The following is a 72089-nucleotide window of genomic DNA, read 5'->3' on the forward strand; positions in this document are numbered from 1 at the left end:
AAGCAATTTCTGGAGTTAATAAGCAAGTTTAGATATGATCTCATGAATGGAATGCTACTACTTAGATGCGAGAACCAGTGACACCATATGCTCATACCAAATTCAAACTCCACATATTGAAACGCATGACACTCAAGATGAAGTTAAGGGTTGTAACGGGGCTTGGGGTGATGGCTAACAAATGAAGGATAAGGATAACAATCGTTCTTAAAGCAATAGCAAGTAAAGTAATGAAATTGAAACTTAGAATTCACTTAGATTGCAGAAATCAGCTTTTAGACATGAAGGGAAAATTCAAGCAATAATTAGGGCCGAATTCTATGTTTTGGACCCTTTCTTCAACAAGCAGCACTTTAAAACTCTTTTTCGCATATTTTTCAACTTTTTTTTTTTTTTTTTTTCAACTCTTCTTTTCTTTTCAACAAGCATAATAACTCACACTTCCCCCACACTTGTTTTCTGCCATACATTAATCAAAAGAAATTCAATTTGAATCATGTTTTACTATGCTTCAAGAACAAGGGTATGGATGGTCCTAAACTAGGCTAGGTAAGGATAATGTGGTTTAACAAAGAATGTAGGCTATCAAGGCTCAATGGGGTTAACTTAAACATATAACGATATGGGATACATGGCAGTTTGGCTTTGGTGGTGGTAACTACACAACTTCATCTTGAATATGCTTTATGCAAATCAATAGCATGCTTTGAATGAAATAGGCATGAGTTCTAGCATTTGGAACTAAATGATGAAACGCCTTCTAAGTAATAACCAAGCAAAGAATAATGAGATCATGCAACGACTTTAGAAAACAAGAATGCACAGATTTTAACTCTCCAAATAAACGTTTAAGCTCAAGTCTCACAAGGTTGTAGCGTTAGTTTGAGTTCTTTCCTTCAAGCATGTTACAAAAACTAATTTTTTATGATTACATGTGATTTCATAAGTTATAACCACAACCACGCATAAGTAAAGAGTAAATCAAACTTTCATCCATGTTTATAACTCTCTTTAACAGTCATGCAATTACAAACCGAATCCTCATCATTGTGTTGGAAGGTACCCTAAGACACAAATAAGCACACAAAAACAACTCTTTTTGGGATTTTCAAAAACAATTTTTCAAATTTTTATGAATTTTCGGATTTTTATGTCAAAACACACTGAAACACTCCAAAACAGCTTAAAAAATACTTAAAACAACAAGGAACAACACTAGAAGTAATGGGTGATAAATTTCTACGAATTTCATGCAAAACAATGGTTACCCCCCCCACACTTAAATCAAACATTGTCCTCAATGTTTCAAGCATGTACTCACACCAAAAACAAACAAATAATAAATGACAAATAAACATGACAAATATGGCAAAGTAAAAACTAGACAGAGTAGAGTTTAAGAACGCAAATCTGGTTTTGGAGATAGTTGATCTTGTTGACTTTCCACAGCTTTGATTTTGAACTGGATTGGAATTGTACGGCGAAGCTTTTCTCTTTGGCGATGTTGCAATTCCTTATTTGTTCTCCAAGCAGATGTGGCAGCTTCTCTAGTTCTTCATCTCAGACTCCTTCCGCTGGGATGATTGTGCAAGCTGCATTCTTCTCTGCTTGTTTCTTCTGCACGACGGGCAGGCACGAGGGAGAGGTGTTGGTCTGTTTCTTTCTTCAATCTTTCCAAGTGCCCACCTCTTGCTTTCTTTCTCCTTGTCCCTAGTTGAGGATGAATCAGCACGTTGTCTCCACATGCTTCGAGGTATCATCTTCATTTCCCTTATAAGTGAGAAACAAATCGAAAGCATAAGATGATGAGTACTCGAGAGCAAGAGCTGGCTGGAGAAAGGACAGGGAGAAAGCATGATATGAGATACTCTTGCTCTCAACCCTTATGATATGAAATACTTGTGCTCTGGATGGGTTGTTTGCAGGGGTATCCCAGGGGATGAAAAATACAGAGTGACTCGAGAGGGTTTGTTGGAAATCCATTTCAGAGAGGATGAAGGGTTAAGTGAGGCTGAAAGTTGGGTGAGACTGCTTCACTTTGAAGTTCAACATTCATATAATTTTCTTAATGGCTGGGACGGCATTGTTCCATTACTCGTGTCGGCAAGCCTGGGATAATTTAACAGTTGTTTCCACGTGCATTCCGTTTCTCCAAAAAATTTCGACAGATTGCGCGTGATTTACGCAACGCAGATGTGAAAATTAACAGATGCTGACACGTCTCGATAAAGCAGAGGTCTCTTTAATATCCGGAATTTACGCTTCGAGTTCTGAGCTTCGTTGAGGGCAGAGATTGCATGTGACAAGTGCTGACGAGGCTGAGAGAGACAGATGGTTGGAATCGGTGCTTCGACAGACTGCCCGTGATTTTCGCAAAGCTGAGTTGCGTGTGATGGGTGCTGACGAGGCTAAGACAGTTGACGCTCTTCGGTATCTGGAATTGGTGGTTTGTGAGCAAGCCCAACTTTTGAGAAATCTGGCGCCTCTTCGATCTCCGAATGGCTTCTTCGATTTCTGAGCTCACCTCTTCGATCTCTGAAATCTCATCGCGTGCTGATTTTTATAGAGGTATGCAGGACGTTCAAAGCACTCTTGAATTTCTGCCTGTAAAAACTCCCGTTTTGCACTTTTACGATCTTGACTTGTCCGATCTCCTCTTTCTTTAACACCTCTGAAAAATGTCTGGCCCTTCCGACCGTCGTTTTGACTTGAACCTTAGTGAAGGGGCAGCCCCTCCTTCTCCAGACAACATATGGCGTCCGTCCTTCATATCCCCTACTGGTCCTCTTACCGTTGGGGATTCGGTGATGAAAAATGACATGACCGCTGCGGTGGTGGCCCGGAACCTTGTCACCCTCAGAGATAACAGACTGCTCGCTAGACGGTTTGATGAATTGGCGGTTAAGGAGTCTCTGGCTCTTAGCGTACAGTGTGCGGGTTCTGTGTCCAACATGGCCCAACGCCTATTTGCTCGAACTCGTCACGTTGAATCGTTGGTGGCTGAAATACAGAGTCTCAAAGAGGAGATTAGAGAACTCAAGCATGAAAATAAACAATTGCACAAGCTTGCACACAATTATGCCACAAACATGAAGAGGAAAATTGACCAGCTGCAGGAAACTGATGGTCAGATTTTACTTGATCACCGGAGGTTTGTGGGTTTGTTCCAACCGCATCTGCCTTCGTTTTCTGGGGCGGCACCGCGTAGTGAAGCTCCAACTGATCAACCTCTGATACCTCCTCCTTCCGTGGCCCCACCGACTGCTGAGACTCCACCGACTACTGCAACTCCGCCGACTACTGCGACCTCTCCCAAGCAGCCTTTGTGAAGGCTTTCTCTTGTATTATGCTATGTTTCTTTATTTCCCAGTTTGCTGTTCATTTCCACGAAGTTTAATGTTAAAAATCCTTTGCATATTTGTTAATGTTTCAAAATAGAAAGTCACAACCAAAAATAATTAAACAAGTAATAAAATTGACAATCAAGCAGAATAAATGGGTTGCCTCCCTTAAAGCGCTTGCTTTAACGTCTTCCAGCCGGACGATGAACACAATTACTCCCCACTGGAGCCCACGGCATGCAAGGGAATGTCCTCCACAACATGCTCAACAAAGTTCTCATAGATTACATCCTTGAACGGAAATGGATAGTGATGTTTGTTGATGGGTGCGTTGTGTTGCCTAAGGTTCATGTTCATACGCCCACCATCGGGGATTTGCTTGGGTACCTGCACCAAAGAAGGGAACCACCTATCAACTTTAATGGAAATTGGATTTGGATTAGGTGGCTTACCTATGTGTTGTGATGAAGTGGCAGCAATGTGAACATTCTTCCCTATGGTGCGTTCGGCCAATTTGAGCATTTTGAGAGCAGTGGCCGTATGGTCCTTGTGCGCCACTCCAATTCCCTAGTCTTGCATGGTTCTTGATGCATCCTTTGTGCCTAGTGCTGAATGGTCCGGTCCTATTTTTTCTATTTTATCAATGGCACAACAAGAATGAACAACATTAGGAGTCTCAATGGATTCAGAAATTTTAAAACTAATCATGTCACCACCAAATGCCATAGTTACTAATCCTTTGGCCACATCAATCTTCATTTGAGCCGTTTTCATGAATGGCCTTCCAAGGAGGATGGGCAATGAAGGGGCATGGTCTGATTCATCCATTTCGAGAACATAGAAATCCGCTGGGAAGATTAAATGATCAACCTGCACTAAAACGTCTTCCAAAACTCCCTTTGGATAAGCGTTAGATCTATCGGCCAATTGTATGATTACACCATCATTTTTCAATGCTCCTAAGTTCATAGATGCATAAATGGAATATGGCATAACATTTATAGAAGCACCTAAATCAAGCATGGCAGATTTGAAACGGGTATTACCAATGACACACGGAATTGTAAAACTTCCCGGATCTTTGCATTTGGGGGGTAGTTTATGTTGCAAGATGGCGGAGACATTCTCACTTACATGTACCACCTCTTTCTCCTGGACACGTTTCTTTGTTGTACAAAGCTTCTTTAAACACTTGGCATACTTCGGGATTTGCTTTATGGCATCAAGGAGGGGAATGTTGACTTGCACCTTTCTAAACGTCTCTAGAACATCTTTTTCCTCCTCTTCGTTCTTTGATTGCAAAAATCTGCTAGGAAAAGGGACATTCAAAGGAAAAACATTAGTAGGAATTGAATTTAACACATTCTTACCCTTATTGGACAGATTTGAAGGTTTAGGGGCCATAGACACTTGCGGCATAGGCGTGTCCACCTTTGCCGTGGGTGGGCATGCTTCCTCCTCCTCAAATTGAAGTTTTTCATCCTCTTTGTGACCTGTTTTTGATGAAGAACCTGCCCCAATCTCTTTTCCACTTCTCAAGAGTATGGCCTTTGCACTTTCAAAGCCTCCCTTCGAGTTTGGAATGGTAGAACTAGGAAGCCTTCCTTGGTCTCTAATCTGCCCAACAACATCGGCAATCTGCCCCATTTGTTTCTCTAGTTGGTCCACTCTTTTGTTTTGATTTTCCTGCCCATTAGTCAAAGTGGTTAGTAACTTAACAAGTGTATCATTATCCAAAGCATTACCTGAATTATTTGGGGCAGATTGTGGTTGGACTTGAGGGGGTGCGTATGGGTTGTTGTAGAAGCCCGGGGGTTGTTGCCTAAAGCCTCCTTGTGGTTGGGCTTGTTGTGGCTCTCTCCATTTGAAGTTTGGATGGTCCCTCCACCCCGGATTATATGTGTTGGAGTATGGATCATGTCTTGGCTGATTTTGGCTTTGAAACCCAATGGCATTAGCACTCTCCCATCCACCATTCTCGATGAGTTGAGGACATTTTTCGGAAGCATGTCCTTGGATAGAACATACGCCACACACCATGGGTCCTTGAATCTTCATTCCCTCGGCCATCTGTGAAATAATAGAAGTAAGATTAGCTAACTGAGATTGAATATTGGATGCGGAACTTACCTCATGCATTTGTTGCTGTGGGGGTCCTCTTTGGCCTACATCTTCGTATTGTTGAGCGTTCAATGCTCTATTAGCAATCAAGATTTTTGCAGCCATGGGCGTTTTGTCCACCAATGCTCCACCCGCCAAAGCATCGAGCATTTGACGTTCAAGTGGTAGGAGCCCTTCGTAGAAGTATTGCAAAAGCAACTCCTCCTTCATCTGATGCTGTGGACAAGAAGCAACAAGTGATTTAAATCGCTCATAATATGTAGGAAAAGACTCACCTTCATCTTGTTGAATTCCACTTATTTTTTTTACGAAGAAGAATGATGCGAGAAGTTGGGAAAAACTTCTCCAGAAACGCCCTCTTCATACTCTCCCAAGATGTAACTGTACCGGGAGCCAACTCGTATAACCAATCCTTGGCTTTGTCCATTAAAGAGAATGGAAAAGCCTTCATCTTTAAAATACTTCCGTCAACGGTAACCAGAGTCATACTTGAGCACACCACTTCAAATTCTTTCAAATGTTTGTTCGGATCCTCCATGGACAGCCCATGGAACTTTGGAATGTGGTGGAGCAAACTTGACTTTAACTCGAACTCTTCAGTTTTACCTTGAGCAGCCATGGAATATTGGATACACAATGGTGCGGCATTATCCAAACCCGAGGCGGCAAGCTCCTTGAGTGTACGGTTGTCCATGGCTATACCTTGCTCTTTTCCACCCACTTGTGCCGTGGCCTTCTCTTCAACCTCAACTTCTTGCTCTTCTAATTTAGGCTCGGGACTAGGAGGATTAGACTCTTGCAATTTCTTTTTCCTTCTCAAAGTCCTCTCAAAATCACCGTCAAAGTCGGAGATATGCTCACGAACAGGTTGTGAGCTACAGGTCATAAACTAGTACCTAAAAACAAAGAAAACAAAACAAATCAGCAACTTAGACAGAAACTTAAACAAAATACAATAATTCAAAAGAAAACAATCCAAGAGATTAGCAAAGTTGCTAATCCCCGGCAACGGCGCCAAAATTTGATGCGTAAAATAACTAAACACACAAATTAAACCCTCTTTTTATCAATTGTAGTAAAGTATGTAAGTAGGGATCGTTCTAGGCCGGGGATTAGGAGGGATTGCTAAATCACTTGGAAACTGACTTGAAAACGTGAAAACAAAGTTTAAAACACTAACTAGACTCAAAGAATGCAAAACTATACTTTAAAACACTAAAACAACCAAAAGACTCAAAACAGCCCCTAAACACTCAAAACTACCTTAAAAACACAATCTGGGCAATTTTGGGACTCTCACACAAACTTGGACAAATTTTGGTTTTCTAATGAACTAAAACACTTAAAAACATAATCTAAGACAAGTTCTAATTAATATGACTCAAAGAAATAAGATGGGGTTGATTTTTCGACGAAAATAATTAAATTAAGACAAGAACAAAGTAAACAAATTCTTAGACAAATTTGGGTGAATCAAAACACTCTAACACACAACCAAAACAGAAATTAAACACTTTGAAACAATAAAGTAAAAGGGGGATTTTGGTTTTAATGAATTTGAAAACAAAACAAACTTTGTAAAACAAAAAAGATTGTAAGTGAATTTGAATGAAACTTATGGATGGAAGATTAGCTAGGAGGTTCTTCTCCACATATGTCACACTTGCATACAAAACGATTTCCAGTTGCTTTTCGATAAGCTATGAATACTCAACGCCCCAAATTAACCGTGAATTGCACTAATTAACCCTCAGTTTTTCCACAAGTTATTAGGTTGGATGATTGCATACGACAACCCAAAACATTCCCTACAAGTTCCCTACATGAATTGCATAATAGAGATACAAGCAAGAATCATTAAGTTCTATGAAAAACATAAGCATTGACAAGGCACTCGTTACTATGATTTGCATGAAACTTATGCCAAGAGTTTACTTAACGTGATTGTGACTAGCAACATTCACTACTTGTGAATATAAGTTTATAACGATTAGGTGAAACTCCCTTATATTCTAGCGTCAAATTCATGCATGAAAATTAAGCGTGCACTCTTAACCAACATACACAAATTAGTTTTTATATGAACGGATAAGTAAATTGAATTCACAACTTATGAATCACAACTGGATGTAATCAAATCATATTGCAAGTATGAACATAGTTTCGAATCACCCCCTAACTAAGAGGGGTTTAGTTCCTCATACTCACAAAGCAAAGATACATAAAATTAGACATTAAAATCAAAGGAAAGAAAACACCTAAAATGCTCCAACTTGGTAGCAAGTGCATCCAAGATTCCTCCTTTCCCTTGCTTGCAGCAGATTGGGTTATGGACAGATTTTGGGTAGTTTTATGATGTAGAATGGATGGGGAATGGTATGGAAGGGTTTAGGGTGAGTGTGGAGGAGTGTTTGATGGTTGGAGGGTGGTGGAGAACTAGGCAAAGAGGGTGGAAGAAGGTGGAGTGGCTGTTATGTTTTCTAGGCACTATAATGGTGTTTTTGGGGTGTTTTGCTTCCTAGGGTGTGTATGGACGAATTTTTGTGATAAAATGATGAATATGGGGGATTGTCCTCTGGCCAAGGGGTGTAAACATGTATTTATAGGCCCCAAAAACCTTAGAAAATCAGGTTAGGTTAAGGATGAAATGCATGGCAATTTGTGTGTGTGGTGTGCAATGGTCCAAGGGTGAAAATGAAGTAATGATGCAAAGTGTGAAGGGTAAAATGGAGTGGTGTTGTAGCTAGGGAGCATGAATGATTGTGTACATTGCATAGAGATGGAAAAGGAGGTGAAATGTGTCAACAAATGGGTCAAAGGTGCAACAACATGTGTTGCACATGGCATTGGATTCCAAATGTGAATGATGGAGCATCAATTGGTGCATGTAATGGATGTAAATGTTGTCTAAAATCTAATGAGTGAAGGGAAAAAGAGGTATCAAGCAATTGAGTGTAATAATTAAATGAATTGAAGCATGAAATTAGAAATTATGTAGGGGACAAGAGTGATAAGCATGGCATGGAATCCAAAGGGAATTCTATGTGGTTTGCATGGCAAGGAATGCAAGTTGGGGTGACAGATTTTTTTGGGCTGTTTTCTTCATCTTTTGGACCATAATTCTTCATATTCTTGGCCTCTTTAGTTCTCAAATTCGTCCATCCACTTGGCCCATGCATTTGCTATCCATTCCAAGCCCGAAACATGCTCCAAAGGCCTCCAAAATGCATCTTCTTGCATACTTTGTACTTAGAGTCTGAAAACACACAAAAATAACTTTAAACACTAAAATAACTAAGGAAATACAACGTAAATGCACAAGAACAAGCTAACTAAGTCGCATAAATATGCTCCTATCATTCTCCTTCAATCCAGGTAGATACATTACCTCCTTGATGTATTTTCTGCCCTTACTAGTATCAATTACTGGAGTCCCCATTCCAGCTACATTCATAAGCTCACCAGTTGGCATTTGTACTTTGCCTACCACATTTGTCCTTATATCAACCAATAACTTCTCATTTCCAGTCATGTGGTTGATACAACCACTATCAATATACCATTCACCATTGACAACTGATCCAGAAATAGTGCTATTTGCATAGAACAAGTTCCCTATCACCTCTATTTGATTAGCACTGTTAGCCTTTTGCACTGATTTTCCTGCAGTACACTTTCGAGCCCAATGTCCAAACCTTTCATAGTTGTATTCTACTATACAAAATGGGGCTATATTTGATTTGGATAAAATGTATAAAAAATCAAAAAGTTAATGAATGAAACGGGTGACTTATTAGATTAACAGGTTGAGTTTGGATAACCTGTTAGCTTAACGGGTTGAGTTCGGATGACCCGTTAAATTAACGGGTCGGGTTGAACCCGATCCAAACTCAGTAAACCCGACCCGTTTACAGGTCTACCTGTACACCAAATATATACAATGTACAAATATAAACCTTTGTATTATGAATAAAATTATTCAGACTATATTTTCTATATGGTATCAATGAGTTAAGTGAGATACTGTAATTACCCAAGGAGGTGACGAAACTCAGTGGGATCAGAAAGAAGAAGACGAGTGACTTAGTCCTCAATGGCAATCTTCCTTCTGCCATTCAACAGTTTATCTACATTTTATATTTGTAATTTGAGCTTAGGAATCTTGGTCCTCTCATTACTTCCTTGGCATTGAGGTACATCATGCTTCCTCTGGAGTCCATCTGACACAAAGTATGCTCTTGATCTTCTCAAACGCACCTGCATGCTTGATAGCAAGCCGGTTACTACACCCATTGCATCCAAGTCACAACTGTCTAATCAGGATGGTACTCTTCTTTCCGATTCCATTGAGTTTCGTAACCTCCTTGGGTCATTACAGTATCTCATTTTGACTCGTCTTGATATTGCCTTTGCGCATATTGCCCAGTTTATGGCTTGTTCAACTATGACTCATTTGATTGCTGCCAAACGTGTTCTTTGATACGTAAAAGGTTCATTAGATTTGGGTTTAATACTGGTTTGGTACTGAGGTGTCTTTATAAAAAGTTGGCATAAAAAAAAGCTGAGCTCAAAAACATGTTTGGTAAACATTTAAAAACAGCTTATTTTCACAGTTTTAGGTGAAAAAAACTGAAAACGTGAAGTAGCAAAAATGAGCTTATTCTCACAGCACAGCAGAAGCAGATTTTTTTCAAAACACAACAATATCAAACAAGCTCTTAGTGTTTCAGCCTCACCGTGGTCCACTTGTTCTCCGTGGCTCTTCTAATGCAGATTGAGCTGGTTGTCCAGACGCTCGCTGGTCAATGTCTGGGCATCTTTTTTTTTTTTTTTTCTTGGCCCCAATCTCATATCCTAGAGTTTGTTGGAATATGATCATGATGATGTTGGCTTTACCATGTGTGTATTTGATGTTTGGAGGTGCACCATAAGATTGGTGTACTGATATACACTTAACCAAAGGGTGTGATACGAGGTATGACTTATCATAAGAGTTATACCCTACTATAAGTGATGTGTCTTATCATGAAATGATAAAACCATTCAAATAAGTCTCACAACTCTATGGAAAGGGTATGATGAAGTCTATAAAAAGAGGATTTGTTCTTCTAGACAAATTACCAAACGTGAAACAGACACTCTTCTTCCCTTTGGTGTGCTATTTCTCCCTTGGCACTACCACATAGTAATCAATAGTCTAACTACATAAGAGTTTGATCGTGTGACAATCGTGCTATATTCCATCAGTGGTATCAGAGCATTGGTTCTCTGTTATCATACACGGAATCAGACAACTATCGACTGCAGACGATAGTCTCAACGTTTTCGTCTGCTGGCTTTCATTGGGGATCTAATTCAAATTGCAATTGGATTTATAGTTTTGTCTTTCATTCAAACAAGGAATACGAAACATCGTCTTGATTATGTACTGAAGAGAGTTCTGTAATCAGACTTGAGAGGAATAGGAGTATTGTGTTTTTGCAAATTTGTATTCTCAGTCAACATAAACCATCAATTTCAACTACTAGAATTCCTCCAAGCGGTTATATTTAGTATATATAATATATCAAATATCTCAAACATACATTTCATTCAAGTGGATTTGGAAATCGTGCACTGCAAATCAAATATAGCAAACACACATTTCATTTTCCAGATGGTAACTTCTTATTGGGAAGTGTGTGCAGGACAGACGTGATCAACTTAGTTTATATAATTACTATGATACTAAGTATAATGTATCAAAGAAATCCCACGGAAGCACAAAGTTCCACTAGTAACCAAGAAATGGTTTAAAACCAAGACATTGTCAATGATCAAGTGGGAGAAAGATATAATCAATGATCATGACAATGATATGGTTAGTAACATGCTACTAGGCTCTAATAGTAATAATTAGAACAGTGGGACAAAAAGAAAAATGAAGTTGTCAACAAGATTCGAACGGCAATTAAAGTCTTCAATTTTGAATAGATTAATCAATCAGTGGGAGACCCAAACAAACTTCGTTTCGGTTTATTTTATAATCAAAGAATATGATTATGTTTTTAATCAAGTGTTTACCAAGAACTCAAGGTATGGAATTCATTGAATTAAGTAATATGTGTTTTTCTATTGTAGTGCATTTTTGCAGGAAATTTTGACTAAAAATGTAATGGTCGCTTCTTGATTGATTAAGAAACAAAGTTGTGTTATAATATGGGCCGGTAAGTACTACAATATAGGGTCAATGTTTATTGATATATATAGATTGTATTCCTAGGAATTATGTCAATGTGCTTTATGATAATAAGTCCACCATCTTCTAGGAATTGTTAGCTCCTAAGGAGAACACATTGATGCAAACTATCACTATATGGAATTATAGTGGAGAGGGATGAAGAAAGAGTCGACTACACACCCTCGGTTAAGATGGCGGCCAATCCTATGACCAAAGGATTGCTCTGAAAGGTTATTCAGAGGAGTATGTGACTACAAATTGGAATCATCTAGATGTTGTAGTCGGAGCATGCGGTATGGGCATCATTGGAAGGATTTCGGGGACGCCTGAAATGAACAATTTGATGCGACTCTATCTGATTGATTGATTGAACAAATCTTCTTGTATGTAAAATCCATTTATAGGCATCAAATTTGAATTTGTAAAACATCTTGGCACATAGTGTGTAAAGTCGTTGATAAGATGTATCAATGAAAGCCTCTGGATTGGCTTAGGAGGAAGTACTTGATCGAAATTTCAATTCAGGTCAAGTTGGACTTGATTGAAGTCGCCATTAAAACTAGGTACGGATGATATTTTCCTAGTAAAGAGTAATGGTACCATTTTACTTGAACAATAGTATAATGGAGTAGCTGGTAAAAGTGCGGTCAGTAAAAGTGGTCAAAGCGTGTGCACGTATAAGCCAAACCACTGATTGATGACAGTTTACAAATGTTTGTAAACTATAGTTGGAAAGTCAAGAGTAATCAAGATTTGATACTCGGTAATGATATCCAATTTGTGTAGCCAACAAGATCTAACATCATCAAGATCAAGTGGGAGATGTTGGAATATGAACATGATGATGTTGGCTTTACTATGTGTGTATTTGATGTTTAGAGGTGCACCATAAGTTTGGTGTACTGATATACACTTAACCAAAAGGTGTGATATGAGGTATGACTTATCATAAGAGTTATGCCTTCTATAAGTGATGTGTCTTATCATGAAATTAGACCCGACAGTTTCTGACACGACACGGTGACAAGACACGAAAATGACACGAAAATAACAAGTTTCGGGTCAACACGATAACTTATCGGGTCATTATCAGGTGACCCGTTAACGGGTATACACGCGGGTAACACATGGGTAACCATTTTGACCCGTTAAGAAAAAAATTATTTTGATAATTTTAAAGTTTAATTACTAAAAATTTATTATAAAATACAATAGCCATATTAATATATACAATATATTCTATATCAAATATATAGTTTTGTATTATTATTCTATATAAGTTTAAAAAATAAGTTTTAGTCATTATTTATTTTTATTATGAGAGTTCCTTATTATCATTACTAGGATAAATTTTACTTAACATGTTGTTGTCCAAATTAAAATAAACTAATATAGTATTTGTATAGGCAAGAACTAAGAAGACATATAATTTATATTTAACCGTCGATTGTCATTTACGCTTTATTCTTCTTACTGAATTTCATTTTTTAAATTTTCTTTTTTGAAAACATGATCATCTGGCAGATATAAGAAGATGAATGGTTCAGATCTTTGGTATCACATTTCGATATTTATGGTTAACTGAAATATGAGTCGGTGTCATATAGTTTGTAGAAACTTTATAAACATCAAACAATATTTTCACTAATCGTAAAACTCTGAATATAATATCAACGATCCAAACCGTTCATCTTCCTGCATCCTCTAATAGATCAAGTTTTCAAAAAGGAAAATCTAAAAAAATAAAATTTGATGAGAACAATGAAGCGTAAATGTAAACAACAATCAACGGTTAAATTTTGATCTATGATTTATATGATTATAGTGGCAAATTTTGGAAGTTAAGCTCTTCATGAAAGTTGTAAAATTTGTCATTACAAGCGTTTATATATTTTTTCTATATTTTTTTACACTTCTAAGTTAATTAAAAAACTATTAAAGACTTTAGGTAAGTGAACATATACTTAAAAGAAAAATGAATTTTTATGTTTTAGATGTGACAATATGGTATGTATATACTTATTTAGTATTATGTTTTTCATTTGATTATTTATTGGTTTAAAATATATTTTCCTTAACGGGTAACGGGTCGGGTCAGATTACCTGTTAATATTATCGGGTCGGGTCATTTTACCTGTTTATTTTAACGGGTGTTACATGACACGACCCGTTAAGATATCGGGTATGACACGAAAACGACATAAACACGGAAAACACGACACGAATGCCAGGTCTACATGAAATGATAAAACCATTCAGAGAAGTCTCACAACTCTATGGAAAGGGTATGATGAAGTTTATAAAATGATGTGTCTTATCATGAAATGATAAAACCATTCAGACAAATTATCAAACGTGAAACAGACTCTCTTCTTCCCTATGGTGTGCTATTTCTCCCTTGGCACTATCACATAGTAATTAATAGTCTAACGACATTAAAGTTTGATCCTATGATAATCATGCTAAATTCCATCAAAGTTCTACAAACCAGCCTACAATTTCACATTTTAGGGCAAAGTCTGCGTATCGTGCTCTTGCTCACACCTGTGTTGAATCTCTTTAGGTCTCCTACTCACTTCGTGAACTCCGGTGTATGCTTTATTCATCTACTTATCTTCTCTATGATAATCTCAGTGCAACATACATGGTAACCAATCTGGTTTTTCATGCTCGCACGAAGCATATTGAGTTGGATTATTATTTTGTTCGTGAACATGTTAAGTTTGGCTCACATAAAGTACATTGTATTCCATCCTTGGTCAACCTGCGGATCTACTAACCCAAAGTCTTTCTAAGTCGTGGATTCTTCTTCTCAGATTCAAACTTGTCTCCTTTTGGCCGTCAAGTTTGCGGGGTGATGTTAGAGGAGTTTTGTCAAAGTCAACTGTATCTCCTAAAGATTAGGAATTAATATTGGAAACTCATTATGATTGTATTTCGTGTATAGGATGAGATTCTTACTTGTACACCAAACATATACGTTGTATAAATATAAGCCTTTTGCTATGAATAAAATTATTCATAATATATTTTCTATATTGGTTACTTGTTTATATAAACTTCATAATCGCACCAAACAAAACTGATTGGAATACCAAATAGGCAAGTCATAAAACGATTTCCATCTCCAACATATTGAAATATTCATTAAATGAGTCCACCAAGCCCTCTTTCTGTAGCCTGATTACTTTTTCGGAAAATTATTAAACGCCTCTTAAATCAATTGGCGATATAAGGAGTAATTAAATTAGTTATAAGCACATGCGTATTTGGCTTGAAGATTAGCCACACGTGAGGGAGTGTGTTGATGATGAATTTGACATTGAGAAATGACCTTGAATAGACTTATAAGTAAGTTGCACTACAATCCATATTGTCAGTTAGTTTTATAGTGAAATCTCAACACACGTGTTTTATAGTGAAATCTCAACACACGTGTTTATAACCACATGCATGGTCTCTTCTTTTTCCAATGTTCGGTTCATACTCTCAAGACTCATAAAACGATTTCCCTCTTCAACCTATTGGAATATTCGGTAAATGAGTTCATCAAGCGCCCTATTTATGGCATGATTACCTTTTTTAGTAAAATTATTATAGGCCTCTTAAATTAAAACTTCGTTTTCTCTCCCTGTGAACAACTAGATCTCGACGAAGAACTGAAACACTGATTATTTCAACAATTAAAATTTTAAAAATGATCATCTTCATTCATTTCCCGAGAAAATCAAAACCAATTTGGCTAATACAAACTCCTTCAGCTTTTGGGCCACTAGTCCCCTTTTATGACCAAAATAATTAAAACAAGATCAAACCAAACAAAGTAGAGTCTGCAAAGTAAACTTGGGCCAAACGATTTGAAACCCAAGAAATATGAAGCCCAAATAATTATTTGTTCCCCACAGTGCCACCGCCATCAAATAGTCTCCTGCGCTTGGATTCCTCTCTCTTTTTTTTATTTTTTTTATTTTTATTCTGAAAACTGCTTGGATCCCTCTCTGAATTTAAGAATTTGTGTCCCCTGTAACCCTACTAAAATCCAAGTAGAATTCTACATAGATTTGATGTAGTCCTAATAAAACAACAATTAGAATTTGGAATCTAGCTTTGTTCAATTAATAAAACACGCACACTCGACTTTCTTTTGAGTTTATTTGTTTGGTCTTTCCCTGTATTTAGATATTCGTATCCTTTTGCTTAGCAAATAACAACATTTTTTTTAATAAACAATATTATCTACACTAAAAGGAGTGGAGGAGTAGACTAAGCCTCACAATTGGCTCGTAATAATATGGTTCAAATTTGCATGTGGCAAAAATCGAATATAAGACATCTCACTTACAAGTGAAAAGGAATACACAAAAACTATAGTACAATGTGGCAATAACAGCAATTATTATCAACTTGTTAAAAACCTATCTGCATGAATGCAGATAGAATCTTAAAACAGTAAATCTCGGGAGGTCACTTATTTATACTTAATATGTGTCTCATCTCATATGGCACGTACAAATCACTTCTCACGTCAAATGATACACAAATGTGATACAAAAATGTGATCTTCTTAACATTTTTCATCTTATAATCCATGATTGAAAAGTATAAATAAAAAGATGCGCTTTAAAATTGCGTAATAAATTGTTACATAAAAGTGCCAGTGATGGATTAGCTTGTTGAATACAGTTTTTATTTTCTACATATTGCGTCCTAAGTTCAAACTAGTCATTTCCCTTAATAAGTTAATATAATTTAGAGTAATAATACTGATAAATAAAAATATTAAAAATAAAAGGTGCAAAGGAAAAAAAAATTAACAAAACCTCTTGAAGTAGCAGGGATGTTTGAATACTGCAAATTAAAAAGGGTTAATTACATTGTACCACCTCAGGTTTGAGGTCTATTACAACTTCATACAACATCTTCTAAACATTTCACTTTCATACCTCAAATAGTATTTTATTTCAATATAATACATCCGTTACATTTTCCATCCATTGATTCGTTAGGAGCTGACGTAGCTGCCAAATTTATGCTACGTGATAAAAAATAATTTTTTATACATTAAAAATATTATAATAATTTATCGTGTTAAAAAATTGAATATATTGTATAAGGTTGTAATAGATCTCAAATCTGATGTTGTACAATGTAATTTACCCAATTAATAATTATATATTACGAAAGTGTAATTTACCCAATTAATAATTATATATTACGAAAGACATGAAGTTGTCGTCACCCTTTTGATTACGGGCCGATAATATTATATCTGAACTTCTTCAACAAAATATTGATCAGTCCATCAAAAAGTTTGAAGGGAATCTCACACAAATCACGTGTAGAGTAGGGTATACATGCATGTCTACCTTTTCAACTAAACCTCATGTTTTCTTGTGGCCTTGTAGGTAGTGAAAGGAGAATATATGTCTCTAAATTAAGAAAATATTAACGAATGTACGCTTGTTTCATAGAAATGTTGGATCTTATATATCAAATGATTAATCCAAGAAAAAGAAATTCAATGAAAAGGATTTAGCTTCAATTTCCCACCTTAAAAATCCCATCAAATTGATACGTACATCCATCACTTTGTGGTATTATTCTCATGTGTGGCCTTGTTGTTCAAAAAGGGGATTAGTTTTCTAGAGCATGACCTCTCAAATTCTCAATCCATGATTCCATCAGCAAATTGTCTTTATCGTAGTGCTGCTATTTCGATATAGACGTAATACCTTGCCTCCGTTGGACTGTCCCACTTCACTAAACAGTAAATTTTGTTTGACGTTACATATTTGTTGTCCCATTTCATTGTGATGATGAAATTGGAAAAATCATGGCTGAGATCGACAGCAATGGAGGCTCACTTATGCAAAGTCATGGCCAACAACCATTTTGTACCTGGAGAGCATGATGGCAGATATATCAACTGGTTATGTGGAGTATGTCGGCGAGTCCCTCACCAAGTCTCAGCACCTTGTTAGTTATTACGAGCCAATGTGGTAATTGACTGGTTAATTAATTTTGATGCCATGAACAGATGTAGTTTGTGAATAATTGAGCCTCTTCAGTCTTATTAAATCCTATTAAAAAACGTCTTAATTAATTAATTAATAAAATATTTGTACCATCTCAATTTACTATTAGCGCATAGAATAGTTTTTAATCTCCATAAGGCTGGAGTAGATTTGATAGTAGTTTGTTTATACAATATTTAGGGCCTCGTATTTAGATCTCGTACAAATACTCGGGAGACTTAAATGTAATTATGTGATAAAGGAAGGGGCAAATATGTAATAAGTGAGAAGTCCTTATTCTATAAAAGACCCCTCACCCTCACAATTAGAGGAGACCAATCTCTTAGGCCAATTCCTAGGCCCTCTCACCCCCTCTCAAAGCTCCCACATTACAGAGCTCATTCTCTCTCTCTCTCCCTTAGATAAATACATATTTAGTGTGGATGTAGCCCAAACCTTGGGGTGAACCACGATACATCTTGTGTTATTTACATTTCTTGCAGATTCACGGCCGGATTTACGTTGTTTCAAGACCTCCGGTTTTGTGCATCAACATTTAGCGCTGTCTGTGGGAATCGACACAAAAAGCTATGTAGGTTCTCTTTCATTTTTTTATCTCACCATTGTGAGACCTCATCACTGTCCTCCGTGAATCTGCAAAATCCAGGGCCCAAAACCTCACTTTTGGATTTTTTTTTTCCAGAAAATCCTCTCTCTTCGATTCTCAGAAGAAAATAAAAAGCTTCAGTTTTTCTCTCTCTACTAAAACAGTAGAAGAAACCCAACTCGAGATGCGCCTCTCCTTTTCTTCAAGTCTCAAACTACCAATGGAGAATAATCAAAGTATAAGAAGTGGCAGAGCTGTTTTGGTGACTAACAATGGCAAAGACGAATGAGCAAAACGTCCACCATTCTCAGCTGGTGCCACGAGTCCTCCGTCAATCCTCCCAAGCCCTCCTTCTAGCGCCACCGCCGGGTCAAGATCCCGTAGATCACGATGATCAGACAGTGGACGACGATCGGTCCACACTGATCCTCGATCTCACCAAGATTTTGGAACAGAGGCGAAACCTCACAGAACCGTCCCACAGATCCGACATAGCCTCGATCCCACAGAACCGTTCGTCTTCAGTGCTTTGCTTCAGAACCAGAGGAGTTCTGAGCCTCTTGATTCTTTGTCCCTTTTTGAGTGCCGGTGGCTTCGGCGGCTTCAACACTCCGTTCTCTTCTCAAACTCGCAACATTTCCAGGGTTGCTGTTGTAAATGACATAGTGAACTCTGTCACAGAAGTGATTGGGAACTCCTATTACAACGCCCTTGAATTCAGCTTCAATGACTGGAAAACGGATCTGAAAACAAGGTTTTCCTTCATGTTTAGCGCTTCAAGAGGGGTGTACGGAACTCCTACTTTCTTTGTCAATGGATTTGTATTGCTAGATGCTGGCTCCAGTCTAGATTTTAAAGAAAAAAAATCATTGATCTGTTAGTTGTTGGTAAAGGGGCGCCGAAGAGCTAAGAAAATGTGCAATTCTTCGTGTGAAGGACTGAGCTAATTGCTTGATGTGCTTGGTTGGTTGAAGAATAAACTCAACAATGCTAAGGGTCCAATGTAGATTTATCTGTGCAGAAGCTCATCCTCCGCCACCAAGACTCTGGTCCAGTACAAGATTTCTGCTCTCCGACAAAAAATACATCGAAGAAGATAAGGACTCCATCTTTTACAAATCATTTCTGTTTATTTAATATCTCATTATTATTTTATAATATTTATTAGATATTGAGATGAAGACACCTAACAAGACATCTTGTTGCTTGCTGAGACCATCAGTAAAGCAAAAGTAAAAGCAGAAAGAAAAGCAAGGAATAAAGTGATGATGGAATAGAGGGAAAGGTGATCAGCATATTGTTGAGTACTTTGAAACCTTTCCGACACCATGCACGTGATAATCTTGTGTAAAGGAGAGAGAGAGAAAATGAGACTTGCATTGACGACTTCCCATCCCTGAAATCAAAGCTTCTTCTTAGGGTTCTTATCCTACTACTTGGCTCACCACTGAGAAAGTAGTGAACGATGCCAGCTAAATCTAATGAAGATCTGCATATAGAGCATGGTGCTAAGACTGCGCTGCGACCTATCTACTCCAAACCTTGGTGGCGTGGAGTGGGGAATGATATAGCATCATCTATGGTGGATCATAGTAGTAGTATGGTCATAAATGGAGCTATGCAGGCACAAACTAATGCTAGGCTAGATGGTCGGGCCAACTTTAATAAAGAATTTCGGACTGCAGTAGAATCACAGTCTGATGGGAATAGTAGAAGTGCAAACCAACATACCAAAAGCGTTTCGTCCTCAGTGGTTCCTGCAATGGGTCAACACGTGGGTCCAAACTCACAAATGGAATTTGTTGGCCATTCAATTGTTATGTCATCGTATCCGTATGCAGATCCACAATATGGTGGGATGCTGACTCCTTATGAGCCACAAACTATGGGAGCAGGACATAACCGATTGAGCCCACTGGCTGTTCTCATGCAAGGAAGGAGCAGTCACAGCCATGTGAAATCATTTTCTGAAAAAAAGCAAAAGATGACCTTGGGTGCACATGCAAAGCAGAGATAGAGACTGAGAGAGCGGTGCAAAAAACGAAAGCAAGAGCAGAAAACAAAAAAAACAAAAGCAGAAAAGAAAAGATAAAGCAAAAGTAAGGAATAAACACCCTACCAGAATGACGTGATTTACTTTTCTTGTTTTTGTATGATGTGATTTATTTTTCTTATCTTTCGGAGACATCTGTATAAACCCCATTAGAGGGTTAAAAAAAATGGCAAGCCCAAAATAATGGGCTGCAATGTTGTGTGGAGGGCGAAGGCCCATAAGCCCAAAATAGCATCAACCAGGTGATCAAAAGTACGCCCAGTACTCCACAATTATTTGGCAACCTGCCGCTATTACCACCAACCAGGTGATCGAAAGTACGCCCGGTACTCTAAATTTATTTAGCAGCCTGCTGCTATTACCACCAACCAGGTGATCAAAAGTACGCCCAATACTTCAAAATTATACATGAGCACTACTCATGTCAATCATACATAAACATTCATGAGCATCATTCATATGAATCATACATAAACATTCATGAGCATCACTCATGTCAACATTTATGAGCATCACTCATGTCAACATTCATGAGCATCACTCATGACAACATCCATGAGCATCACTCATGTCAATCAACATAAACATTCATGAACATCACTCATATCAATCATACATAAACATTCATGAGCATCACTCATATCAAAATTCATGAGCATCACTCATGACAACATCTATGAGCATCACTCATGTCAATCAGCATAAACATTCATGAGCATCACTCATGTCAATCAGCTTCAAAAACTTCATTTACAGAGCTCTAGCTTCAAAAGCTTCATTTACAAAGACTCCAGCTTCGAAAGCTTCATTTACAAAAGCTCAAGCTTCGAAAGCTTCATTTACAGAGCTCTAGCTTCAAAGCTTCACCTACAAAGCTTTAGTGCAGGGTATACAAATACCGCCTCTGAACAACCGCCACTTCAGCCCATACATGGATTCAATTTGAAGTCTCTAGCCAACAGACTCTATTGACCGAAGACTTGGGCGACTACACTATACACCATATATTGGGCCTCAACTGGGCCTCATGAAAAATACTTGGGGGATTCTAGCCCATTATTTATGTATTGAGGAGCGAGCCTTTATTTTATAAAAGGGACTCTATCACCATCATTAGAGCAGCATCAACTCTAGCCCATTATTCATGTACTGAGGAGCGAGCCCTTATTTTATAAAAGGGACTCCCTCACCTTCATTAGAGCGCAACGCCGCCAGCTGAGCAACCACCTCGTTGTGAGCATCACTCCTAACCCATCACTTATGTATTGAGGAGCGAGCCCTTATTCTATAAAAGGGACTCCCTCACCACCATTAGAGAGCATCGCCGCGAGCATCAAATCTAACCCATAATTTATGTATTGAGAAGCGAGCCCTTATTCTATAAAAGGGATCCCCTCACCTTTAAGCGCCACAAGTCGAGCCAACCAAGGCAACACTAGCCACAAGCCGAGCAGCCTCGCAGCATGTGCTACTTCTAGTTGAGCATCATTTCAAATTGAGCACCGTCTCATACCGAGCATCAGTTTAAGACAGCATCTAGTTACTTCGGCCCACACGTGGACTGAATTTCAAGTCTCCAGCCAAAAGACTCTCTTGATTGAAGGGGGACTACTGTTTATACCATATTTAAGGCCTTGTATTTAGATCTCGTACAAATACTTGGGGGACTTAAATGTAATTATGTGATAAAGGAATTGGCAAATATGTAATAAGTGAGAAGTCCTTATTCTATAAAAGACCCCTCACCCTCACAATTAAAGCAGGCCAATCTCTTAGGCCAATTCCTAGGCCCTCTCACCCCCTCTCAAAGCTCCCACATTACAGAGCTCCTTCTCTCTCTCTCCCTCAGATAAATATATATTCAGTGTGGACGTAGCCCAAACCTTGGGGTGAACCACGATACATCTTGTGTTATTTACATTTCTTGCAGATTCACGATCGGATTTACGTTGTTCCAAGACCTCCGGTTTTGTGCATCAACAGTACTCATTTGCTTCAAAAACATAAAAATAAAAGATTAAACTTGATATATATAAGTCCAATTTTGTGAGTCATTATTGGGTCTAGTCCATTTTGTTGGGTTAGGTCTATTCACTGATTATCCATATCCTTCTTTTTATTATTATTATGGTTTTATGAAATTACTATTATTATTAGGGAATTTTAACAAAAAACTCCCGGTACTGGTCACTTTAACAAAAAACCACATTTTTACACTAAAAAGTCAATCCTAGTACTATTCACTTTACCCTTTATTTTGTGCTTATAATTAAAACTCAAAGTTTTCAAGCATTTTTCATTAGTTTTCCTTTATTATTAAGGGGGGGAGAGTTCTAAACTACTACATAATTTAGGAGAGGGGGAGTTTCGAACCCGAAACAAATGGATTGAGACCCAACACCTTATCCACTGGGATACGAGACAATATTTATATGATTTTTATTATATTTTTATTAAAATTGTGATAAATGTCATCTCTTATTTACAGATTTATCTTTTACTCCATTTTAAGATTAAATATTGGTTTCCATTTTTCTGCTCCTAATTCGTATCTCAATTTTTTTTTCTACCTCCGCTGCAAGTTAACTGTGTTATATGAATTGTAAGTATTATATGAATGGCTAAATCGGATTAATAGTCCTTGTGGTGATTAGGATGTTCGGAAGATAGTCCATATGGTAAAAAAAAAAAAAAAAAAAAAAAAAATTAGATTTAGACTCTCGCGGTGAAGGCCTTTAGCGAATTTAACCCAAAAATGGTGTTTCCGTTTAATCACCGTTAACTACAAGGATAAATATGGATTTTTGTGTAACCCACACTTTCTCCTGTTCACTTCACACTCTCTTCATCAATCTCTCTCTCGGGCCATATTTGTGCGCTATATATATATAGCACACACTCCACACTCTATCCATCGACAGAGTGTGAAATCTAGAAACACATACATCCATCTAATTATGAGAATTTGAACTATACTTCTCAAGTCCTTTAGCCATGGTTTCTCTCCGTAGACCCACAAACCCTTGTACCCTCCACCACCACCAGTTCCATGAACAACCCCTAAGCCACCCAACTACCAGAAGTCGCCCATATACTATCCATTTCTAGTCAAATGTCACCCAATACTTATGTGCAGATCTTATACTCGCAAGTGTGATTAATTTTACGAATGCAGATTGAATTTAATAAATTGGATTGACTTGGGTACTGAAATCAATCAGATGGAGTATGAGAAGGTGTGAGCACATTTGAAAGAATGGAATTTGAAATTTTTGGATTTTGAATTGTCAATCCATGATAAATTTGAATAGTAAATTTGAATTTCTGGAAAGAGATGAATGGGTTGTGAAATTGGGGGACGATGAAGGTGAAGGATGGAGAAGAAAGGAAGGATTCAATCTCAGGAAATCGGATCACGAACTCGAAGACAGTAAGACGAAGACAAAGTCGTTCAATTTATGAGAGAGAAGAAGAGAAGCAGTAGAAGAAGGTAAGCAGATAAAAAATATGATTGGACATTTTTATCCTTGCATCAAACAATGATTTAACGGAAGTTTCGCTTTGGATTAAATTTGCTAGATTCTTTTACCATGAGGATTTAAATCTTAATTTTTTTTAACACATAGATAATCTTCCGAATATTCTATCACCGCAAGGATCATTAATCCGATTTGGTCTATATGAATTGTAAGTATTATATGAATCAACATGTATGTTAGTCTGGATATAAATGTATGAAAGATGAAATTTTGTTGAGCTATTTCCATGGATGATAAGTATATTAATTTTTATTTATTTTTGTAGATATCTCTATCATAAATTAATGTATTTTATCAACTTATAGTTTAGGTATCATAATGATGACATATAAATTTTTTTTTTATAACTATTTACCATGAAAGTAGTAAGAATTTCATATTTAAATATTCAAATTAAAATTTTGAATAAAGATGCATAACTAAAGAAATTTAATTAAAGTTGAAAATGGAGAAACTGCACTAAATCCATCAACTCCTCAAATTTTTAGACTTGGATCAAAATACCCAAAATAAAAAATAAAATAAAAAGTCTAATTCTCAACTTTGAAAACGAATATGAATGATTCAAATAAACTAATGAAAGTATTAGAATATGAATTGCCCATAAATTATTTAACCAAATCATGGATGCATGACCAAAAAATTAAGACCAATTAACAATAATCATTTTTTGAGATTTGATTACAAAAATAATCATTTTTAATAAAAACGACATAACGACTACAAACATAACAATACCGGATCATTTTTGCAACCAAATGTACACAAAATGATTGCTAATTGCCAAAAAAATTAAAGCTACATAGGGTAGGCTTAATGAGCAATAACGTCCCACAGTGACGAGAGATTTTTAGTGTGCCTGAAATAAGGGCACATATGTACAAGAGGATGGACACTCAAATTTTTTTTTTTGTCAACTTGTGTAATAACATACGGCGTACCACCATGTGTTTTGCACACATTAAAATCTCTCTACAATGAAGGTACAAGGTTCTCTAGACATATTATTTGTAACAATAATGAAGGTTTGCATTATATATAGGGTTAATCTTTGTTTACTACCTTGAAGTTTCGTGGTTTTCAACATTTGGTACATGAAGTTTTTTTCATCATAGAGTCATACCTCAAGTCTTAATTTTAGGACAGTTTCATACCTCCGTTAAGTTTTCCGTTAGAATTTATGTTAACTGATGATGTGGCACTCATGTGGACAATAATTGAGCGCCACGTGTCAATATGGCCCCACTTTAATATTAAAAAAAAAATTACAAAAACACAAAAAAAAAAGCCCAACATGTCCCTCACCCCTTCACCCTCCTCTCTTCTGCAAATCCCAGCACCTCACCCAAATCCTAGCACCTTTCGATTTCTCTCTCTCTCTCTCTCTCTCTCTCTCTCTCTCTTACTACACTCACTTTCTTCCTCCGCCTTATTCCCCGTGAAAAGAAGACCACGAGAAACATCCAGCAAACCCCACCACCACCGCCAATCTCTCTGCCAATCTCTTTGAACCCATACCCTACAAAACCCAGCAGAAACCCAGCAAATCAATCTCTCACCACGATTCCCTAACCTTTCTGGTTCTCCATATCCTCCAAATCGGGAGCTTCGACCTCCGGCGGCAAAGCCTCCGAGCCAGACCCTAACCTTGACCATCTTGATCTTGAGTGAAGAACACTCACTTTCAACACATCTAGTACGGTCGCAAGAAGATAGAGTAGAAGAGAGAGAAAAATAGCTCTAAGCGCCGGACTCGACAAAATGCAAGATCCGGCCAACCTGAAACCAGATCCGAGCTCCAGCTCACAGGACTCTCACCGCCCACGTATGGCGTCCGCCGTTTCCAGACAAGAATCCGAGCGCCCCGTTCCGAGGCTCCTACCACTATCAAACCCAATCCGAGGCCATTTCTGGATCCCCGACGACCTGGATTTGCTCCAGGACCCGTTCGACGGCCCGTCCTGCTGCTTTGAGGAGCTGGGTAGCTCTGATGTTGACATCTTTAGCACTTACATGGACATAGAGAAGCTCAAATGTGCTTGGAGAGATAGAGAGGTGAAGAGGGGCGGGCAGGTGGGTTTTCTTTCTTGTCGTCTTCTTTTCACGGCGAATAAGGTGGAGGAAGAAAGTGAGGGTAGTGAGAGAGAGAGAGAGAGAGAGAGAGAGAGAGAAAGAAAGAAATCGAGAGGTGCTGGGATTTGCAGAAGAGAGAAGGTGGGTGCGGGAGTGAGGGGATAGGTTGGCTTTTTTTTTTGTGTTTTTGTATTTGTTTTTAAATTTTTAATATTAAAGTGGGTCCATATTGACACGTGGCGCTCAATTATTGTCCACATGAGTGCCACGTCATCAGTTAACAGAAATTCTAACGGAAAACTTAACGGAGGTATGAAACTATCCCAAAATTAAGACTTGAGGTATGACTCTTGGAATAAAAAAACTTCATGTACCAAATATTGAAAACCACAAAACTTTAGGGTAGTAAACAGAGATTAACCCTTATATATAATATAATGATGACGATCGACTGATAATGTATATTTACGCTGGAGGCTGAGTGTGACCAGTTAACGATTAATGCCATGCTCTTTGTTCCCCCATTAATCTTCCTTTTTCGTTGTACCTTTCCTGTGCCGGGTTGATTCATCACCTTTTAGGTCTTAAAATTAGTGCATGCATAAAGTAATATGGACAATGGAAGAGACAAGCGAGACTAAGGATTAATTTAAGTAGCAGTTGAGAACTTGAGATACGAATAGATTTGGGGGATACGAGTCTTAATTAGGAGTGGATAAAAATACCGAAAATTCCAAACCAAACCGAAAAAAATGCGAAACCAACTAAAAAAATCTCAAACCAAAAATTCCGAAAATTTCGGTACCCAATCCCAAACCGATCCTAAAATTTTGGTACAAGAATCGATCTCACATTTTCATTCATTCGGTAATCCCAAACCAAACCGAAATTAAAAAAAAATATTTAATTTTAAATATATATTTGGAATTGTAACAATCGTTGTCTCAACCATTGAATCCAAATAAAACCCTCACTTAGTCACTATCTCTCGACCTCACCCAACCCTACTCTCTCATCCTCGTCGATTTCTCTCAATCTCTCTCCTCCTCCTTATTTACCATCTTCGAATCCGGCCACATCACACAAGTGACTGACCTCTCTCTCTCTACTGACCTTCCCGATCTCTCTCTCTCTCTCTCTCTCCCTCTCATCCCTCATTGAAAAACATGTTGTAGGAATGGCAGCAGCTTAGGTGATAGCATTGTTGATCCTCACCAAGAGTTTGGCTTTGTTTGAAGGACTCAGACTTTCAAGCCTTAAGTTCACGCAGTCTCAGACTCACTCTGTCTCTCTGTCTTTCCTTCTCGAATTCGAAGCTTAATAGCCACTTACGCTCTCACAATTTGACTCTGACGAACTTTTTCCACTCCGACCACCACCACACCTCACGGCTTCATCACTCACCACCGATTCTCTCTAGTCTCTGTGTGTGTGGGGTTTCGAATTAAGGTTAGGGTTTCGAATTGGGGCTTTGGATTTCAAATTGGGGCATAGGGTTCGGAATTGGGGGCTCAGGTCAAGGAGGAGGACACAGGTTCGTCTAACTATCTCTTCACTTTGTCTGTCTCTCTAGACCACTGATTCACTTTCACTCTCTCTGATTTCAATTTGGGTTTTTATTGTAGGTTCAGATGATTTCAATTTCAATCTAGATGATTTGGATTTTGATGTAGGTTCAATTTCGGGAAATCCTGAAATACCGAAAATATTTCAGGAATCCCAAAGTTTCGGTTCGGGATCGGTAGTCAGATTCTTGTACCAAAAATTTTCGGTTCAAAATTTCATATGCCATTTTCAGTTTGGTATCCCATACCGAACCAGCCCTAGTCTTAACCAGCATGGATTTTGGGCTTTGTAATACTTAATTCTGCCCTAATCATATTCTTTAGGGGATTCATTTCTCCCATCGTCCCAACCTCGCAGCTGGTTGAGGGATTCATTTCTCCCATCGTCCCATCGTCCCATCCTCCCAACTGGGACTAATTAATAGTACGGGACCATTAGACAAACGGAACTATCCATTATTCAGGATAAAGACGCATGAGGTCGAACATGGTGAACTTGGTACAATACTATCCTAACAGTTGGTACCATTAATTAGTCAGTCATTAGCTACATGCTTTGGGCTATTGATTATGTTAGGATTTTTGTTGAGAATTTGAAAGTCCTATTGTAAATTGGTTTTATGGTACTAGGTCATTTCTTGTATTGTCGATTGATTTTAAAACGTCAACCTTCTTCATGTTATGATAGCAGATTGGCCCAAGCGTGAAAGCTCAATGACCAAGGGCTGGTTTGGTATTGCTGTGCTTTGAAAAAAAGCTGTTGTGAGAATAAGCGGCTGTGAAATAAATCAGCAGAGTGTTTGGTAAACTTTTTTGTAAAAGTGCTTTTGGAAAAAAAAGCAGTCTGATAGTGGGTCTTTTCATTAAAAGAGCACTGTAGCTCCGTGTGCTTTGAAAAAAAGCCAGTTTTCCAAAGCTGCAAATTGCAGCTTCAGCTTTTTCCTTTGATTTCAGCTTATTCTCACAGCAGCTTCCAAAATAAGCCCATTTTTTTCAGTTTACCAAACACCTAAAACCCTCACAGCTTTTTTTCATGGGTGCTTTTTTTTTAAGCACCTCACTCCCAAACCACCCCCAAATGTGCTCCCCATCACCCAATATGTGTTGTCTACGTGTTGAGAGTGTGAACAATGTCAGGAAATTAAGGAATCTTGCATGTCCTTGGGTCGGTAATCTCTATATTGTTAATTTATTTTATGATAAAACCTCAAATTCCTTCAATTTCCTACATTTTAGATTTAAAGTTTGGTAGGGAAACAATACACTATAATTAAATTGTACCTAATATAAATGATGAGAATACAAGATATGAGTATCACTTCCATTCTTGATAGACTCTTCGTTTGCCAACACATAAGAAATGGAAAAAAAAAAAGAAAAGAAAAAGGAAGATCCATGTTGAAAATACGTCTTATTCCCAATTTCAACAAGGTATACCATCACTTGAGATCTTACATACTTACAAACAAAAATATTGTGGCGATAGGTTACAAACAAAAATATTTGGTGGCTATAGGGTTTCGGAAGCGTGGTAAGGTTACTAGAAATAAGGAAAGACGTAAAATGAGTAAATGGCAATAGAAAGTATAGTTTGTAGTTTGTCCGTAGAAGGTCATTATCGTTTAAGAATAATATTAGGAAAATTAAATTGTGTAAATTAAATGATGTGTTTGTTGATAATTGAATTATTAATTAAGTTCTATTAACATGTTTATTTATTATTAGTAATACATCTTTTAGTTTACAAACTTAATTTAAAAATTTAGTCTATCTTGTATTATCCATCGTTTAATATATATGTAACATGTAGAGTGCGCATAAAGCTACTCAGAATGTATGATGTATCCATGATTAGTGGCATGGCCTATAATCCCGGCAACTTTTTCTTATCTTTTGGCTTTTGCCCCTTTAGATCACATGTGTCACACCACTCGATTATATGCGTACGTGTGTGTGCATCATTGGACATTGGACTTGCATGTATTTGTATGATGCCACTCAGTGTAAAAGGAAATATGTTCTTTTTGGTGTATGAAAAAATACTGATCAGTCTTACTTTGGTCCAATGTCAATAGATTAAATTGCTTGGAAAAATTCTCTCAAAATAATGCTTAATTGGTTTGGCATTAAATTCGGTTGTACTATTGCTCTAGCATGCCAAGGTTTGGTAACTTAAAACTAAGTTAGGTAATCGAGTTGCATATCATGTCGTGCTTGAATTTTTATTTAAGTTCATCTTACATCCACATCAAACCCAATGCTCGATCTTAAAGTAAAAATTAACATCAGTCTCAATAAGAAATAGGACCTAATTAACATCGTGTACATATACATACACACACACACACACATATATATATAAACAAAAAAAGCACAAAAGTTAACTTGAGAGAATACAACAATACTTCAAGACAAAACCTCATTCAACAAAGGGAAAGAGTTAAACATACAATTTTCCCACAAGTCGGCATGCAATTATACCTACCAGTACTGCCTCCGTCAACCCTGTTTTCATTACAACTTTATTTTCCTCCACTCTGATGACGATACAAAGATGGAAAGCTTACGTTTCTCTCTCTGTGATTCCTCCCTTTTGACTTCTTAAAAGCAGGGCAAGCCACTCTCTCTCTCTCTCTCTCTCTCTCTCTCTCTGTGGCGAGCTAGCTAGTAAGTTGTGATCATGTACATGGACTCTTGAGTTATAGTGATGAGAGGATTGATTGGGTGAGCCATGGGGCTCGATATCCACAAACAAACCAACAAGCCACGTGACACAAAGATTAAATATTGATGATCATGATGATTATATGGTCCATCACCAACTTGAATATCATCTTAGAAGATTAAAAAAAAGTTAGAATTATTATTGCATTCGGAAAAGATAATAATCAGTACTAAGACTAGCAGTAGTACTCCACTCAGTCACCACCCATTGCCACATATATATATATATGATTCTAGACATGAACAGTGAAAAAATAATAGTAGACATTGTAATTAAGCGAAGATAATGGTACTTTGACAATGCGACCCCATTTAAAAGTCCAGAACAAACTTTATTTATCCAACATACATATGTGTATTCTACTGTGCTTGCAATTTATATATTTCTCTGACTTGGACGGGGTAAATAACATTCTTATATGAAATTACATGATATTGGGTTGGTCCGTTATATAGGACCGGTCGACACGTGGCACAGCGTGTCGGAGGATGACAACGATGCTGATCGTCGATCGAAATTCCACAGGTCGAATTCGCTGTTGTTGTAATGGTGAGTGGCATGGTAGGATTTGTTGGATGAAGACAATGATCCTCGTAGGGTACTTGGTAATTGGAGTTCATGATCATGATCATCGTTGTCATAAACAATAGTGTTGTGGGGGTCAGTGCTGAAACAAGCTAATTGCCTAGAGGCTTCGGTTTGTCCATTGAGCTGTGAAGCTACAAGGTGGTCGAGAGCTTCCCAGCTGGTGAGTCCTGAGTCCATGTGGTGTGCATTATAATCCATGTTTTGATGATTATCAGTGAAGGGACTCACCTGGTCATTATTCTTCTCTGTGATCATCATCTCCTCATGAATGTTTGGTTGGTAACAATCATGGCTGCTTGTGGAGTTTGGGCTGTCTAGGGTTGGAAGTTTCAAGAACCTCTCATGGAAGCCATTGTGATTGCTAGTATTACTAATGCCAGTGTTGATTGGTTGGAGGTTAAATCTTGTGCTAATATTGTTAATGTAGGCTTCATTCTCTTCTTCCTTGCATGTCCTTTCCATGTATTGAAGTATTTGCTCCAAAGTTCCCTCGGGGCACGAATCAAACAGTGATTGGCCACTTCTTGTTTCTGTTGTGATGGATGAAGTAGTAGTACTCAAGATTGGGCTGCTCAAACTTTTGTGGAGGTTTTTCTTCTTGAAGATTCGGCAAACCACCCATCCCTCATCTTGTGCTGCCTCTCCCATAACTGTGGACACCTGATATGAATTAAATATACATACATAAGCATCTTTTATTGTCTGATAGATGTTATATTGCCCGTTTTTGAACCACACATTCCATCACCTGTAGTGGTCTAGAAAAATTTCTTAGATATAGAACGTAAATAAGAAAGAAAAGGATTTTTGCACATCATGTTTTCCCTTCTGCACATTCCTGTTTAAAACTGTTCCTTGATGCTCCTTTGTTTTACTCAATCAAAAGGTCAGAAATAGATAGGACTGTCCATGGAGAGAAAATGGGTATGTGAAAAATCACTTGCCATTAAGAATGATGTTATATTATACGGTACTCAAAATGGCTTACATTAGTGATATTGCAATTGCTAGTATTATTGTCGTCGAGTCTATATTCATGCATGATCCAATCAGACTTTTGGCCATGGGGAGCTCGGCCTTTGTAGAACACCAGAGTCTTCCGCATACCGATACGCCTGCAGTTGCTGCATATCACTTTATCACGGCCGGTTGCCTTCCAGAATCCGGCAGCAGTTGCACGATTTGTTCGTGTTCCAGTCGGGTACTTCTTGTCCTTATGGCTGAAGAAATACCAATCATTCTGCGGTGTAGTTCCTATCTTACATTTCTCTGCAAAAATTCAATTACTCTGATGAAAACTTCGGTTCACACGAATAACTAGTTTGTTCCAGATATGCGCTTTAAATATGTATGTATGTACCTTGTATATCCCATGGCTCAAGCTTATTGAGATCGACATCACGAATGACATCGAGATCAATCCTCTGATTTGAAACCTTCTTCTTCAAGTAGTACTGCAAGAGTTCCTCTTCGGTTGGATGAAATCTGAATCCAGGAGGGACTTGAGATTGCCCATTTACAGATATACTCATGTTTTCAGGCGCCATTTTGATTAACAAGTATTAAACGTTTCTGAGTTCTTCTGAAGAATCTAAAAGAATATGAGGTAGTAAAAACAAGGAGATGGAGTAGTACAGAAGAACTACGAGAGAGAGAGAGAGAGAGAGAGAGAGGAGCTAATAGTATAAGTTGGTGCACGCAAAGAATTATGTTGGGGAGGACTATATATATACGTTGTTGGACGAGGACGGGGAGTATATACATGAAAAAATTCGAGCTTCTGTTTCACTATGTTGTGAGAAGAGCCACCCACCTGCCATTACATAAAAGTGGAAAGACGTGGGGTCCATGGACTTGGGTATCAACAAGGGGCCCACATATAGGACAGTGTGGGAAATTAGCTAGTACTGTAAGGCGCAAGCTCACATCCACAACTGAGACCCTGGACCTTAAAATCTCCTCAGAAAACCACCTCTTGAACAACCATGGACCATTCTCTCTCTCTCTCTCTCTCTCTCTCTCTCTCTCTCTCTCTCTCTCTCTCTCTCCCCCATTTGTGCAACCACCGCGACAGAAAAACAGATAGTGGGGTGTGTACGTAGGGATTTCTCATTCACGGCCCGTTTGATGAGAAAGATAAAAATGTGACATGAAGAAACTACATATGCCGAGCTTCTAGAGAAAGCCCTTTGATTTCTAAATCTCATATATTGTATGAATTCACGAGGCAAACCCTTAGCTCAAAGCTACTTTAGTTTTCCTAAACTGTCCATGGCTGCTCTTGAGTAAGGGTGGGAAGTGCGACCGTCACCCGTATTAAAAGGGGTTCAAAGTTGTTATTGTTATTAAATATTTATACACTGGGGGTGAAAAATAAATTGGTTGCAAACTCACCATTTTTGAGATTCGAATTTAAAATCACTCACTTATAAGTAGGCCTGGCAAACAGATTGTGTTTGTTGTATTTTGTGTCTTTTTCATGTAACACCTGTTATTTTAACGGATTGTGTCGTGTTACACCCGTTATCTTAACGGGTCCTTAACATGTTGAGTCACTTTGCTCAACAGATAAAATGACCCGACCTGTAATGATCCGTTAAGAAAATATTTTTTTCTTAAATTTGCACATACCACATTGCCACATAAATATTACTTCAAAACATAAAAACATAAAAACACAAATACACTACTAGTCTACTACAAAATATCAAATGTGCAAGGATATGCAAAATGAATGACCTTTTCTTTTCAAGGTTGTGAAACATTTCTCAAAAGTTAAAACCTTGCTAATGAAACTCAAAGCTTGCATGTTATTCCTTTTACAAAAACCTTCAATTTCATCTATCATCATGGGAAAATTGTATTGGAACTTTGGTTTGATCTATTGCCTTCAAGAGTTAAGTTGATGTTGTTTTCTGTAAGGTTTTCCACATACCCAATAACGACCCGATTAGTTATCGTGTCGATCCAATAACCTGTTTATTTCATGTTGTTTCGTGTCAAGTGAACCGGTCGTGTCAGAAATTGCCAGACCTACTTATAAGTAAAGAGAATACTACCAAATTATAGTATTAAGTGCCAAACTAATTATATATTAGTAGAACAATTAATAAAGAAAACAAAAAATTAACTATAACATGCGCTCATCTGTTTCCCAAACCTAGTGTGCGTATAACATTACATTTTTTTTTTTTCAATTCCAGTCTTTCCTTTTCAATCTTGCTTCAAATATCTCTGATGTTCTTACCTCTAATTTTAGGTATTGCGAAAAATAAGAAACGAAGAAAGAAGTACTTCGATTAAAGTTTTTGAAACCATGTGCTATAATTATGTAACGTTATTTATTGCTTCTATCCATGTTAGAATAGAAGTGTTGAGTCTCTTTATTTGCGAACAATTAGTTTTGAGTTGGATGATCATTTTAACAGTATATCATAATAGACTATCGACGCGTCTAAACACAACCCACTTGTTTGTTTCTCCATTTACTCAATCATGATAGCACAGGTATGAGAGCCTTGAGATATACAGAAACCAGCTCAAACTTAAACTAGTTAAACTGTTACTTCAATTTGAGCTTGAATATCAAATTTTCAAGCTAGATTCATAGTTCAAGCTCTCAACTAAATATAATTAAGAAGAGATCAAGTACGAATTAACCAACTACAGAAACATTACATTTGTATTTTACTGTTAAGAGGTACTGCATTAATGAGACTTAAAGAACATCGGTAAAGCGATTGGTGGGATCGCTGTACGTTCACGATTTACCAATGGGACTTTTAAGATCTTCGAAGATAATGCAATCATCAAGCAAATGACCGAATAAAAACATGTTGGTATATTTAATTGTAAGGACAATATTCTATACGTATCAGTCGTATGTAATTAATTTCTGCACCTGCTCTGTTTGTTTATTTCCAGTTTTCTTATTAACATACACCTGCTCTGTTTGTTTTTTCCAGTTTTTCTTGTTTGTAATGCATGTACGTACTCTCTTCCGGCGATTATTGATATATTCTTCCCATATTATTTGAGCTTACTGGTACACATGCATGATAATGAATCAAAACATCTACTCTGGTGTATATACTTACATATTAATATATTCTCTAATAACAAATGTGCTAAGTTATTGCTAATAGACAATACCAAATATATTATAGATATACATGTATATGCAAACATGCCATCCTTGCTATGCAGATATGAGTCTAAATATATAAATGGGTGTCATATGTCCCAAGATGACAACCAATAAAGTTGGAAACAAACGTTGGTTGGGATAAAATTGCTCATATATCTAAAAAGTTTTACTACTTATGAATTGAATTTACACGAGTTCATATTGTCTCACATAATAGGATTTACAAAGTAGTCATGGATTTTCGAACTGATATGATTTAGTAACCGAATTCGTTTTTGCTCCACCCTTAAACCCAAAATAACTGTTATTCTCCACCAGAGATCTGCCACGTGTCTATCTACACATTCTACCCTAACTCAAGTAACAAATATATGAATGTATATTATACTTATAAGTGAGATATGAAACCTAACTAAAAGGTGGAAAAAAAACCATAATATACCTATAAGCCAGACACATTAATCTGTGACATGTTGATTATAAAAATGGTTCTTTAGATATAAGCCCTTACAACTCTTATTTCTTAGATAAAAACCCATCTAGTTATAAATATCCAAATAAAACTCAAATTTAAAAATGACTGCCAAGTATAGAAGTAATTGACCTATAATTACAAAATATTTACAATTTGTACCACAATATTCAAAATAAAAATCAATAAATGTTATTACTCACCTTAATTACAACGAAAATATAATTATTGCACATATTATTACCCCAAACACACACATATATACGTTCAAATGTATATATTAGTATTACTACCATAAGCTCAATATATATATATATATATATATATATATATATATATGTACACATATATAGTTTACCTATATGAATGTATAGTAGTACTATATATATATATAGTTTACCTATATATATAATATTACTATACGTTTACACACACACACACACACACACACACACACACACACATATACATATACATGCACATTACTATATATATGATCAAACATATTAAACTAATTAATCTACCTATATTTAAATTTATGATGAGCAAATAACATATATTTTGTAGGTAAATTAATATTGAATCAAATAACATTCTTTTATTTCGTACGTAATTTATTTTCCATATATTATTACATATATTTGGCACATTTTATTATTATAAGATATATGTACAGATAATAGGTAAATTAATCTTGAATAAAAAACAATTACTTTATTTTGTAAGTAAATTAATTTTGAATCAAATAACATTTCTTCATTATGTAGGTATTTTATTTTGTATGTATCATCATATATATTGGGCACATTTTATCATTATATGTACAAATAATAGGTAAACTAGTATTGAATAAAATAATAACATTTTTATGTAGGTATATTATTTTGCATGTCACATCCCAGCTTGGGCCCCCACTACATCCCGGGTTCGATTCCACCGTAATGCAATATTATCTATTTTGGGCCCCGACCACACCTTCACGATTTTGTTTCTGGGAACTCACACGAGAACTTCCTAGTGGGTCACCCATCTGGGGATTGCCCTCGCGTGAACTCACTTAATTTCTGAGTTCCGATGGAACCTGAAGTCAGTGAGCTCCCAAAAGGCCTCATGCTAGGTAGAGATGGGAATATACATATAAGGCTTAGAGGATCCACTCCCCTGGGCTATGTGGGATCTAACAAGCCACCCCCCTTAGGGGCCCGATGTCCTCGTAGGCACACATCCGGCCAGGGATTGGCTCAGATACCAAATTGTCACATTCTGGCCTGGGTCCCCACCACATCCCGGGCTTGACTCCGTCATAGCACGATATTGTCCGCTTTGGGCCCCAATCACGCCCTCACAGTTTTGTTTCTAGGAACTCATACGAGAACTTCTCAGTGGGTCACCCATCCTGGGATTGCTCTCACGCGAACTCGCTTAATTTCAGAGTTCCGATGGAACCCGAAGCCAGTGAGCTCCCAAAAGGCCTCATGCTAGGTAGAGATGGGAATATACATATAAGGCTTAGAGGATCCACTCCCCTGGGCGTCATGGGATCTAACATTGCATATATTTGGGTTTGCTTGATTATGTAGGTAAATTATTTTGCATGAATTTTATGTATGTCAAGCATGCTTTTTTTGTTGTTATATATATATATGTGTGTGTGTGTGTGTGTGTGTGTGTGTGTGTGTGTGTGTATGTGTGTTCGTGTGTGAAATAATTTACCTACATTTATACATAAAATATAATTTTATTGACTTAACTAAGCATGTATTAATACATTTATGAGGCATGTTTTATTGTCATTATATATTATGCAATGATTTTTTATTTTTTGTAAAATCATTAATTCTCCCTTACAATTTGTATGGAATTAATTGTGTAAATCAAACATTCAAATATGGGTGTTTTGGGCATCGATTTTTTTTTAAATGTGTAAAGTCAAATATAATTAAGGAATTTGTTGATGTGGAATCTAGTCAATGAGTTTTATTCTAGTAAATATGTTGGGTTTTATGTGGAGAAAATTAAGCTTCAGGGACTAAAGTCATATTTTCAATTATAAAAAATAATTTGTCATATACGTAGATAAATACAATTAATGTCACATCTCGGCCTGAGCCCCGACCACATCCTAGGCTTGACTTCTCCGTAGCACGATATTGTCCACTTTAGGCCCCGACCACACCCTCACTGTTTTGTTTATGGGAACTCACATGAGAACTTCCCAGTGGGTCACCCATCTTGGGATTACTCTTGCGTGAACTCGCTTAACTTCGAAGTTCTGATGGAACTTGAAGCCAGTGAGCTCCCAAAAAGCCTCGTGCTAGGTAAAGATGAGAATATATATATAAAGCTTACAGGATCCACTACCCTGGGCGATATGGGATGTTATAATTAAATTCAGATTGTTTTATGGCTGCATCTAACTGTCTTGTTAGACTGCCTACGTACCCTCAAACAGGATCAAGCCATTTGTAGTTCAACTTAGTACTTCAAAGCATTCACAGTAATTATATGCTGATAATATGCATATAGATATACATAATGCAATCTAAAACTCAACCATACCATAGTATTTTACCATATATATATATATATATATATAACATGGCATAAAATGCATAGAATACTTTAAAAGCATTTGTGGAATTATCAGTCATAACTATATACGATAAAAGGAAAAGACCCATTCACTTGAGGTCTGCGCTACTACTCCCTAGCATGAATATCGAGACATCATGAACCATTGTCGCCTAGAACAATTATCAAATCACGTCTCAGAGTTTTTATCGATAGAACACGTAACTTACATAAAACATATCCTCAAGGACGTTCTAGAATGATTTGTAACTCATTGACCAAAAGTCAACCGTCGATCAAAGACAGTAGGGTCCATAACCCTACATAACTCGATCTGGGGGATCCGCACCTCGGGTTTCCGATACGTAACTTCCACAGATTCACATTATACTTCTAAAACATTATACTAAAGTTTTATTACGATCCAACAGTTGGATCTCCTCCAATTGCCAATTCAAGTGGTGGTCAACGTTTTATTTTACAAACTTACAAATCCAATTTGGGAAGATCCGTATGTCAGATTCCCAATCCGTAAGTTTCTAATATCCTCAAATATTACGTACTATAATGTAATAAAATTTAATGACGATCCAATTGTCAGATCGTCGGTTGCTGTAATAATCAAGTGGCGGACCTTAATGGAACTAAATTCAAATGATGGAATTTCGTCAAGGGACCCCTCGGAAAGTATTGAACTTTAGCCTAGGAAGGTCAGGGAACCCCTCAGTCCATGTGCCGCTCCGACTTGCCGGAAAATTCAACTATTTCTAAAAATTACCAAAATTCACATACATGAAGATCTCAAAGAGAGGAACAACTTTCATACCTGCCACGAAGTCCAAACATGGACGGAAGATAGTCAATTTTGCCTACAAAGCCGGCGGGTGCCTAAAGCTTCCCGGCGTCAATTCGTCGTCTACGGTGGTCAATTGAGGTCAAGGTTGGTTGGGATTTTCTCCTGGGATGATGGCTACAAAGCCCAAGTGATGGCATCGGCCATTAATTTGCCGATTCGTCGGAAAATTGAAAATGTTGGCCGGAGCACTGTGAGAACTATAGACTTTCGTGGTCTCAAACCGCGTCATACAATGGTTAAGGTCGTTCTTGGTTGGGTTTTGTAGAGGGGAATGAGAGCTTTAATCCATTTACCTAATTGGTCCTTTACTAACACAAATCTGATTGGCCACTTTCCCACAAGGTGGGAATTCAAATAATTTATAACTAAACTTTGAATAACCAAAATCAAACGTCCGTAACTATACCATTATAATTCGGACTCGCAAACGGCTTTCGTCTATGCGTTCGTACCAACGAATACTACGAGGATAGACTAAAAGAATAAGTCATATGTCTCTCTAGCCGATGGTCAACGGAAGTTAAAGTCCTTGCCTCTATGGCATTTTTGTAAATTCACGCTTTTAAAATTAATAAAAATGTAAAATTTGGGATGGGTTGCCATAATTAACCTATGATATAGGTTGATTATCAAAATTGAATATAAAATCTATAAATGCGGTTTAAAGCAGTAGGAAGAACATGAAATAACAACAAAAAATAAATAATAATAAAAAATAAACAAAGAGATAATTAGGAAGAAATTTGATTTTTATAATAAATCTTATTAAAGAGATAATTATTGAAAATAAAATAATTAAATTTAAGGAATTAGTCTTATTTTAATAAACTTGACTATTCCTACTATTGGCTCAAAAATTGGACTTATATCAAGTTTCTCCTTCTTTTATATAATCAATATCTCACAGATTAATATGTTTTGCTTGTAGGTATATTATGTTTTTTTCTTTTTCTATCTTTTAGTTAGGTTTTATATCTCACTTATAGGTATAAATATACATTCATATATTTGTTACTTGAGTTAGGGTAGAATGTGCTGATAAATTTATGTTAGTATATTAGTTTTTTTGTTATAAGATATTAATTAGATTTTTTGGAGTTGGAAAATGCATAATATTAGACGATTTTAATTGATTTTTAATATTTTAAAAAAATGAAATGAGTATAAAAGAAATAAAAACATATATTAGATAACTAAATGTACTCCTAAAAACACTCTATTTTTTTGGACCTGAATCTAAAAGCCCCATTTTTTTTTTTTGCTGTTCAGTTTTTTTTTTTTCCCCTTTCTGTTGGTGTAGCAGTTTGGGTTGATGCAATGGCATCAATTTCTCTTCCTCTAAATTTTTGGACGCACAAGTTTCCTCTTTTTATTTATTTTTTTCTCTACTTTTCAGTTCTTAATTTTCTTCCTTTTGAAGGAGATTTTTCACCCAAAAATTCTTTAAACCCTAAATCCCTAAATGTTCACTACAATTTTAAAACATTATTCAATCACAGTCCGTATAGCATGATAGTTATCAATAATTGATTTTCAATCCTTCATGTTAATTGTTATGCTCATTGTACAATCAAATCAGATATTGATGGATATTTCCCATCGTCTTCCTCTTTCTATCGCCTCTGTCACACGTACAGGCTCTTCTCCATTAAAAGCCTAGTAGAGCTTCTAATGAATTTTTGCAAAATTTTTATTATTTAATAAGAAACTAGCATCGAATATCTTTATTGTTAAAGCAGACCTTCCATTCTCCCGACCGCTATCACCCAACCCCCTGGATTGATTCCCTCGCGGCCACTGACCACCAGCCACCACCTTCTCTCTCTCTTTCATAGATTCTAAAAGCATGTTGTGCTTTTTCATGAAGCATTTACCTAAAAAACTATAAAAGCTGATGAAATGGTTGAATTGTGACATTTTCCTATGAAGTGTTTGTGTATGTCTTACTTAAAAATACATTTCACTTTCTCCCTATCGCCACCAAAGTTTGAACATATAAATTGGTTAGGGAAACTTTTAGAGGTCTCTCTACTAATCATTGAAGCTCCCTGAAATCCTAGACTCAAATCATTATATTTTGTTCATGATAAATGACAGAGCAACCAATTTATACTTTAGTTACTAACCGGCATTTATTCTTACGAGGTTTTGATAACCATATCTTTTTCTTTCCTTTTCAAAATTTTCTATTGCGGTTGCTGTTGGGAGAAAGTAATTTGTTGAACACAAATATAGTATTAAAGAACGTTCTTTGTCGGTAGTGCACATATATAATCATAAAGATGGAACGCATGCAGGTTTTGAGATTTAAAGTGATGTAATTAACTAATTCTGCGCCTCTTTCAAGTTTGATTACTAGATTAGACTAATTAATTGAACAATATGATTTATTCACCATCTTGTTAATTTTTAATGTGAAATGGTTTGAAGCGTGTTTTACATTATCTGAATAGCAATAGTCATTGATTATCAGTGATGGAAGGACAATTTCTTTGTAATTTGATTAGTGCTTGGATGAACTTATCATTAGTCTTTTCTTTTATTATTATTATTATTATTATTATTATTTATTTATCTCCAATCATGTTTTCTACAACTCTTTCTTGATTTCAAATGTTATTCACGCTTGGAGATGTTTTTTAATCGATTATTTGCGACTACATTTTCATTTGTAGTGGAACAGGTTTTACGCCTTCCTTTCCCCTTAACTATTTGAAGATGATAAGATGATATGGGATCGATCTTATATCGGCCAATTTTCATTTTCTTTTGGTTATGATATTCTTCAAAATAAAATTCATTTTATTTAAAGATGGAGTTCTCAACCTGGAATGGCACTGAAATTTTGATTTGGCAGACTTTTTAGTGATAAAAACTTCTCACTGAAATTTGGACGTGGTTCGCTTGTTAAATTGGTACTTCCCCTACCGTTTTCAGATTCTTTGACTATGTTTTAGGACGCATTTGTGGATAAGCCTTTTTTTAACTACACAATATTTAGTTTTTGCGGGGTCTTTTTATTGTTGCTACTATTTGGAAAGCATACAATAAGTTTATTTTGATATAAAACAACATATTTACGAGCTAAAGGGTGAAAGAATGAATTAATATCGAATTTGTTGTTATTTTTGAGATTCGAACCTAGACTTCTCACTTACAAGTGAAGAAAAATACAACAAAATAATAGTACTAAGCAACAACTTGCCCGTTTGTTTACTATTACAAAATCATGCAAGGGTATAAATCAAAATAACCTATTATCTATATGCATGACCCCGGAAAACTCTGACTCGGTGAAGCTTGGGAGTTCCAAATGATTAGGATTTTATTTTCCTCGCCTTACAAGAACTGTATCCATATAAATATGTGCCTATACACAATACATAACCGAAATTTTCCATAAGCTCTACCTCTGTAATAATTTAACAGAAATCCATTAGCCTTGACAAAGACCTTCAATTCTATGAAAATTAAAAAATCAATAAAAGTACTCACGGTGTAGTTTCTTCGTTAATCTGGGCTGTAAACGTTGAAAGTTTTTGACTTATTGTTGGCAAATATGCACTCAACAAAATTGTTTTATGTTTTAGGGACAAACACCTAGTGTTCTTGAGAGCTATGTAATTCAATAGAAAACCTACCAATTCAAATTGTTCGGGCTAGTTTGACTCGGTCATTTTTGGCTTGCGGTTCTGATTTTACCAAACTTTTGTTGTTGCTCTTTTGATGGTACTTTATATTTGTTGAAACTATCAATACTACAAAAAACACTTTGCACGACGAAATAAGTTTTTTGCGTAAAGTACAATTTCGTCGTGCAAGAAATTTTGGTTGCACATAGTTCGTCGTGCAAAGCTCGTGAAGATAGGGTTTGCGAAATAAAAATTAATCTTCATTGACGAAATATTTCATCGTGCAAAATTTTTGTTTTTTAATTTTTAATTTAATTAATTTAATTTAATATTTTGCGCTACAAAATATTTTGTTGCGCAAGGTTTTTGACCTTTTGTTTTATTATTTCTCTTATATTAATTTAATTATATTAATTGTTTGCGCGATGAAATATTTGGTAGTGCAAGATTCTCGACGATTCCCTACAACAATAAAAACAAAAATGGTCAAATAACAAAAAAAAAACATAAAATACTACCAAAAAATTGGCATAATCTCCCCTAAAATTGGTATACCCCAAATCCGACCCCAAACTCTACCCCTCACCCTATACTTGACCCCAAACCCCGCACCAAACTCAAAATTAACTCCAAAAACACATATTAATGAAAAACAAATTAAAATTTGGGGAGAATATACCTTTTGGCAAGATTGAGAGTGAGTGAGAATGAGAGGGAGGAGTGAGTGTGAGCGAATTAGAGGAGATAGTGAGAGAGAGATGAGGGAGTGAGTGAGAGTGAGAGATAGTGAAGACAGAGAGAAGAGAGATGAAGTGAGAGGAGTGAGAGTGAGAGAGAGGGTGGGATTTGGGGAGTGGGAAAGAGATAGGAGAGATAAGAGAATAGAGAAAGACATTGAGAAAATTGTGGAGGAGTTATTTTGGTTTTAAAAACCGTATCACTTTGCGCGATGAAATATTGGTTGCACAAAGTCTTTAAAAAAATTTTAAAAAAAAATTCTTGCATCCCATTTTTGGCGCCCGCCCAAATTTTTAGAGTTTTGTGCGACAAAGTGTTGGCCGTGCAAAGTTTTGCGAGAGGAAGTTTTGGTCACACAAAGTTTTGTGCGATGTAGAATTGGTTGCACAAAGTCTTAAAAAAATTAAAAAAATAAAAATTCCCGTGTCCCATTTTTGGCTCCCATCCAAATTTAAGGATTTTGCACAACGAAATGTTGGTTCGTCGTGCAAAATTTATAAAAATAATTTTTATAAATAATAAAAAGAAAATAATTTTATTTTACAATTTAAAATATAAATAAATTAAAATAAATAAGATTTAGGTGATCAAATGTGTATTCGTCATGCAAAGAAAATAATAAAAAATAAAGAAATAATTTAGTTTAACGATATAAAATATAAAAATAAATAAAATAAATAAGTAAATAAGGTTTAGGCGACGAAATATTGATATTCGTTGCGCAAAGTTTTTAAAAAATAATAAAAATGTATGAAAATAACTATATTTTAAAATTTATAATATAAAATTAAATAAAAAAATGAAAATAAATTGGTTTAGGAGACGAAATATTTGGATTACGTCGCGCAAAGATTTTAAATTTTTATTTATTTATTTATTTATTTATTTTTGTAAAGACTTTGTGTGACGATGTGTGTTTCGTCGCACAAAATTTCATCGCCCAAGACTTTGTGCGACAAAGTTTAAAATTTCTTCGCGTAAAGTGACAATATGTATTTCGTAGCGCAAGGGTTTTTTTTTATTGGTGTATTAATGGTATTTTAGAATTTTTAAGTTATGAGATTGAAATTTTGTGACTTTGAGTTATGAGATTTTATGTATTTTGGTGTTTGGAGATTACAAATTGGGTCATGAAATTGACTGTTTAATTGAGAAATGATGAGACGATATATTAATACTTCTTTCGACATAGTTATCAGCGCATGCTTGTTAAACCGAAACCAAGTCAAACCAAACTGCAATAATTGGCGAACTGATCTAATTGGCTATAAACCATTGTTTTTTTTATTGTGATTTCGATTATTGTCAACCCTTGGATGCACAATTCGAGGTTAAAACCGAACCAACCTAAATAGGTCAAATCATGCCCAACCCTAATTCTTGTTGCGGCGACGACGATTCGGAAATTCTTGTAGAATTCTAGAATATCCAGAGGCATTAAGTTCAAAAGAAAAATGGCAAAAAAAAGAAGATATTAGTCAAAGCTGTTATCTGCTTATTATTTGTGACTCTATGGTAAGGCTAAAATTGATAGTTCCTGATTGTCTTAGTATTGACACAAAGATTTAGGCAAAGAATTTTTATATTAATTGGGACTCTCAAGTATTTTAGTTGATGTCATCGTTGCTTTAAGATATTCAACCTCTTGCGATTAATTTGCAGGTGGTCACATGAAGCCTAAAGGCTTCTATTTGGTTTCTCAATTTTCTGTTGCGGCTTGTAGGATTGAATTTGATATGAGGCACCTAGGGATTCAAGGGGATCCTCGTTATAGCTTTCGAATTTTGTTTAAAAAAAAAAATGAGAAAGAGGAATATTAGTATGCTATTGAAAAGTTCACATCAGAGTTGCCACTTAATATTCTGTTATAATGTTAATCTTCTTCACTTGTAAGTAAAAGATCTCAATAGTATTCAAATCAAATTTAGTATGACTAGTGTAGATGCAAATTTCTTCCTCCTTAATCTTGGACAAAATTGCACCTACAAAACAAGTAACACCTTAGGTCAAGACCAAGAGACTCACGTGCCCACTATGATTTGGGGGGGGGCTTCGGCTGAAGAATCTCCAATGCCAAAGTTAGAATTTTAAGGGAAAAATGTTTAGAGAATTAGACTTTTGTTTTGGAGAGAATGAGAGGGCTTATATAGGGGCGTGGCCGGCCACCTTGGGGGGAGATGGACCGGCCACTTGGATGGTTTTGTGGGTTAGGTTCTTGATTTGTGGTTAATTAGCTAATTAATGGAATAATTATTTCATTAATTAGCTAATTATTATAATAAAAGAGGAAGGATTTGGGGGTTATCTTGTGGAGAAGATATGATGAGGATGGATGAAATAGGTTGTAAATAAATACCTATTTGGGCACTTTTGACTTGATTGAGGGATGATTGTCATTGCTTGCGCGTAGGAATTTTGGTGTGCCTCGAGGATAATTTTGTCATTTTTTACCCAAAAATCCACATGTCGCCTCTTGATTATTTTTTGGCTCCATTATTTTTTGGCTCCACAAATGCTTCCACACTTGTTGGGTTGCTCGTAGAAAATGGTAGCGGTGTAGAGATTTTCTTGCTTTGGGAAACATAGGATTGTTTCCTATTTTGATGCAAATTCCCTCTTTAATAGGAAATTAGATCCTTCTAGGAAAGGGAAATAAATTTCTCTCAAAGCCTATTTAAGTCCACTTTAAGTGGGTTATTAAATCAACTTTGGAGAGCGACTTATTCTACCCTACAAGAGAGAGAAAGCTTAAAGGATATTTGTTCCCCCTCCTCTAGCAATCTTCTACATTTTGCCCTTGCAAAGGATCGTCTTTCGTTGTTTGCTTCGTCTTCTCATTGGTTCTAGGTAAGAAAAAATTAATTTTCTCGTCTTCATAATTTTTTGGGAGCCTCTAGGCTTGAATTTGGCTCGATCGGGGTCGAGGAGGTGTCAAAAATTGACTTGGGAAGCCACGGCAAGGTGGTGCCGTGTGTGGCTTCATCTGATTTGGGTGTTAGTGATGGGCCGTGAGGCCTGTGGGTGAGAGAAGGCAAGCCAGGCCGTGGGGCCTAGCATGGTTCCTGCAGCTTGGGCCTTCACCAATTTTTTTTTCAGCAACCTTCTAACAAATCCCTCTTGTATCTTTGTAGAATTTCAAGCATGTCTTCCTCGAGCCACAAGAAAGATGATGGTGTGCCACCATTGTATCATCAAGGTGAGCCTTTAAGAAAGGTTGGCTACTTCAAGGCTGCTCACTTCAAGATTAGCTCTGATGACTTGTTTGGAGACTTCCGCAAGGCATATTGGCATGCCATTCCGTCGGGAGTGCGTGTGAAGCATGTTAAGGATGGTAGCAGTCGTGAGCCATGCGATGGGGCTCAGAGAGCCATCAAGTTTCACCCTTACTTTTTTGTGTTGGGGTTTACTATTCCCATGCCGCGTTTCTTCCAAGAAGTGCTTTGCTCCATAAGATGTGCCCCCGCTCAATGTTCTCCGAATGCGGTCTGTGTGATGGTGGGATTCCATAATCTTAGCCAATTCTTTGACTTAGATTTGACCGTTAACGAATTTTGGTACTTCTTTGACATAGGCCACATCGAGGGAGTTGGGCAACTACGATCTCCCCATAGGTTTTTTGATAATTCAAGCAAGGGAGATCATGATTGGGCCAAGGAGACTTTAGAGATAAGTGGAGAATGAGAGTCTGATCCTTCCCTCGAGCTGCGTGTTCCCACAGTCTTCAGATCCGGTAAGTAAGCTGCTTAATCTCTTGGCTGCTTTGCATTTGTGCTAAGCTGCTCTTTTAATTTTCTGATTATCTCCTGCTGCTTTTGTAGATTCAAAATTCGGCTCAACTCCTAAGACTTCTCCGGACATGAAGAAAGTGTATGTTGGTTTAGATATCCCCTCCGAGTACCGTAAGTGGTGTTGGCTGCTTAGTTCTTTTCGTAGGGAAAAATGTTTGTTGCCCCTGAGAGAGGAGATAAAACAAATCAAGGCTGAGGCCTTATCTCGTCCTATCACTGTGGTGGAGCCTGCTACAAATGAAGGTGGGAAAAAGAGGCATTCCCAGCTTGCTTAAGAGACGCCTGCTGAGAAGAAGCCGAAGACTTCTTCCACTGCTCGTGGAGGTTCATCGGCTGTTCAAAAGATGAATGCTGAGAAGAAGCTGAAGACTTCTTCTGCTACTTGCGAGGGTTCACCAGCTGCTCCCAAGCTTGTGATTGACTTGACTTCTTCTAATAGCGAGAAATAAGAGGTTGCTAGATCTGTGCCGGTGGCGCCTTCCATTCCAAAGGCTACTAGTTCGATTGCTGATAGGATTGCCTAGTGTAGAAGTTCCTTCATGCCCCCGGTGCCGAAGTTTGTGCCAACACGTCTGTCTGGGGCTAAGTCTGGTTCACCTTTGGAGATGCTTGCTACTATGAAGAGTGACAAGGTACCCCTGCCTGCTAAAGTGGGGCTAAAACTCGTTCCCTCTGCTGTTAAGACCTGCTGAGAAGAAGGAAACTGCTCGTGCAGGTAGTCGTGAGAAATCCACCAAGTCTATTTCTGGGGAAGTTGCTGAGATTTATGCGCTTTTGAAACCAAATCTGCTTAAGGACATGGATGTATGTGCTAAGTTTGTTGATGGCGTCAAATGAGTTGTTGGCCTAAGTTCATTTGCAAAGCATACGACTGAGTATAAGAAGACTGCTCTCCTGGCCATGATGCAGAAAACGGCGATTCTGGCAGCCGAGTCCATGCTTATTGATTAAGAGGATACCAAGGCTGCTAAGGAGGTGGCAAGAACTGTGGCAGCCAAAGTTTACTCATTGGCCGAGAAAGTCAAGAAATTGGAATATGAGCTTGCTGCTTTGAAGGGGTCTAATATCTCTGCCCTCACTTCTTTATAGCTTGAGATCGCTTGCTAAGAGATCGTGGATTTGAAGACTAGGCTTGACGCGATCCAAGTAAAGTATGAAAGTGCAGAGAAGGAAATCGAGTGTTACTTACCTCAGATTCAAGATCTTGAGCATGCCATCTCTAAATTCCGCTCCGCTGCTTATGTAAAAGATGAAGAACTTATCGCTACTTACAACCAATTGGTCCACTTCAAGAAGGTTGTTGATAGGCTTGAGCCTCAAGTGTTGGAACTCCAAGTTGCCTTGAAGATCAATGACAATCTGAAGAAAGAAGTGGAGGATCAGCAGCGGGTTCGTGCTTGTTTGCTCGAAGAGAATGAGTAGTTGAATGGTTTGAGGCTGGGTTCGAGGCTTCGCTTACTCATAATCAAGCCGACTTCCACAAGCTGGGTTATGTAGATCATCTCTTTAGGCGGCTGTTCGACTTTGAGTTTTCTGGTAAAGACTTTGAGACATTCTCTATTTCTCAAGAAGACTTGTTCGCCTTTACTTTTAAGTCTTCCATTAGTGAGGTAGTCAGAAAGGTTGGTGCCCAGGCTAGGGTAGCTAGGGGTGAAGTGTCGGATGGTGTCGCTGCTAAGGGTATTGCAGCTGCTGAAGGTGTGGCGACAGAGTAGTCGTGGGATGTCAAATCCGCTGAAGAGTAGTATTTTAGGTAGCCTTTAGGATTTTTCTTTATTTTTCCTTGTTTCTTTTGCTTTGCTTGATCTCATTTGGTCTTTGTTAGTTGTTTATCAATTTTACTAGAAAATTTAATAAACTTGTTTCCTTCGTTTTTCTCCCTCTTCGCTTCTTTTGTCATGCCTTAACCTTTAGACTTTATAGGCCAGTAGCGGGCGTGCTGCTTTTCTATAAGCAGACAGGCCTGCGCAGTTTATGCATCTATAGGTGTTGATGTAGAACTATGAAAAGTTGTTAGCCATAGGGATGGCAGCCGGATGCCTTACTTATAGAAGCAGACAAGTCTGCGTAACCACTAAGTTGTTAACATTGGCTTTCTCCAATTTTGTAGGTTGCGTAGCAAGTACCACAACACTTTAGGACTTGGTGTAGATTGTTCCGAGCTCAGTAGTGGTGAAGCTTATCGACTGCGTAGCATGTCGGCAGTGGATAAGGCTTCATATATGCACGCTAGCTTGTTTAACCTTTCACAAGAATGTGCAATTGTATAAGTCTAGCGCGGCTTTATTGCTTAAAAGGCAAGCCATATGCAGGCTTCTAAAAACCGTAGGCTACCTTAGTTCACTCGGTAGTAACTTTAGGTTCCAGGGTAGCCATCCATATGGCGTACTGCATAATGTGCCCCCTCCATCTCTAGGGCCTGGTTCCCTGCGAATTAGGCTAAGAGACCTAAAATCCTTTAATTAGCTAAGCCGTGAAAAAGACCATTGTGGCTACTTCTAGGAATCTCGGCGCAAACCATCATGCATCTAGTTATACTAGGGTAGCTCGGCCCATCCACGTCTGGATATTCAGAGTGTAGAGTTTATCCTCCCACTTTGAAGAGTAGACCCATGTGGGTGTTAGGGAATTAGTTTACCCTTTCGCACTGGAGAGCATGGTTGGTCATTCGGGGGTGCAATTCCTGCCGTAAGTCCTTAAAAGAAGGGTGCAATCTTCTTTTGAAGGCAGGAAAGATAAGTTGTTGTAGACATGCATTCGAGCCAAGTTGTAAATTACTTCTGAATTCCTTATAAACGAGTGAAACGAACGAATAACTTAGCTGTAAAAGGCTGCATAACAACTGGAGAGTCTTCAGGTTTTGATAGAGTGGGAGGTCACACTTGGTACTTCCTCAAGTTGTAGGAGTTCCATTGCTTCTCGATCTCTTTGTTGTTCATGGTGGCGAGAGTGAAATTACCTTTTTCGCCTACTTTGCTAATCTTGTACGGACCTTCCTAGATGGGATCCATCGTTTTGGAGCCTTCTTTGCGGGTAGTGATGAAGGCTTTTTTAGGACTAGATCTCTGGGTTGGAACTGCCGGATCTTGGCCCTTATATTGTAACTGGAGATGAGCTGCTGCTCGTAGGTTGTGATGCGGGTGATGGTCTGCTTATGCTTCTTATATGCCAGATCTAAACTTGTGGTCATCTACTTACTGTTCTACTCAATATTTGACAGTAGAGTGATGATGATTGTCACGATAATGTTGGTAGGAATGATTACTTCCGAACCAAATGCCAAAGAGAAAGGAGTCTAACTAGTTGCTCGTCTTTTGGTGGTGCGATACACCCATAGACATCTGGGGAGTTCGTCTGGCCATTTTCCCTTCTTGTCAGTGAGGGATTTCTTGAAGCAGTCGAGGATCATCTTGTTGGATGCTTCGGCTTGCCCATTGCCTTGAGGATATCTCGGCGTGGACATGTGCTGCTTGATGCCATACTTTTGGAAGAACTTCGCCAAATATTTGCCCACGAATTGCGGGCCGTTGTTGGTGACGATGGATTGAGGGATGCCAAATCGGTAAATGATGTTCCTCTATATGAAACGCTCTATGTCCGTTTGAGTCATGGTCTTCATAGGTTATACTTCTACCCATTTAGTGAAGTAATCAGTTGCCACAATCATTATGCCTATGTGCCCAGTAGCGGGCGGCATTGGCCCTACTAGGTTGATTGCCTACTGTATAAACGACCAAAGATTCGTTTACGGGTGTAGGTCGCTGGCAGGTAGTGCTGGTATCGGCTTGTAGCATTGGCAGCGATCACACTTTTGTACTAACTCATTAGCATCTTGGTGCATGGTAGGCCAATAGTAACCTGCTTTAAGAGCCTTCTGTGCTAATGATTAGCCTCTTGAGTGATTTCCACAAATTCCTTCGTGGATTGAGCTTAGAACCTTTAAGTCATCGCGAGACGCTAGGTAGTGGAGATGTGGTTCAGTGTGGGATCTTCAGACGAGAATGCTATTCCACATGTAATAGCGTGCTGCCTTTATTTGGTGCTCTCTAGACTCTAACTTTTTGTTGGGGAGTATGCCGTTGACCAGGTAGTTTATAATAGAACTTTACCAGTTAAAAGTTATACTAACCTATGACACCTTAGCTACCGGCTCCGCCTTTATGCTTGGCTTATCTAGATACTACACCGGAATTGAGCGTTTGAGTTGGTGGTCGAGGGAGGAGCCTAAGCCGGTTAGCGCATCCGCGTGGGCATTGTCTGCCCGCGGAACTTGAGTAAAAGTGTAATTTTGAAATGCCTCAAGCTGCTTTCGTACCTTCTCTAAGTATTGCGCCATCCTCGGATGTTTTGCCGTGTACTTCCCAGTAGTCTGGCTGGTGATTAGTTGGGAATCAGAATGAATTACGAGCTTCTTCACCACTAAGTCTTTTGCCATTTAAAGGCCTGCTAGTGGGGTCTCATACTTTGCTTCATTATTGGATGCTTTGAAGCCTAGAGTGATTGCCTGCTCGAGCATTGAACCGTCTGGGGTGACAAGGACCACGCTTGCCCCGAGCCTTTGTAGTTGGATGTGATGCTGACATACAAGTGCCAGAAGTCTCCATTGGGTGAAGTAAGCGTGGCTAAGGTGTGCTCGACTACTTCTGGGGCGTTGTTGGGCTACTTTGTTATTCCGCTATGAAATCTGCCAAGGCTTAGGCCTTTATCGTTGTGTGGGGTTGGAAAATTAAACGGTATTGGCCAAGTTCCAGCGCCCATTTCATTACTCGTTGAGAAACGTTTGGACCATGTAGGATTGATCGTAGAGGATATTGAGTCATGACGATGACTGTATGAACTTGAAAGTATGGTCTGAGCTTTCGAGTCGCAACAACTAGCGTGAAAATTAATATTTTGATCTTCGAGTATCTAGTTTCCGCATCGAGAAGAGCTTTAGAAGTGTATAATACTAGCAGTTGGGCCCGCCCCCAACTCTTCTCGTATGAAGGCAGAGCTTACTGTTACTTCTGAAACTACCAAGTAGATGTATAAGTCTTCCGCTGCGTCTGGCTTGGATAGTAAGAGAGGTGATGTGAGACACTTCTCTAGGTCTTGGAAAGCTCTTTCGCACTCTTCATCCCATTTGTCTTGTTGTGCCCTCTTGATGGCCTTGAAAAAGGGTTTGCATCGATCAATGGACCGCGAAAGAAAGCGGTTGAGGGCAGTTGTTATTTCGGTCAAGCTTTGAATCTCCTTCAAGGTAGTTGAAGACTTCATCTCTAGGATCGCTCGGATTTTCTTAGGATGTGCTTCAATTCCTCGTTGGTTACCAAGTACCCTAGGAATCGGCTTGAAGATACTTCAAACGTGCATTTGGTGGAGTTGAGCTTCATCTTGTACTTTATGAGGATGTTGAAAGTTTTCGCTAGGTTACGGATGTGGTCCGACCATTGCTTGCCTTTTACCATGATGTCGTTGACATAGACCTCCATGGTTACCCTAATTTACTTCTTAAACATCATATTTACTAACCTTTGGTAAGTGGCTCATGCGTTCTTGAGGCCAAAAGGTATGACCTTGTAGCAGTAGATGTCTTGCTCGATTACGAATGCGATTTTTTCCTTGTTGGGCTCGTACATGGCTATGTCGTTGTAGCCGGAGTACGTGTCCAAGAAGCTGAGCAGTTAGTTCCCGGAAGTTGAATCTACTAAAAGATTGATTCGAGAAACCAGATAAGGATCTTTTGGGCATGCTTTGTTGAGGTCGGTGTAGTCTATGCAAACCCTAAATTTACCCTTCTCTTTCTTCATGACTAGCATTATGTTGGCAAACCATGCTGAGTGCGCTACCTCTTCTATGAATTCGGCATCCAGTAGCTTGCCAATTTCCGCCTTGATGATCGCTAGTCACTCAGGTGCGAAATGTCTTCTCTTTTGGATCACCGATTTGGTAGCAGGGTCGATGTGTAACTTGTGGTAAGCTATCTCGGGATAGATGCCAGACATGTCGGAAGGTGACCATGTAAATATGTCTCGATTTTCTCTAAGGAAAACCGTGAGTTCTTCCTTCTCAACTGGGTTTAGACGTAAGCCGATTATAGCTGTCTTTTTTGGCTACTGAGGATCAAGAATGATGTCTTCGGCGTCCTCTTCGGGTTTTCATCCTATCTCGTCTACTTGGGCGCCATATTCTCGATCTGCTATTGCTATTTGGTAGCTTATTCGCTTATTTGGACCTTGGTAGCCTTTATTGGGATAAAGGCTTTCTTCTTTAACTCCTTCAATACTTGCACAGTGCATCGTCAAGATGCGGCCTGATCAGACTTGATCTTTTTTACTCCTCTTCTAGGGATGCAGAATTAGATCTTTTGATACTTGACGGAAATGATGACATCTAGCTTGATTAACCAAGGTGTCCCAAGAATCCCATTGTAGAGAGATGGGTTGCTTACGACCGTGAACGTCTACTTTATGACAACTAGTGTTGTTTTCATGTCAAGTGTGATGTGGCCAATAGTAGTTGAGGTGTGCCCGTTGAATCTGGTGAGTACTTCTGCTCGGCGTATGATTATGCTTTCCTGGCCCATCCTTGAATGATTGAGAGTTGGAGTAGGTTGATTACACTTCCATTGTCAACCATCATTCTATCAACTATAACATTGGCTAGTTGGAAATATACTACTAGTGTGTTGTCGTGTGGGAAATTGACGATTTCTACATCCTGCTCGGTGAAGCTAATGATGGGTTCAAGTTGGGAGTCGACTACTTGGACCTGTGAGACTAGTAAAGCCTGCTGGATCTTCCTTTTTTTGGAGTTACTAGTGGCCCCCAAGTGCTCAAACTCGGTAAAGATGCCATTGATTCGAATCGTTTTGATTGGTGGCTCTTCGTCATCGTCTGCGTTCTTTTGAAGCTGCGCAGTTGGCTTGTCCAAGTATCTGTCAACATTGGCTTTTTTCACGAGTTTTTCTAGGTAGTTCTTCTAAGTGAAGCAGTTGTCGGTTATGTGACTGGGACCTTAGTTGAATGCGCAGTATTTAGTGTGATCCAACTAGGAAATATCCTTCTTTGATTGTTTCAGCAGGATGAACCATGGTTCGTTCTTGATGTCGCGAAAGATTTGGTGGATCGAAATTGAGAACTTAGACTAATTGTTGGTCATCAACCCTTCTTTGGTCGTGGGTCAGTCCCTATGTTTGGCTTCCTACCTGCTTTTGCTGGACTGTTTCCCATCCTTCTTCTTTTGAGCCACTGCTGACTCTTTTTGAGGCTGCTCGGGCGCCTTGTCTGCTCGTCGAGCCTCATCCTACAGTGCATGCTTATCTGCCAGAGCGATAGAGTCTGCTAGAGTTAGATCTTCTTTCATGATCATTTCTTCGAACATTTGGTGGTCTGCTAGGAGTTATGTTTGGAAGGCTGTGCATGTTATCGAGTTGTAGCATCTGACAATCTTCGCCTTTTCTGCTTTGAACCTCTTCACGTAGTCGCAAAACGACTCATTTGGGTTCTTCTTCATGTTGAACAAGTGGTTAGAATTTTTCTTGATCAAGCGGTAGAATGAGTATTCTTTGGTGAAAACCAAGGAAAGATCATCAAAACTCCAGATGGATTGTGGTGGCAAGGTGTGAAACCAATCTTGAGCCTTGCCTTGTAAAGTGCTTGCTAAAATTTTTCACATAAGGGCATTGTTGCTCCGATAAAGGACTATCATGCTTTCGTAGTGCTTCAAGTGCCTTTCTGGATCTCCATCTCCTTTAAAAGATATGAAGTGTGGCATGCTAAATTTGCATGTAGGCTCTGCCTGCTCGATCTCGTCCATGAATCACCACCTGCTCATGTTGGTCATATCCCGTCATAGTGCTTTATCGGCCTCTTCATTGCGTTGGAAATTATGCAATCGCTCGTTGATGAGCCTTTCTACCTTTTCCTGAATTTACCTTTGTTGGGGTAGCGGAGCTCTTGGCTGCCCTCGGTCTTAACATGCTGGTCTACGTTGCTCTTCTAATTTCTTGGCTTGTTTATGCCGCAGCAATGGTGCATGTAGTTCATTCCTAGCAGGCGAGGGAATTTTTTGCAGGCTGCCAGTTGAACTTAAGCTGGATTGAGTTACTGCTTATCTTCGTCCGTCGTGCTGCTTACTTCGATGTGATGTGGATGATGCGGACCAAGCTGCAAATAAACGCTTCGCCTGGAAGGTTGCCCATGCTAATTATCGGAGTGTGGCCCCAACCGTGAATGTATGCGCATCTGTGGGCCTAGTCAAAAGTGCATTCTCCTCTGCATGCTTAGACATGAGTATACGCTATCTTGGGGACCTAATCAGGAATGTACGCTGCCCGAACGCTCGGTTCGTGGTTGGTCGAGTGGTTGCTTACCAGGACATTACTGGAGAGGTTCCTCACATGCCATTGTCCTACTTTGGGACATCTCGTTTAGGGCACGTTGGATCTCGGTGTGTTGCAAAAGCTGATTCACCAATTTGTCTGTTGTGCAAGGGCACTCGTTAACTCTATGACTTGTCGGGAGAAGTGTTGTTAACCATTCGGATTGGAAGAGCTTGGACGAAATGTGCCTCCATGAGCAGTGGAAAGGTGGTAGACTTCGGGCGCAAGATTTGAGTTAGAAAATGTCAAATCCGAGGAGAAATGTGGTGAAAATGCCCCTGGCTTGATGGTAGGTTCGGATGGTTGAGATAATCTTGGGCCGACTTGGGCTACTTGGAAAACCACGGGAGCAGGTTGGGCCATGGGAATTGGCTGCTCAACGTGTAGTGCATGCGGGTGTGAGGCTTGGCCTTGGTTTGACAACACATTAGGCTCACGTTGGATTTGGGCGGCACGAGACGGTTTATCTTGGGCTTGAAGTGACACGACTTAGGCTTTGGCCTTTGTGCAGTGGGCTTTGGATGGCACAACAAGCTTGGATGACACAGCTTGGGCCATGGTGGTGGCGCCATGGACCTCACTATGGTGGTTACCATGGTGGCCACCACGGTGGTTGCCATGGTGGAGCCTTGTGGTGGTGGAGCTGCTCCACCTATTGTCACGTTTAGCCTCGTGGGTCGCCGTGGTCTCATATCTTGAACATTGGAATTTTTCGTTCGTTGAAGTTTCCAAATTTCTTGTCATTGTACTTTTCTTTTACGTTTTACCAAAGAATTTTTGCAAATAAAAAATTCTATAAATAAGAACGTACGAAAAATCTACATATGGACAAGAAAATAGAAAACCATGGATGCGAGAGTCTTCTATGAGTGTGGGACTCAACTTTCAATGAAAGCACCAATTTGTAGATGCAAATTTCTTCCTCCTTGATCTTGGACAAAATTGCACCTACAAAACAAATAACACCTTAGGTGAAAGCTAAGACCTTCACGTGCCCACGATGAATAGGAGGGCTTTGGCCGAAGAACCACCGATGGCAAAGTTAGAATTTTGAAGGAAAAGTGTTTGAAGAATTTAGAGAATTTAGCAAGAGAATTGGACTTTTATTTTAGAGAGAATGAGAGGGCTTATATAGGAGTGTGGCCGGCCACCTTAGGAGGAGATGGACCGGCCACTTGGATGGTTTTGTGGGTTAGGTTCTTGATTTGTGGTTAATTAGCTAATTAATGGAATAATTATTTAATTAATTAACTAATTATTATAATAAAAGAGGAAGGATTTGGGGGTTACCTTGTGGAGAAGATATGATGAGGATGGATCAAATAGGTTGTAAATAAATACCTATTTGGGCACTTTTGACTTGATTGAGGGATAATTGTCTATTGCTCGCGCGTAGGTATTCTAGTGTGCCTCGAGGATAATTTTGTCATTTTTTACCCAAAAATCCACATGTCGCCTCTTGCTTATTTTTTGGCTCCACAACTAGCACATTGTAAAGTTTAACTCATTCTTCCACCCTTTAAATTAAATAATCTCTTATGTCATATAAAACAAGATCACATCATTGTTTAAACAAAAAAAAAAAAAAAAAAAAAACTGAATGGTAATTAGCTTTCTAAATATTATTTTATTCTTGTCATACTGAATGGTAAGTCATGTGGATAAATTTTTCATTACGATGGGAACATGAGTGGTACACCGTACACCACGTGTTTGTATGTAAATAGTGAAAGTTTTTATTTTTTAAGTTATTAATTTTTTAACACACATGTTTCATTATTTATGTAGTGACATATGGTGTACCACTTCGTTTGCCGGTCGTACTAAAAAAATCTCTAAAGTCATGTGGTCCTTTTCTATTTCCAAGATTCATACATATATATGACATCATCTACAACTTTAATTTTTAGTATAGGTGAAATGTCAATGTTGAGTCACAAAAGAGGTGAAATGTCATGCATGTTGTTGGCTTGGTCTAAAGTACAGATGACATGTCGACATTGAGTCATAGAGAAGAAATAGATACTAGCAGCACGAAGAGAAAATCTTACGCAGATTCATGCGGAGTTTGATATTATCTCGCTAGAATTCAAAACCACCCAATAATAAATATACAAGTTTCTTCATATAACACAAAAATTCATGAAATACTCATTCGAAGTGCACGATCCAAATCAAGAAGTGGATGATATAGCCGTTGGTGGAATGTTATTTCTCCCTTCCACTATTTTTTTTTTTTTTTTGAAAAATGATATTATCTTCCACTAAGGAGGAGGGGATGAACGTAGTCTCACAATAAGTTAGCAATAATGTGGTCAGTGACGAAGCCAAATTTCTAAATATCTTTCTTTCAAGTCAAGCATGTTGGATTTCATAGAAATACTTTTGGAGTTATCATATGTGGTGATATGTGGTTTATTTAGAAATGTTCATGGAGCATGAGAACTTTGGTGTTGCATTAATCCAAGGTATAAATGTAAACTGCACATGGTGACGTTAGGGCAAAATGACCATTAGGAGTCATGTGGTGAATTGCAATATATGAAGGATATAATGAACATATAAAGGGAAGATGTGATATTGCACTACGTGGCTAAAGTTTTGATAATATTATTGTTTTTTCTATTATGTTTAAAACGTATACTTGATTGGCATATTACATGTTCTATTCACTAGGCAACGATGATTGTTGCCCACCCCTCACCTTTTATTTTACATATAAGTTATTTGGCAAGATATGTGGTATACGAGCTAAGATTGTGTTAGATGAGAGATTTAAGAGTTTTTATTTATTTTTGTACTCCTTGTAAATATTTTCGAGTTATTTTTATAAAAGAAGTTTAGTTTTTCATTTTATTTTTATTTTTACTTGTGCACTGGGCATGGGGTTATTTTTCCACCTACTCCTGGTCCGAGACGTGACACTAGTAGAGAAAAGAGAGAATAGAGAGAAAGATAGAAAGTTTAGAGAGAGAATTCTTAAGACATAGAAATGAATGATTGCTTAATGATGATCTTCATAGTAATGAACAGTTACAAGATTTCTATGTACTTTTGTTATGAAACCTTATTGACTAAATAACCTCATAACTACCTATTTCAACAAACTTACTAATCTATTGACAAATGGTATCTTATACAACTATTGGATCATTATCCTTAACATCCCCTCTCAAGCGCAAGAGATGAGAAGCCAAGCCTAAGATTGTTGTCATGAGTTTGGAACAGAGGAGCAGACAAGCCTTTGGTCAAAATGTCAGCAAACTACTATTTGGAGGAAACAAATTGAACGTGCAACGTCGTCTTAGCAACTCTTTTTCCTTATAAAATGAATGTCAACCTCAATATGCTTAGTCCTTCGATGCAAAACAAGATTGCAAGTAAGGGTTATGACAAACATGTTAACACATAAAAGAATAGGCTGATAAAAAAGAAGAACATACACAAAGGATAACAATTGCTTGATCCAATGAAGCTTTGCTGCAGTAGCAGACAAAGCTCTATACTCAGCTTCTTAGAGGACTTTGAAACAATTTGTTGCTTTTTAAAAGACTAAGAGATACGATTGGAACCTACAAACCACAATATCTATGGTTAATCTTCTGCCATTTGGGACTCTAGCCTAGTCTGAATCAGAGAAAACTCTTACATCCAAAACACCCTTCACATAGTGAATTTCCAGATTAAGAGTACCCTTTAAGTATCTAAGAATTTTTTTAACTATAGTAAAATGAGATTCCATAGGATTGTGCATGAATTAACACACCTGATGTACTACAAAAGTTATATCTAGCCTTGTAAAAGTCAAGTACGGTAGAGCACCAACTATACTCCTATAAGAGGCTGGATTATTATAGGGCTTGTCATTATCCAACAATAATCTTTTATAAGATAAACAAGGTGTAGCACAGGGTTTAGAATCCAACATCTCAATTTTTGTAAGCAAATCAGTGATATACTTAGCCTCAGAATTTAATATGTCATCTGACTGTTGAATAATCTAACACCAAAATGTAATGTGATTGACCCAAAATTTTTTATCTCAAATTCCTTAGTTAAAGCATAAATGACTCTATTAATCATATGACGCACTGCCATTGATGGTTTAATCATCCCATAGAGAAGCAATATCCCAACACCAACTTGCTTGACAAACAAGGAAGAGTCTGCATAAGTAGTACTAAAACCAGGAGAAGGCAAAAAAATTTTGATTTCTCATTCCAAGCTCTAAGAGTTTGCTTTTAAACCATATAAAGACTTGTTCAACTTATAGACATAGTTCGAATGATGTGGATCAACGAAACTGGGTGACTGAGACATGTATACCTCTTCCTGCAATATATCATGTAAAGAGACATTTTAATATCAAATTGCCTTAATGACCATCCAAAATGAGCTATCATAGCTAAAATAAGTCCCACAGTAGTTAGTTTAACTGCTGGACTAAAAGTCCCTACATAATCTATGTCTTCTTCCTAATTAAATCATTTTGTAAGTAGTCTAGCCTTATATCTCCTAATTGTGCCATCTGCATTTCTCTTAATCTTATACACCCATTACAAGCAACAAGATTTTTATGTGGAGGTAGAGGAACTAGACTCCATGTAGCTTGAGAATGTAATGTAGAAAGTTCCTCATTCATTGCATCAGTCCACATTAGACTCATCAAGTCAGATTTATCTGCGACAGATTCAACAGTAGTTAAATCCACTCTTGGGTATATTTTGCATTGGATGCAAAAATCCATTGGAGAAATAGTTAGAATCACTTGTAAACTCTTAAGTTGGAATTTAGGAGCCACAATGATATGTGATGAAGAGGATTGTGTGGACTGTTCTTTTGTAGTAATGGATTGTGGTGAAGATTGTGAACTGAGGGAAATTGATAATGATAATGAAGGTGATGGAATGATAAGTGATAATGCAGAGTCATTATTAGATGATGAAGACTGAATATGTGATGTAGAACTAGGTGGCACAAGTACGTTATTGGGATCAGGCATTGATACTGGTTGTAAAGCTAAGACAACATTGGAGTATAAATGATTGTTGAGGTTACTAATGCTAATATAGAGTATGGAAATTCAGATTCATAAAAAATCACATGCCTAGATATAAACATCTTCGTTTTAGCTCATAATAAATTTATCCCTTTTATTTTGAAGTGCAGCCAAGAAAAACACACTAGGTTGTAAGTTTATAGTATTACAAGGTCTTAAGAATGGATAACATGAGCAGGCAAACACTCTTTAAAAGACTAACACCAGGCACATAACCATATAGAGCTTCAAAGGGAGATTTTTGGTGTAATTTTTTTGAGGGCATTATGTTTATAAGATAGATTGTTGTTAGACAAGCAAAGGACTAGAAAGTGACATGCAAATGAGATGCTTGTAGAAAGGTACTAGATGTTTCAATACATGGTGACGTTTCCTTTCTACAAAACCATTTTGTTTTGAAAAATGAGGACAAGACATTTGGTGACTAATACCTTTATATACAAGAAAAAATTGAAACATTTTGCCTATGTATTCACCCCAAGCATCACTTCGCAATGTGGAATAGAAATTGAAAAGTGAATGAACAGAAACTGATAGAAGGCAACAAAAATGGAACAAACATAATATTTAAACTCAACAATATCTAGTATACTCATCTATGAAGGTCACATAGTATTCAAAACCTTCTTTTTACAAACAAGAAGTAGAGGCCCATACATCACTATAAACAATGTCAAATGGTTTAACAAACTTAGACAGAGTAGATTGAATGGTAATTTTCTAAATTTACCCTCTAAACATGTAGAACACAACACAAATGAAGGATACGATACACAAGATATATTGGATTTCTTAAGTATTAGAGGCAAGATAGGATTATAGGGGTGACCGAATTTGCTATGCCATAAGTTGGAGTTGACTTGATGACCAAGATATGTGGTAGCCTGAAACGTTTTCTGTGAATAAGATAATGATGCAGAAAATGAGATAGGATATAATCCATTATTGCAAAAGCATTTGAACAATATTCTTCTTGTGGCTTTGTCCCAAATTGAAAAACAAAAAGCATTAAAAATCAGCGAACAATTATTATCAAGGCAAATTCTATAAACTGATAATAGGTTTTGAATAACACCAAGCACATAGAGTACTAAATTCAACTTCAAGTTATGAAAAGGAGTCTGTAAAATGGAGGACCTCATATGAGATACAAGCAAACCTTTACTATTTATTGGTTGAATCATCTCATTGGATGGAAAATGAGTTGCTAAAGAGAAATTAATCAGATCAGCAGTCATGTGGTTAGTTGCACGGGATTCTTTGAGCGACACTTGTTAGGAAGATTGATTAGGTGCCGAAGGTGGTGCAGAAGCCAGAAGCAATGATATGCATATCATTCATAGATACAGTGGGAGGTGAGACATTTGAATTCATGAACAAGCAGAATTGAGCACTATGATTCCTATTTCCACAAATTTGATGTTCCTCAGACGTTACAATGTATGTGTTTCTGAATCTGCAAGTGTCATCAAGATGACCATACTAGCCACAAATTTGACAAGCTTGCATTGGTGAACTGGAATTAGAGTGCTGCCTTAGTGGAGAATTCCCAAGACTACAAAGAGTAGGATTTGGATACAAAATGTTTGTTATCACCAAATTTGAAATTAAAACCATATTGAAACTTTCCCTTGCCTTTGTTCTTGTTATACATGGCCTATAAACAGAAGCATTAAGACTTTATCTTCTTGATATTGGTTTGTCTTGATTTCTTGTCTACCATAAAGATCGACGACTTCCCCACTTCAGATTATACAATTATTTAAGGATCTCGAGTCATGAGTAGTTTGTACTTAATATAATGTGCTAGACTTCTCACCTCAACTTGTGCATTATCAAATCAAATTTGACGCGCGATTCATCATGAGAGGATCTTGTTGATCTAGAAACTTAGTGTGAGTTGTATGTTCTTTGGGCGAGTTTGTTAGTCTCACTATAAGCAAGTTTTTTAGTCTTGATGTAGGCAAGTTTGCTTGTTGTGTGTGATCAGTTTGTCCATCAGAATAGTAGAGGTGATCTGGTTAAGTTAGTCGGAATTACTGTTAAGTGGTGTTTTTGGATCATATTCCTGATAGAAGCGTGTCGTTTTCGTATCCTACAATTGGTTTGAGATGCCTTGGTTTTATGTCTCTTTTAGTTCTTGTTGTATATATGGGATTATTACTTTGTAATTAATTTTAGTTCTTTGTTTGCAAGTACCCTCCTATCGGAGTCATGTTCTTACTTTTTCATTGAATCTTGTATATATATTTTTTTGGACACACATTTTTGTAGGACCAATACCATAACTTTTTTCAAGGATTCAAATTGTTTATATTTCAATTCATCATTGATGGGTCATCCTTACAAAAATTAGACAAAACCAAAATCATTAAGACATTCATTTGTAGTAATAAGATTATCATTTAATCCAATGGTCATGGTGTTGAATTTCGGTGATTTTTGGTAGACATGATATTTGAGAGAAGATCTAAACGATAAACAGTTGAATTGTTGAAAATTAAATTACGAAAATGGGCATGTAAAATGTGTGTCCTCGAATCATAACCCTGTAAATATATTCACTTGGTTTAGACTTGTTCATGAACTAGTGTGTGTGTGTGTGGGTTCGATTCCCATCGATTTTCTTCTCCTAAATCTAACTAACCTATTAGTACTATCGCTCCACTAAAAAAATAAAAGTAAAAATGAACTAGCTAGTACGTAAACAGAAACTGCAGCAGCTTATATGAGTCCGATACAACACGTTTTCACATTATCATGTATAAGTATAACGTCAGATGAAAGGTGCTTAATTGTCACACTTTTTATAAATGATAATGAACTGAATTAATTTCTCCCGGAAATAAATTGAAGGCCATTACAATCGACAAGATCCCAAATTTCAAATTTGTCATAAAATATATTTTTATCATCACTAACAAGATACTTGATCGCGTATATTTTTCCTCTAATTCGATTAGAAATTGATAAGCATAACAGCTAGTGGTAGAAACGCGATTTGCATGTTGGAATGAGTTTTCATGATGGTTCGTTTGATTTTGTTGCTTAGTCAAACAACGGCCAAAATACATACCAAAATACATCATGCATGGACAAATTGTGAGTATTGTATGGCTACTTTTTTCTGAAGAATTAATTCTGGCCGGTCACTTTTTTTTGTAGAATGGACATATATAAAGATTCCGACAAAATAGAAGAAGACATAATTAGAAAGTTGATGTATTATTAATAAGCATATATTACGTGAAAACAACCATGCAACCTTTTCTATTTAAAAGAAGATTTTGTGGGTGGAGGAATCCTGTTTAATTTTTGAAATTCCATAATGCAGCTTACTGCAGATTAGGATTCTCTGTGAACGTTAATTTTAATTTAATCACTAAAAACTAAGGATCTCACCTAATCCCTTGGTGGCATACTACTTTCTTTGTGTGCAGACTCTGATTATCCGAAGGAGGAATCGTTTACTTGAAACACTAGTTAACCAGCAAGCTGGGCCAGGTAGCATCCAAGAGAAAGGCTGCTATAGAAGAAATGTCCTTATCATAGGCATGTGAAAAATTCTTAGTAAGTAGTCTAGTATAACTTAGTTTAATGTATAATGATAGATTTAGAGCATTTAACTCAAAATTAATTAGCAATAGGTCCTAGATTTTTTAAATACTAACATAAGTAGAAAAAAAAGAAGAAGAGAAATTAGGTTCCCATCCCTCTTTTTTCAACTCCATTGATTAAAACCTTATTTCTTTTCAACTTTTCATCAATGTCTCTCGGTTTTAATAAATGTCATTAATTATTTCAATAATAAAATATTTTACATGTCAAGATAATTAAATTTTATTTCCAAATATATTCATTTAGTGTTAGAAACGTTACATTTAATATATATATATATATATATATATGGCTTAATTTTGTATCATATATTTTTCTCTTTACTTTGTACCCATTTTAATTTGCAACCCTTTTTTAAAATTGTACCAATTTTCTTTTAAATTTTAGTTTGTATACATATATTAATTTCCTTTTTAGTACATATTTTTCAAACTTATATTTGTACTCATTTTTTTTAACCTTTTATTTGCACAAATAATTTACTAATAATTTACCCATTTTGTCTTTAAAAATGTATCACTTTGTTATATGTAAAATGTACCTTTTTTTTTTTAAGTACTTTTTTTATGTAAAATGCAGCCGTTTTCTAATGTAAGACCTATTTATTTTTTTAATAAAAAATGTACCGACTTTTTTTTTATATAAAATGAACCCATTTTTTATACAAAATGTACCCATTTTTTAAATATAAAACATACCACCTTTTTTGTATGAAAGGTACCAACTTTTTGTATATAAAATGTACCGTATAAAAATTACCAATTTCTTGTATGTAAACTGTCAATAATATAAGTAATGACAAATCATAGGTTTTATTTAAATATAATTTATCTTAATGACAAATCATGTCATTAAGATAAATTATACTTTTTTATATAAGTATAATTTATATTTTAATATTTTTATTCTTACAAAAATTGAATTTTATTTAAAAATCTCACAAATATTTTTTAATATTTTTATTCTCATAGATATCAAATTTTAATTTAAAATTAGAAAGACTTACATAGAAATGCATTATTGCATTAATTTAAGGAACTTCAATAAAAAAAACTGAAAACTAACAAGAGGTTTTAGTCAAAGATGGTTGATAAATAGGAATTGCATCCAAAGTCACCCTAGAAAATATCTTTATCCCATGTATTCAAGACTAATGAATTTGTGAAGAAAGTTGAGGTCCTACTATAAAACCAATTGCCAATGTTAGTATGGGAGTAACTTAACTTCTTATAAACTCTTACATGGTTTAGTCCTTCACCGATATAAAACTTTGTCCTTATATTCTCACAATTTGGAGGAGCGAAATGCCTTTAGAGAGTAAGTGATATATACAGATAGATCCCCTTGTAACTTTTCTTTCGATGAACATCAAATTTGACCCTAATAAGATTTCTTTTACTCAATGTGGGTTTGATACCCACCAATATCTTACCTTAACAACTAACAACTTTATCCACTAACACTATCGTTTGTCACATAAGAAAAAGTGATAGAAACTCGTTCCTTGGGGGACATCTGATAAAATAGAAACTCACTAACCGCAAATGTGAATATATTGAAAGAAATTGAGGTTCCACCATAAAACCAATTAATAAGATGAGTGGATCAATTCCTTAATTATAAACCCTAGCAAGGTTCCTTCTCCCATCAATATGTGATTCATTCTCAACGCACCCCTTCACGTATGACGGATTTTTAAGTAAAAAATATGGACAATAAAAATGAGGTGATATGGAGCGAGTGTGGCCGTTGAACTTTACAATGAGATAACCCGCACCGATACTATAAAGAAAATTTAGGTTCTATCATAAAACAAATTGATATTTTAGGGAGTGACCGGATTCCTTATAAACCCTTGCAAAATCCCTTTCCCATTAATGTGAGATTCATTCTCAGGAAATAATGTTAATAAAATTTCTACGTCGCTTTCTTTTAATTGTTATTGTTAATTATGTATCTTTTTCCTTGGGGTGGTAGAGTGGCATGAGAAAATAAAAAAGCATTCTCTCTTGCGCGCGCACACACACATTTCGCAGTGATTCAGCAAACTGTTTTTATTCTTGGGGACTCCACAGTACGCTACATTGTGCACGGATGGTTGTGTTTCTGTCTAACTTCAAGGGACATTAATAGTATTATTAAATCAAAATAAAAAAATAGTTATTATTGTTTGCATACACCTGCTATAAAAATTATTTTCTAATCTACTACTTTAGTGACAACCTAATCATTTCGTTAATTAATTAACAAATTGTCAAGTTTATGCTAGTTCTGAGGAATAGAGGGCGACGCAGTGCAAGTTTTTTCGTTTGCAAATAATAAAATGGGTTTTTTTAGATATAGGCCCTTGAAATTCCTATTTTCCAAATAAAAACCCACTTAAATTTAAACATTAAAATAAAACCTAAATTTCAAATAAACTGTCATGTAGACAAATATATGATCAACTATTACAATACATTTACAACTTATGCCACAAAATCCTAATTTGGTCAATAAATGCTATTACTCATCCTAATTATGATGAGCAATTAAATCCATATGGATATTTTACCTTTCTTGTATCATAAATATTAGCAATTATATAAATTAATTTACCAAATTAAAAAAAACAAAGACATATCTTGTACAAAAAAAAATAATATTGTTTGAATCATGTAATTACCTACATACTAATAACCATAATGGTTGTTATGATTGATATAAGTTGGTTATATGGATTAAGTTTGTTAGAAACTGGTGGAGTATAAGGAGGGTAGTATTGTAAATCTAGGAAAACCAGTCTTCACTATAAAAGCAGGGTTGTAAGGTTTTTGCCATTAAGCGTGCGTTGTAAGATTCATCAAAAGATAGAATACAAGAGTTCTTTCTCTAAAACCTCTCTGAGATTCTGCATAGTTATTCTTTGATTTCTATTGTTAATATGGTATCATCGCCGGCGATGGTTCATCACTGATTTCAATCTTGACTCATTCCGCTGCTTCGGTGATTTCCGACGGTGTTCTTGCTGCAATTTCTGACGGTCTTCTTGCTTCATTTTTTCGATGATGTTGAGAGGAACTTCAATTCGTGGAAGAGGTGTCTAGGTCATATTTGCTTTGGAGCCATTGCTATTTGCTCAGGTGTTATTGTTTCTTGCTCTTTCATTGACTCCTTGAATTTGAAGTATTTGGTTGGGTTCTGTAGATTCTTGTTCTGGAGATGTTTTCTATTGATCTGTATGTGTTGATTCATATGGGCTGCGAATGTTAGTATAGTTTTCTTTGTGAAAGTGTTATTCTTTCAAGAATCCGAGAAAGTGTCATTCTTTCTGTTGCGATCGTTGGTATATTCTTTTTTGAAGGTGTTATTCCTTCAAGAAATCCATAAAATGTCATTCTTTCTGTTGTGATTAGTTCTTTGTGAAAGTATTATTCTCTGAAGAATTCCAGAAAGCGTCATTCTTTCTGAGTTAAGCAATTCATTGAAAAGGAAAGTGTTATTCTTCCTTAGTTTCTTCTTATCAGAGTGTCAATCTCTGGGTGTCATTCAATTTGGTGATTAGTTGTTTGTGTTTGACAATAATCATGAGTTCCTCAAATTTTAAAATTGATGGAGTGTTGGGAATGCTTACCATAAAGCTAAAGGATGACAATTTTGCCAAATGGGCATTTCAATTTCAATCGGTGTTAAGAGGATATAAATTGTTTGGTCATTTCGATGGTACAACTGTGTGTCCATCAAAGTATGTTGTTAGTGCAGAAGTTGGAGTTACAAAGGAGATTACTGTGGAGTTTATCGATTGGGAGTCTACTGATATGGCACTACTGAGTTTGTTGCTTGCCACTCTAACGGATGAGGCAATGGAGTATGTTCTTGGTTGTAGGACAGCTAATGAAGCATGGGTTAATCTTGTTGATCGATATGCATCGGTTTCTAAGTCTAGAGTCAATCATCTTAAAACATAATTGCACATGATTCAGAAAGGAACTGATTCAATTGATAAGTATCTTTTGAGGCTGAAGAATATCAGAGACCAACTGACTGCTGCGATTGAATCTGTGTCTAATAATGATATAATGATTACTGGTCTTGCTGGTTTACCTAAGGAGTATGGAGTTATTCGTGCAGTTATTTTGGCTAGGGAGTCATCACTCACCCTGAATGAGTTTCGAGCACAATTATTAGGTGCAGAAATGGAAATTGAAGGAGAGATTAATGTCTTATCTTAGAACTTATCTGCAACGTATGTTCATGGTTCTACTTCTAGTTCTAGTTCTGCTGCATCATCCTCAAATGCTCAATCTCATAGTCATATTCCTGGTAACACAGTGGGGACAATCATTGTTGTACCTTATGGTGTTAGTCCTCTGATTAAAGATAACTCTTTTCCCAGTTCATTACCACTACCAAACTTTCAACAACCATTTTATTCAGTTCCGTCTCAGCCATTCTATTCCTCACCACAATCTCAACCATTTTCACCATCACCACCTGGTTTCTTCCATGATCAATCATATGGATATGGTTTTGTTGGTAATCCTAGTACTTCAAATATCTTAGGTGCACAGTCTACTGGAGAAATATAGTTTGGAGCTCGAGGATCAAATGGAAATCAAAATAGGGGAAACAATTACAGAAACAACAATAGTTTCAAGGGACGTGGATATGCCTCAGGCAATTCAAGAAGAATCATATTAGTTCCTGGTCAGGCAATATTACTACTAGGACTACTGTTGTGATAGAATGTCAGATATGTAACAAAATGGGACACACTGCAGCCAACTGCTATCATCGGAATAATAGTTCATTAAATTCAGGTTTTGTTGTTGAATGCCAAATATGTGGAAAAATGGGACATTCAGCTCTTGATTGTTATCAGAGAAGCAATTATTCATTTCAAGGTTAACCACCATCAACATCATTGTCTGCTATGAATGCTCAGCAAACTACACAGTTCATTCCTCAAGACACTTGGATTGTTGATTCAGGTGCCTCTCATCATATGACTGCTGACATCAATGTTTTGACTCGAGTTACACCTTTTGAGGGTTCTGAGAAAATAACCATTGGAAATGGTACAAGTTTATCAATACATAATAATTGTATAACTACCTTACACACTAATAATCATTCTCTCATTTTAAACAAAGTATTTCATGTTCCTCATATTGCTCGAAGTTTGTTATCAGTAAAACAACTTTGTGTTGATAATAAAAGTTGGTTTATATGTGATGAATCTGAATTCTTTGTGTAGGACAAGAAGACAAGGGAAATACTGTACTGAGGAAAGAGTAAGCCTGAAGAACTGTTTCAGAGTCCAGTAGTTCAACAGAGAAGAGGAGTGTAGTCTATTACAAGTGGTCCAGTAGCATATTTGGGAAAAGCTATAAAGTTTGAAGTATGGCACCAGAGATTGGGTCACCCCACACATGAAGTATTGTCTACTATGCTACATAAGTCTAGTATTGCAGATTGTCTTGATAATAAATCTAGTGTTTGTGTACCTTGTATCCAAGGGAAAATGTCTAAAACTCCATTTCCAGTTAGATCAGATACATGTACCTATCCGTTTAAAAAAGTGCATTCAGATATTTGGGGTCCTTCTCCTGTGAAATCCCTAGAAGGATATAGGTATTATGTAACTCTAATTGATGAATACACTAGATATGTGTGGATTTTTCCAATGAGTAATAAATCAGATGTGTTTACTATTTTTGTGAGATTTTACAACTTTGTTTTTACTCAGTTTGGGACACGAATTAAAAGTTTGCAAACTGATGGAGAATGAGAGTATGTTAGTAAAAGGTTCACTATTTTTCTGGTCAATGAGGGTATTATTCAGTTCATTTCTTGTCCTTACACTCCACAACAGAATGGAGTAGCAGGACGAAAACACAAACATATATTTGAAACTGCCATTACACTACTGAATGCTACTGGTTTATCTTCTGATTTTTGGTACTTTGCATGTGCACATTCAGCATTTCTGATCAACAGGATGCCATGCAAAACCCTAGCAATGTGTTCTCCCTATCAGTTGTTGTATCAAAAAGTACCTGACATTCAATCATTGAAGATCTTTGGTTCAGCTGTGTTTCCTTGGTTAAGGCCTTATAATGTAAACAAATTGCAAACAAGATCTGCAATGTGCATTTTTCTGTTATATTCAATGGGCTACAAAGGGGTGATTTGTTTTCATATGCAAACTCGGAAATGCATCATATCTAGACATGTCATATTTGATGAGTTGTGTTTTCCTAGTAAGCTAGCCAAGCAACATACTGAAATGGGGCAAAGTACTAATGAGCAACAACAATTGAGATCAATTATAATACCAGTACCTGTGACTTACAGAGAACCTGTACCATCACCTTCCAACCTCCGAGTTTCAGGTTCACATGTTTCTGATATTAGTGGTCATCATTCAGCTTCTTCTACAGAAAGTGGCACACCTTCAGTCACTGATTCTCAGGCTAGTGGCACACTATCTTCAAATGGGTTTACTCTTTCCTCCCCAGTTGATACAACTCCCTTGCTCCCTGTCCTGGATCCTGCACAATTACAGGTAGTTCTTCCTTTTAATACTTCTTCATCATCTGCTAATTCAGACCATAATGATGTGCGACCACATGGCATACAAACTAGATTGCAAACAGGTGCAATCACAAGGAAAGATTATACTAATTTTCTTGCTTTATTGCCTGAGTTGACTTCTTTACAACTCATTGATTCAGTCACTAGTACTCCATCCATGAATTAATGTCATGCTGGATTTTCTTTCTTAGCTGATATATTTGATGTTGAGGAACCAAAGACTTTTAAGAGTGCGGCTTGTAGAGTTGAATGGCAAAATGCAATGCAAGAGGAATTTGATGCCCTTAAAGCACAGGGCACATGGAAATTGGTGTCACCTCCATCGAATCGAGCTATCATAGGTAGCAAATGGGTATACAAGATCAAAAAGAACCCTGATGGATCTATTTCAAGGTTTAAGGCTAGATTGGTTGCACAAGGATTTACTCAGGAACATGGGATAAACTATTCTGAAACATTTAGTCCAGTTGTTAGGCATACAACGGTAAGGATTATACTTGCCCTAGCTGCTCAATTTAGTTGGCAACTAAGACAATTGGATATCAAAAATGCGTTTTTGCATGGAGATCTTGAGGAGGAAGTATATATGAAGCAACCTTAAGGTTTTGTGGATCCACAAGAGCCTAATCATGTTTGCAGATTAGTAAAGTCTCTTTATGGATTAAAACAGGCACATAGGGCCTGAAATTCCAAATTTACTAGTTATCTTCCAGCTCATGGTTTTAAAACATCTTTGTCCGATACAAGTTTGTTTGTCAAGGTTGATGATGAAGATATTATTTTGTTGCTACTATATGTGGATGATATTATCCTCACTGTATCTAGTCTTACTAAGCTGTAGGCAGTGATCCATGATTTGTCCGGTGTATTTGATCTCAAAGACATGGGTCAACTTACCTATTTCTTGGGGTTACATGTTCAATATACTAATGATGGCTCTCTATTCATAAGTCAGTCCAAGTATGCAAACGAACTGTTAAAGAAAGCAGGGATGGAGTCATGCAAGCCAACGTCTACCCCAGATAAGCCACATACTCAACTTCTTGCCAGTGACAGAACCTTGTTTTCTGATCCAAGTCAATATCGAAGTATTGTTGGTGCACTTCAGTACTTAACTTTCACAAGACCAGATCTTGCATATTTCGTTAATATGGTCTGTCAATTTATGACACAACCAACTGATGCTCATCTACATTTAGTAAAGAGAATTCTTCGGTATGTTCAAGGAATTATAAATTGTGGTTTGACCTATACAAAGAACTCAGAATTTCAGTTAACTGCATACTCAGATTCGGATTGGGCAACTGATATTAATACTAGACGATCCATTTCTGGTTTTGGGGTTTACCTGGGTTCCAATCCTATTTCATGGCAATCAAAGAAACAATCTAAGGTTTCTCACAGTTCTACAGAAGCTGAATACA

At 37.1% G+C, this 72089-nt stretch overlaps 2 protein-coding genes and 1 pseudogene across 2 annotated transcripts; 2 read left to right on the plus strand and 1 right to left on the minus strand.

Moving 5' to 3' along the window:
- The first annotated feature begins 19768 nt into the window (after nucleotides 1-19768).
- Nucleotides 19769-20320, plus strand: LOC126630189 (nuclear transcription factor Y subunit A-1-like). The gene has a single exon (XM_050300306.1). The coding sequence runs from the start codon at nucleotides 19769-19771 to the stop codon at nucleotides 20318-20320; it is 552 nt and encodes a 183-aa protein (XP_050156263.1).
- Nucleotides 20321-30504: 10184 nt separating this feature from the next.
- LOC126629802 (NAC domain-containing protein 43-like) lies at nucleotides 30505-32568 on the minus strand. The gene is made up of 3 exons (XM_050299944.1): nucleotides 32207-32568; nucleotides 31835-32115; nucleotides 30505-31506 (listed from the first exon to the last, which is right to left on the minus strand). The coding sequence occupies exons 1-3, from the start codon at nucleotides 32391-32393 to the stop codon at nucleotides 30706-30708; spliced, it is 1269 nt and encodes a 422-aa protein (XP_050155901.1). The 5' UTR covers nucleotides 32394-32568; the 3' UTR covers nucleotides 30505-30705.
- Nucleotides 32569-47394: 14826 nt separating this feature from the next.
- LOC126629803 (uncharacterized) lies at nucleotides 47395-47887 on the plus strand (annotated as a pseudogene).
- The last annotated feature ends 24202 nt before the right edge of the window (nucleotides 47888-72089 follow it).

The sequence above is a fragment of the Malus sylvestris genome, chromosome 7 (assembly GCF_916048215.2).
Source record: "Malus sylvestris chromosome 7, drMalSylv7.2, whole genome shotgun sequence".
In the NCBI taxonomy this organism is placed as follows: Eukaryota; Viridiplantae; Streptophyta; class Magnoliopsida; order Rosales; family Rosaceae; genus Malus; species Malus sylvestris.

What these genes read in the sequence shown, in the direction of transcription:
- LOC126629802 (XM_050299944.1), bottom strand. Translation starts at nt 32,393, where the DNA reads ATGGCGCCTGAAAACATGAGTATATCTGTAAATGGGCAATCTCAAGTC. An exon ending in TGAGCCATGGGATATACAAG is followed by an intron (nt 32,116 to 32,206) that starts GTACATACATAC and finishes GAATTTTTGCAG; the next exon opens with AGAAATGTAAGATAGGAACT. An exon ending in GCAATTGCAATATCACTAAT is followed by an intron (nt 31,507 to 31,834) that starts GTAAGCCATTTT and finishes AATTCATATCAG; the next exon opens with GTGTCCACAGTTATGGGAGA.
- LOC126630189 (XM_050300306.1), top strand. Translation starts at nt 19,769, where the DNA reads ATGCCAGCTAAATCTAATGAAGATCTGCATATAGAGCATGGTGCTAAG.